Genomic DNA, 71,321 nt, shown 5'->3' on the forward strand with positions numbered 1-71,321 from the left:
AAACAATGAAAATCTGTGATCACTTTTATATTCTAAGAAAACTCGATTTTTGAGTGAAAACATAAAAGTCCATTTTCTGGCTAAACTAGAAGAGCTAGGGTAAAAACAATTAAAATCTGTGATCACTTTTAAATTCTAAGAAAACTCGATTTTTGAGTGAAAACATAAAAGTCCATTTTCTGGCTAAACTAGAAGAAAACTCGATTTTTGAGTGAAAACATAAAAGTCCATTTTCTGGCCAAACTAGAAGAGCTAGGGCCAAAACAATGATAATCTGTGATCACTTTTAATTCCTAAGAAAAATCGATTTTTGAGTGAAAACATAAAAGTCCATTTTCTGGCTAAACTAGAAGAGCTAGGGCCAAAACAATGAAAATCTGTGATCACTTTTATATTCTAAGAAAACTCGATTTTTGAGTGAAAACATAAAAGTCCATTTTCTGGCTAAACTAGAAGAGCTAGGGTAAAAACAATTAAAATCTGTGATCACTTTTAAATTCTAAGAAAACTCGATTTTTGAGTGAAAACATAAAAGTCCATTTTCTGGCTAAACTAGAAGAAAACTCGATTTTTGAGTGAAAACATAAAAGTCCATTTTCTGGCCAAACTAGAAGAGCTAGGGCCAAAACAATGAAAATCTGTGATCACTTTTAATTCCTAAGAAAACTCGATTTTTTAGTGAAAACATAAAAGTCCATTTTCTGGCTAAACTAGAAGAGCTGGGGTAAAAACAATTAAAATCTGTGATCACTTTTATTTTCTAAGAAAACTTGATTTTTGAGTGAAAACATAAAAGTCCATTTTCTGGCTAAACTAGAAGAGCTAGGGCCAAAACAATGAAAATCCGTTATCAATTTTTTTTTGTAAGAAAACTCGATTTTTGAGTGAAAACATAAAAACAATGAAAATCTTTGATCACTTTTATTTTCTAAGAAAACTTGATTTTTGAGTGAAAACACAAAAGTCCATTTTCTGGCTAAACTAGAAGAGCTAGGGCCAAAACAATGATAATCTGTGATCACTTTTAATTCCTAAGAAAACTCGGTTTTTGAGTGAAAACATAAAAGTCCATTTTCTAGCTAAACTAGTAGAGCTAGGGCTAAAACAATGAAAATCTGTGATCACTTTTAATTCCTAAGAAAACTCGATTTTTGAGTGAAAACATAAAAGTCCATTTTCTGGCTAAACTAGAAGAGCTAGGGCCAAAACAATGAAAATCTGTGATCAATTTTTTTTTGTAAGAAAACTCGATTTTTGAGTGAAAACATAAAAGTCCATTTTCTGGCTAAACTAGAAGAGCTAGGGCCAAAACAACGAAAATCTGTGATCACTTTTAATTCCTAAGAAAAATGAGTTTTGAGTGAAAACATAAAAGTCCATTTTCTGGCCAAACTAGAAGAGCTAGGGCCAAAACAATGAAAATCTGTGATCACTTTTAATTCGTAAGAAAACTCAGTTTTTGAGTGAAAACATAAAAGTCCATTTTCTGACTAAACTAGAAAAGCTAGGGCCAAAACAATTAAAATCTGTGATCACTTTTAATTCCTAAGAAAACTCGATTTTTGAGTGAAAACATAAAAGTCCATTTTCTGGCTAAACTAGAAGAGCTAGGGCCAAAACAATGAAAATCTGTGATCACTTTTATATTCTAAGAAAACTTGATTTTTGAGTGAAAACACAAAAGTCCATTTTCTGGCTAAACTAGAAGAGCTAGGGCCAAAACAATGATAATCTGTGATCACTTTTAATTCCTAAGAAAACTCGGTTTTTGAGTGAAAACATAAAAGTCCATTTTCTGGCTAAACTAGAAGAGATAGGGCCAAAACAATGAAAATCTGTGACCACTTTTATTTTCTAAGAAAATCGATTTTTCAGTGAAAACATAAAAGTCCATTTTCTGGCTAAACTAGAAGAGCTAGGCCCAAAACAATGAAAATCTGTGATCACTTTTAATTCCTAAGAAAACTCGATTTTTGAGTGAAAACATAAAAGTCCATTTTCTGGCCAAACTAGAAGAGCTAGGGCCAAAACAATGATAATCTGTGATCACTTTTAATTCCTAAGAAAACTCGGTTTTTGAGTGAAAACATAAAAGTCCATTTTCTGGCTAAACTAGAACAGCTAGGGCCAAAACAATGATAATCTGTGATCACTTTTATTTTCTAAGAAAACTTGATTTTTGAGTGAAAAAATAAAAGTCCATTTTCTGGCTAAACTAGAAGAGCTAGGGCCAAAACAATGATAATCTGTGATCACTTTTAATTCCTAAGAAAAATCGATTTTTGAGTGAAAACATAAAAGTCCATTTTCTGGCTAAACTAGAAGAGCTAGGCCGAAAACAATGAAAATCTGTGATCACTTTTATATTCTAAGAAAACTCGGTTTTTGAGTGAAAACATAAAAGTCCATTTTCTGGCTAAACTAGAAGAGCTAGGGCCAAAACAATGATAATCTGTGATCACTTTTAATTCCTAAGAAAACTCGGTTTTTGAGTGAAAACATAAAAGTCCATTTTCTGGCTAAACTAGAACAGCTAGGGCCAAAACAATGATAATCTGTGATCACTTTTATTTTCTAAGAAAACTTGATTTTTGAGTGAAAAAATAAAAGTCCATTTTCTGGCTAAACTAGAAGAGCTAGGGCCAAAACAATGATAATCTGTGATCACTTTTAATTCCTAAGAAAAATCGATTTTTGAGTGAAAACATAAAAGTCCATTTTCTGGCTAAACTAGAAGAGCTAGGCCCAAAACAATGAAAATCTGTGATCACTTTTATATTCTAAGAAAACTTGATTTTTGAGTGAAAAAATAAAAGTCCATTTTCTGGCTAAACTAGAAGAGCTAGGGCCAAAACAATGATAATCTGTGATCACTTTTAATTCCTAAGAAAAATCGATTTTTGAGTGAAAACATAAAAGTCCATTTTCTGGCTAAACTAGAAGAGCTAGGCCCAAAACAATGAAAACCTGTGATCACTTTTATATTCTAAGAAAACTCGATTTTTGAGTGAAGACATAAAAGTCCACTTTCTGGCCAAACTAGAAGAGCTAGGGCCAAAACAATGAAAATCTGTGATCACTTTTTTTTTCTAAGAAAACTTGATTTTTGAGTGAAAACATAAAAGTCCATTTTCTGGCTAAACTAGAAGAGCTAGGGTAAAAACAATTAAAATCTGTGATCACTTTTAAATTCTAAGAAAACTCGATTTTTGAGTGAAAACATAAAAGTCCATTTTCTGGCTAAACTAGAAGAAAACTCGATTTTTGAGTGAGAACATAAAAGTCCATTTTCTGGCCAAACTAGAAGAGCTAGGGCCAAAACAATGAAAATCTGTGATCACTTTTAATTCCTAAGAAAACTCGATTTTTTAGTGAAAACATAAAAGTCCATTTTCTGGCTAAACTAGAAGAGCTAGGGCCAAAACAATGAAAATCTGTGATCAATTTTTTTTTGTAAGAAAACTCGATTTTTGAGTGAAAACATAAAAGTCCATTTTCTGGCTAAACTAGAAGAGCTAGGGCCAAAACAACGAAAATCTGTGATCACTTTTAATTCCTAAGAAAAATGAGTTTTGAGTGAAAACATAAAAGTCCATTTTCTGGCCAAACTAGAAGAGCTAGGGCCAAAACAATGAAAATCTGTGATCACTTTTAATTCGTAAGAAAACTCAGTTTTTGAGTGAAAACATAAAAGTCCATTTTCTGACTAAACTAGAAAAGCTAGGGCCAAAACAATTAAAATCTGTGATCACTTTTAATTCCTAAGAAAACTCGATTTTTGAGTGAAAACATAAAAGTCCATTTTCTGGCTAAACTAGAAGAGCTAGGGCCAAAACAATGAAAATCTGTGATCACTTTTATATTCTAAGAAAACTTGATTTTTGAGTGAAAACACAAAAGTCCATTTTCTGGCTAAACTAGAAGAGCTAGGGCCAAAACAATGATAATCTGTGATCACTTTTAATTCCTAAGAAAACTCGGTTTTTGAGTGAAAACATAAAAGTCCATTTTCTGGCTAAACTAGAAGAGATAGGGCTAAAACAATGAAAATCTGTGATCACATTTAATTCCTAAGAAAACTCGATTTTTGAGTGAAAACATAAAAGTCCATTTTCTGGCTAAACTAGAAGAGCTAGGGCCAAAATAATGAAAATCTGTGATCACTTTTATATTCTAAGAAAACTCGATTTTTTGAGTGAAAACATAAAAGTCCATTTTCTGGCTAAACTAGAAGAGCTAGGGCCAAAACAATTAAAATCTGTGATCACTTTTATATTCTAAGAAAACTTGATTTTTGAGTGAAAACACAAAAGTCCATTTTCTGGCTAAACTAGAAGAGCTAGGGCCAAAACAATGATAATCTGTGATCACTTTTAATTCCTAAGAAAACTCGGTTTTTGAGTGAAAACATAAAAGTCCATTTTCTGGCTAAACTAGAAGAGATAGGGCCAAAACAATGAAAATCTGTGACCACTTTTATTTTCTAAGAAAATCGATTTTTCAGTGAAAACATAAAAGTCCATTTTCTGGCTAAACTAGAAGAGCTAGGCCCAAAACAATGAAAATCTGTGATCACTTTTAATTCCTAAGAAAACTCGATTTTTGAGTGAAAACATAAAAGTCCATTTTCTGGCCAAACTAGAAGAGCTAGGGCCAAAACAGTGAAAATCTGTGATCACTTTTAATTCGTAAGAAAACTCAGTTTTTGAGTGAAAACATAAAAGTCCATTTTCTGGCCAAACTAGAAGAGCTAGGGCCAAAACAATGATAATCTGTGATCACTTTTAATTCCTAAGAAAACTCGGTTTTTGAGTGAAAACATAAAAGTCCATTTTCTGGCTAAACTAGAACAGCTAGGGCCAAAACAATGATAATCTGTGATCACTTTTATTTTCTAAGAAAACTTGATTTTTGAGTGAAAAAATAAAAGTCCATTTTCTGGCTAAACTAGAAGAGCTAGGGCCAAAACAATGATAATCTGTGATCACTTTTAATTCCTAAGAAAAATCGATTTTTGAGTGAAAACATAAAAGTCCATTTTCTGGCTAAACTAGAAGAGCTAGGCCCAAAACAATGAAAATCTGTGATCACTTTTATATTCTAAGAAAACTCGGTTTTTGAGTGAAAACATAAAAGTCCATTTTCTGGCTAAACTAGAAGAGCTAGGGCCAAAACAATGATAATCTGTGATCACTTTTAATTCCTAAGAAAACTCGGTTTTTGAGTGAAAACATAAAAGTCCATTTTCTGGCTAAACTAGAACAGCTAGGGCCAAAACAATGATAATCTGTGATCACTTTTATTTTCTAAGAAAACTTGATTTTTGAGTGAAAAAATAAAAGTCCATTTTCTGGCTAAACTAGAAGAGCTAGGGCCAAAACAATGATAATCTGTGATCACTTTTAATTCCTAAGAAAAATCGATTTTTGAGTGAAAACATAAAAGTCCATTTTCTGGCTAAACTAGAAGAGCTAGGCCCAAAACAATGAAAATCTGTGATCACTTTTATATTCTAAGAAAACTTGATTTTTGAGTGAAAAAATAAAAGTCCATTTTCTGGCTAAACTAGAAGAGCTAGGGCCAAAACAATGATAATCTGTGATCACTTTTAATTCCTAAGAAAAATCGATTTTTGAGTGAAAACATAAAAGTCCATTTTCTGGCTAAACTAGAAGAGCTAGGCCCAAAACAATGAAAACCTGTGATCACTTTTATATTCTAAGAAAACTCGATTTTTGAGTGAAAACATAAAAGTCCACTTTCTGGCCAAACTAGAAGAGCTAGGGCCAAAACAATGAAAATCTGTGATCACTTTTTTTTTCTAAGAAAACTTGATTTTTGAGTGAAAACATAAAAGTCCATTTTCTGGCTAAACTAGAAGAGCTAGGGTAAAAACAATTAAAATCTGTGATCACTTTTAAATTCTAAGAAAACTCGATTTTTGAGTGAAAACATAAAAGTCCATTTTCTGGCTAAACTAGAAGAAAACTCGATTTTTGAGTGAGAACATAAAAGTCCATTTTCTGGCCAAACTAGAAGAGCTAGGGCCAAAACAATGAAAATCTGTGATCACTTTTAATTCCTAAGAAAACTCGATTTTTTAGTGAAAACATAAAAGTCCATTTTCTGGCTAAACTAGAAGAGCTAGGGCCAAAACAATGAAAATCTGTGATCAATTTTTTTTTGTAAGAAAACTCGATTTTTGAGTGAAAACATAAAAGTCCATTTTCTGGCTAAACTAGAAGAGCTAGGGCCAAAACAACGAAAATCTGTGATCACTTTTAATTCCTAAGAAAAATGAGTTTTGAGTGAAAACATAAAAGTCCATTTTCTGGCCAAACTAGAAGAGCTAGGGCCAAAACAATGAAAATCTGTGATCACTTTTAATTCGTAAGAAAACTCAGTTTTTGAGTGAAAACATAAAAGTCCATTTTCTGACTAAACTAGAAAAGCTAGGGCCAAAACAATTAAAATCTGTGATCACTTTTAATTCCTAAGAAAACTCGATTTTTGAGTGAAAACATAAAAGTCCATTTTCTGGCTAAACTAGAAGAGCTAGGGCCAAAACAATGAAAATCTGTGATCACTTTTATATTCTAAGAAAACTTGATTTTTGAGTGAAAACACAAAAGTCCATTTTCTGGCTAAACTAGAAGAGCTAGGGCCAAAACAATGATAATCTGTGATCACTTTTAATTCCTAAGAAAACTCGGTTTTTGAGTGAAAACATAAAAGTCCATTTTCTGGCTAAACTAGAAGAGATAGGGCTAAAACAATGAAAATCTGTGATCACATTTAATTCCTAAGAAAACTCGATTTTTGAGTGAAAACATAAAAGTCCATTTTCTGGCTAAACTAGAAGAGCTAGGGCCAAAACAATGAAAATCTGTGATCATTTTTTTTTTTGTAAGAAAACTCGATTTTGATTGAAAACATAAAAGTCCATTTTCTGGCTAAACTAGAAGAGCTAGGGCCAAAACAATTAAAATCTGTGATCACTTTTAATTCCTAAGAAAAATCGATTTTTGAGTGAAAACATAAAAGTCCATTTTCTGGCTAAACTAGAAGAGCTAGGGCCAAAATAATGAAAATCTGTGATCACTTTTATATTCTAAGAAAACTCGATTTTTTGAGTGAAAACATAAAAGTCCATTTTCTGACTAAACTAGAAGAGCTAGGGCCAAAATAATGAAAATCTGTGATCACACTTAATTCCTATGAAAACTCGATTTTTGAGTGAAAACATAAAAGTCCATTTTCTGGCCAAACTAGAAGAGCTAGGGCCAAAACAATGAGTAAAAACTTAAAGGTCCGTTTTCTGGCTAAACTAGAAGAGCTAGGGCCAAAACAATTAAAATCTGTGATCACTTTTAATTCCTAAGAAAAATCGATTTTTGAGTGAAAACATAAAAGTCCATTTTCTGGCTAAACTAGAAGAGCTAGGGCCAAAACAATGAAAATCTGTGATCACTTTTATTTTCTAAGAAAACTTGATTTTTGAGTGAAAACATAAAAGTCCATTTTCTGGCTAAACTAGAAGAGCTAGGGACAAAACAATGAAAATCTGTGATCACTTTTATAATGAATAAGTGAACACCCTTACTATTTCATAGCTTTCTTCCTGAGGATTAAATTGTCATGATTTTTACCTGTTCGAACTAAAAGCATACTTATCTATCCATTAATATTTACAACATGTCAAATACCTAATAGAACAAGAAAAAGTAATTTAATAAAAACAAAAAACGAACAGGTAGTCGCAGAGAACGAAAATGATCTTTCTCTCACGAACTCTACCAATATCAACGATCTTTTCTTTTCATATTTTCTAAATAGATTTTCAATTGATAATAAAGAATTATTTGTTGTTTTTACCATACAATAGAAAACCAATCAAAAGCAAAGAGCATTACAAGAGCATAAATGGAGATAACTCTCCCAGTGATATTTGTTCTATTGTGCGATCGTTTTATGTGATTGAGTTTTAGTATATTTTGTATAAATAACACATCGATTGTTTAGAAAAATTCAGTTTTTGTGCGTTGATCAGTGGGCGCACTTTGTACGTAGTAGCGCAAGTTTGATTTAATTATAAGAGTTTTTAAGACTGACGATCGTAAGTGTTAATTAAGATGAATAAATTATATACATATTGTGAACGTAATTTAATTGAACTTTAAAAAAGTGAAAATTTCGAAAAATGTTTAAAACAAATACAGTTTTAAAAGAATTTTAAAACTTTTTAGGTTTTGAGTATTTAATGTCTAGAATTGTTCTAGTTAATTTTATTAAATTGTTTGTGATTTTTTTGAAAAAGTAGTTCATCATATACTAGTGATGCATTAATGTGCAAAAGTAAAGTTTCTCTCTACATAATTTATTTTAATTGTTTAAAGATTGTTGATAATAATAAAAAGAACAATAACAAAATTGTAGTATAATTTTTCACAAAACAAATAAATAATAACTTTGTTATTATTGTTTTTAATGACAGTGGGACTGATCACAGTTTCTGATCGACGATCTAGTGAAACAAAAACTGATCTATTGAGAAATTAAAAAGTTATTCAGCGTGGAATAAATGATCACTGCGTGACATATTAGAGTTCAATAATTAGAATAAGTGATGAATATAGAACAGTTTGGAGTTCAAACGATCTTCGTTACAAATAATCAAAATATGACAGATCTTAGTTTAAATTTTCATCAAAATAAATGATCAAGACTTGAAAACCATCAGAATAAATTAGCAAAACCTGACAGTAAAACGATCATCACAACTAACGATCACTATATGAAAGATAGGAGTTCAAACGATCATTAGAATAAGTAAATCAAAGGTTCGTTGTTGGAATAATGATGAAAACATGACAGTTCGGAGTTCAAACGATCTTCGGAAAAAATGATTAAACAATGGCAGATCGTAGTTCCAACTCTCATCAATATAAACGATCTTCAAATAATAAATGAAAAGTCTTTATTGTTGTTCAAACGATCACGGGAATAATTGATCAATATATGATAGAGAGACATGTTGGATCTATCAGAAAAAGTGATCAAGATGTGGCATATTTTTTGTTTAAGCGATCATCATAATAAATTTTCATGAGGCCATATGTGATCAAAATAGGACAGATCGTACTTAAAATTCTCATCAAAATAAATGATTAAGACTTGATCGTAAATTGAACCACCATCTTCATAAGATGACGATCTTTAAAAACTAAATGAAAAATCTTGATTGTTGTACAAGATAAGTATGATAGGTAGGAGTTGAAACGATCATCAGATTATCAAAACGTGGCATATTCTTTGTTTAAGTTCTCATGACTTGATCAATTTTAGTTCAAACTCGATCATCAAAATAATTTATGAAGCCATATGTGATCAAAATAGAACATGAGATGATGATCTTCAAAAAAATAAATGAAAAGTCTTGATTGTTGTTCACACGATCAAGATATGATAGGTAGGAGTTGAAACGATCATCAGACATGATAGATTGATCAGAAAAAGTGATCAAGACATGACATATCTTTCGTTTAAAGGACTACGACAATAAATGATCAATACATGACATGAGATGACGATCTTCAAAAAATAAATGAAAAGTCATCACAATAAATGATCAGATTATGACAAATTTTAGTTTAAATTCAATCGTCAAAATAATTCACCAATACATGACAGATAGAGCAGTTCAAATGGTTTTTTGAATAAATGATCATGACAAAAGAGATCGCAGTTAGAACGTTTTTCAGAGTTAATAATCAATAAGTGCTAAACCAAGACAGATTGGAGTTCAAACAATCACTAGAAGAAGTGACCAACAGATTGTATTTAAAAATATTATCAAAATAAATCATCAAGACATGAAAGATCGAAATACAAACGATCATCAAAATCCTGTAGATTGTCGGTTAAACGATGATCAGTATAAATGATCATTAGTTAACAGATCGCACTTTAAACGATAGTTACTATAAGTGATCATCGAATACAAACGATCATCAAGAGCTGGCAGATCATTTAGTTTAATTGATGATCAGCATAAATTAAACTCGTGATCGTATAAATGATCGTACTTTAAACGATAGTTACTATTAGTGATCATGTCCTATCAGATTGTAGTTGAAAAGATCATCAGCATAAATTATCAAGATATGATCGATCGAATACAATCACAATCATTAAGACCTTGTAGATTGTAGTTTAAATATTGATCAGCATAAATAAATAAGTGATCATCGAATACAAACGATCATTAAGAGCTGACAGATTTTAGTTTAAATGACGATTAGCAAAAATGATCACAAGTTAACAGATCGTACTTTAAACGATAGTTACTATTAGCGATCATGTCCTAGCAGATTGTAGTTGAAAAGATCATCAGTATAAATCATCAAGACATGACAGATCGGTATACAAATGATCATCCAGAACTTGTAGATTGTAGTTTAAACGATGATCAGTATAAATGATCATTAGTAAACAGATGGTAGTTCAAACGATATTTACTATAAGTCATCATGTCCTAGTAGATTGTAGTTGAAAATATCATCAATATAAATTACTAAGACATAAAGAAAACGGAATAAAAACGATCAGGAAGACCTTGTAAGATAACAGACTGTAGTTCCTTTATCCTCAGAATAAGTGATCAAAACTTAGCAGACTGTAGCCTACACTATCATGATAATAAACGATAGATCACAGTTCTAATGATTAAATTACATACGATCAGCTAAGTAAATGATCAGTACATGATAGATCGTAGTTCAAATGCTGAAAATTCATACGATCAGTTGAATAAATAATTAAGTCATGATAGTTTGTAGTTCAAATGATAAAAATTCATATGATCAGCTAAATAAATGATCAGTTTAAACGATCAACAGAAAAACATAATAATACAAGACAAGATCGGACAGAATAAATCGTCAAGACATGACAGATCGGTCAAAATAAAAGATCAAAACATGATAGATCAGATTTCCAACGATCGTCAGTATAAAAGAAATAAAACCTACCAGAGAGTTTAACTTTCACTCTCTGACAATAAATTATTAATATTATCTTGTTATCTAGAATTCCGATCTTTTAAATATGGATATTAAGATGGCGCTGAGAGGTAGTGAGAGAGAGTGCAAAAGGCTTTTTCGATCCTAAAATTTAGATGAACGTTAAGAGCTTATCATATTTTAATTTCCTTATCCTTGCGGTAAAAGATCATTGAAAATTTGAGGAAAAATACTGGATGGACTTTGAGAAATACCAGGAAAAACCCAGCTTATCAATTAAATAGCTCTCTCTCTCTTTTCTGGACAAAAATCAGCAAAATCATAATTCCAGAAATAACAAGTTCTTTTTAAAGTAATTGAAGAATATTGAAAACTCATTCATTGACAATATTTACAATAGCTCTCTAAATATTTATGATATTTCAACGATCGATAAGATTAAAATGAAAAGAAAACACACGTCTTAGTTGACGATCATAAATTAATAAAAAACTATTTATTATCTTTAAATTAAAAAAGAAAATTTGTATTTAAAACCAGTAGCAGGGCAATCTTATCAATTTTCAAAAAAAAAAGAAATCTTAATGAAAGGCCAATTGAGAAAAAAAATGAAATTGATTATTTTAATAAAAAGAAAGTAAAAAGAAGAAATTTTATTAAATTGTAAATCAAGCTCATAAAAAGATAATTTATATTTTATATAAAATTAATTACTCCATTTTGAAAACAATTCCTTTTAAACAATTTCCTCTTAATTTTAAGCCGAGGGGAAGAACCTTCAATTCCATATAAATTTCTAAAGGGGGCTTGAGGTTTATTGTATAAAAGTCATTTAAAAAATTACATAGAAATTGTTTAATATAAATTAATTCAATTAAATATAATTTGTTAACTTTATAATCACAAAAAGCTATTAATTTTTTTTCAGATTTTAATCGCCGTAATACGATTTATTTTTAACGGCCATAATTGGTATTCAATTCAAGCTTGACCATTTTTATTTAATTTTATTTATTTGTTGTGTCTCTTTTTGTTTATATTTTTTTTTTCAAAAATATTCACGTGTTTAAAATTCTTAATTTTGTTTATTCTGCAAAAAATGGTATGAAACAACTAAAACCTCATTGAGGTCTAAAATGACATTGAATTTCTGTATAAAGTTCTAAACTTGGTTTAAAAAACTTTTTTATTTTTATTTTTCGTATTGTATTTTGTTTTATTTATTGGTTTAATCAACTTTTGTTATACATTTTTTTTTTGGTTTCGCGTAAAAACATTGACTTCAATTTTTTTTGCAATAATAAATTATTTATAAGCTAAAGAGTGCAATGTATGCTTAGCATTTGAAAGTAAGTCAATTATTTGGTACTTAAGATACAGTTTCTAAGATTTGAACAGAATTTATAAATAGAAACTTTCTCTCTTAAATTTGAAACAAATTCCCAAAAATTAAAAATTGCGACAAAATAAACCAAAATAGAAAGGTTTTGATCTAGAATCAAATTTAATTCTGGTTTAGTTCAGTTCTAGTTCTGTTCTAGTTTTAGTTCTGTTCTAGCTCTGTTCTAGTTCTGTTCTAGTTCTGTTCTAGTTCTGTTCTAGTTCTGTTCTGTTCTAGTTCTGTTCTAGTTCTGTTCTAGTTCTGTTCTAGTTCTGTTCTAGTTCTGTTCTAGTTCTGTTCTAGTTCTGTTCTGTTCTAGTTCTGTTCTAGTTCTGTTCTAGTTCTGTTCTAGTTCTGTTCTAGTTCTGTTCTAGTTCTGTTCTAGTTCTGTTCTAGTTCTGTTCTAGTTCTGTTCTAGTTCTGTTCTAGTTCTGTTCTAGTTCTGTTCTAGTTCTGTTCTAGTTCTGTTCTAGTTCTGTTCTAGTTCTGTTCTAGTTCTGTTCTAGTTCTGTTCTAGTTCTGTTCTAGTTCTGTTCCAGTTCTGTTCTAGTTCTGTTCCAGTTCTGTTATAGTTCTGTTCTAGTTCTGTTCTAGTTCTGTTCTAGTTCTGTTCTAGTTCTGTTCTAGTTCTGTTCTAGTTCTGTTCTAGTTCTGTTCTAGTTCTGTTCTAGTTCTAGTTCTGTTCTAGTTCTGTTCTAGCTAGTTCTGTTCTAGCTAGTTCTGCTCTAGTTCTATTCTAGTTCTATTCTAGTTCTATTCTAGTTCTGTTCTAGTTCTGTTCTAGTTCTAGTTCTAGTTCTGTTCTAGTTCTGTTCTAGTTCTGTTCTAGTTCTGTTCTAGTTCTGTTCTAGTTCTGTTCTAGTTCTGTTCTAGTTCTGTTCTAGTTCTGTTCTAGTTCTAGTTCTGTTCTAGTTCTGTTCTAGTTCTGTTCTAGTTCTGTTCTAGTTCTGTTCTAGTTCTGTTCTAGTTCTGTTCTAGTTCTGTTCTAGTTCTGTTCTAGTTCTGTTCTAGTTCTGTTCTAGTTCTGTTCTAGTTCTGTTCTAGTTCTGTTCTAGTTCTGTTCTGTTCTAGTTCTGTTCTAGTTCTGTTCTGTTCTAGTTCTGTTCTAGTTCTGTTCTAGTTCTGTTCTAGTTCTGTTCTAGTTCTGTTCTAGTTCTGTTCTAGTTCTGTTCTAGTTCTGTTCTGTTCTAGTTCTGTTCTAGTTCTGTTCTAGTTCTGTTCTAGTTCTGTTCTAGTTCTGTTCTAGTTCTGTTCTAGTTCTGTTCTAGTTCTGTTCTAGTTCTGTTCTGTTCTAGTTCTGTTCTAGTTCTGTTCTAGTTCTGTTCTAGTTCTGTTCTGTTCTAGTTCTGTTCTAGTTCTGTTGTTCTAGTTCTGTTCTAGTTCTGTTCTAGTTCTGTTCTAGTTCTGTTCTAGTTCTGTTCTAGTTCTGTTCTAGTTCTGTTCTAGTTCTGTTCTAGTTCTGTTCTAGTTCTGTTCTAGTTCTGTTCTAGTTCTGTTCCAGTTCTGTTCTAGTTCTGTTCCTAGTTCTGTTCTAGTTCTGTTCTAGTTCTGTTCTAGTTCTGTTCTAGTTCTGTTCTAGTTCTGTTCTAGTTCTGTTCTAGTTCTGTTCTAGTTCTAGTTCTAGTTCTAGTTCTAGTTTCTAGTTCTAGTTCTGTTCTAGTTCTGTTCTAGTTCTGTTCTAGTTCTGTTCTAGTCTAGTTCTGTTCTAGTTCTGTTCTAGTTCTGTTCTAGTTCTGTTCTAGTTCTGTTCTAGTTCTGTTCTAGTTCTAGTTCTGTTCTAGTTCTGTTCTAGTTCTGTTCTAGTTCTGTTCTAGTTCTGTTCTAGTTCTGTTCTAGTTCTGTTCTAGTTCTGTTCTAGTTCTGTTCTAGTTCTGTTCTAGTTCTGTTCTAGTTCTGTTCTAGTTCTGTTCTAGTTCTGTCTAGTTCTGTTCTAGTTCTGTTCTAGTTCTGTTCTAGTTCTGTTCTAGTTCTGTTCTAGTTCTGTTCTAGTTCTGTTCTAGTTCTGTTCTAGTTCTGTTCTAGTTCTGTTCTAGTTCTGTTCTAGTTCTGTTCTAGTTCTGTTCTAGTTCTGTACTAGTTCTGTTCTAGTTCTGTTTTAGTTCTGTTTCTAGTTCTGTTCTAGTTCTGTTCTAGTTCTGTTCTAGTTATGTTCTGTTTAGTTCTGTTCTTGTTCTAGTTCTGTTCTAGTTCTGTTCTAGTTCTGTTCTAGTTATGATCTAGTTCTGTTCTAGTTCTGTTCTAGTTCTGTTCTAGTTCTGTTCTAGTTCTGTTCTAGTTCTGTTCTACTTCTGTTCTAGTTCTGTTCTAGTTCTGTTCTAGTTCTGTTCTAGTTCTGTTCTAGTTCTGTTCTAGTTCTGTTCTAGTTCTGTTCTAGTTCTGTTCTAGTTCTGTTCTAGTTCTGTTCTAGTTCTGTTCTAGTTCTGTTCTAGTTCTGTTCTAGTTCTGTTCTAGTTCTGTTCTAGTTCTGTTCTAGTTTTGTTCTAGTTCTGTTCTAGTTCTGTTCTAGTTCTGTTCTGTTCTGTTCTAATTCTGTTCTATTTCTGTTTCTGTTCTAGTTCTGTTCTAGTTCTGTTCTAGTTCTGTTCTAGTTCTGTTCTAGTTCTGTTCTAGTTCTGTTCTAGTTCTGTTCTAGTTCTGTTTTAGTTCTGTTCTAGTTCTGTTCTAGTTCTGTTCTAGTTCTATTCTAGTTCTAGTTCTGTTCTAGTTCCTTATTACTTCAGTTCCAAAACTCTTTTAGTTTATAAAGTTTAAAGCAATATTAGGCACTTGATTAATTATCTCGCACTCGTTAAATCTTGCACATGTCATTTAAAAGCGATAAGTATAAGTTGCTAATTTCCCACATTCCTAAAATGTTCCACTTAAAATTAATTAAACTTTAAGATAATACAAATGCAATAGATAAAGTAATTAAAACTTTTTTGTACTATAAAACTTTACTGCACTTTAACATTAAAATAAACTGACATTTAATTAATTAAAATTTTTTAAATTAATTTCCTTACAGAGTCTTAACATTAACATGCAATTATTTGTTGTTACATTATTGGCCAGTTTGGCGGTAAGTTTGTTTTTAACCAGTTGTTCCAAATCCATTGTAATAATGTATTATTTTCTGTACAGCTTTGCCACTGTGGCGTCAAAGAGGAAATCACAGCTGCTGAATACCTTAAGAACCTTAATGCTGAAATCGCCAAACGTACCAACTTGGAGACTGAGGCCTCTTGGGCTTATGGTTCTAATATAACCGATGAAAATGAACGCAAGAAGAATGAAATTTCCGCCGAAGTAGCCAAGTACATGAAGGAAGTTTCCCTGGATATTCAAAAGTTCAATTGGCGCACCTACCAATCGGACGATTTGAAACGTCAATTCAAAATGTTGTCTAAATTGGGTTATGCTGCTTTATCCGAAGAAGATTATGCTGAGCTATTGAATACTTTGTCTTCTATGGAATCGAACTTTGCCAAGGTACGCGTTTGTGATTATAAGGACGAGACCAAGTGTGATTTGTCTTTGGATCCTGAAATCGAAGAGGTTATTACCAAGAGCCGTGATCCCGAGGAATTGAAATACTACTGGCGTGAGTTTTACGATAAGGCTGGTGCTCCCACACGTACCGCTTTCGAGAAATATATTGAATTGAATACCAAGGCTGCTAAATTGAATGGTGAGTAGGAAGCAAATTTGTCTTTAATGGTCTTTAACCATTTCACTTTTAATTCTAGAATACAAATCTGGCGCAGAAATGTGGTTGGCTGAATATGAGGACGATACCATTGAACAACAATTGGAAGATATTTTCGAAGATATTAAACCTTTGTACCATCAAGTTCATGGTTATGTGCGCTATCGTTTGCGTCAACACTATGGTGATGATGTTGTTTCCGAAACTGGTCCTATTCCTATGCATTTACTGGGTAATATGTGGGCTCAACAATGGTCTGAAATTGCCGATATTGTTTCACCCTTCCCTGAGAAGCCTTTGATTGATGTTAGCAACGAAATGGTTAAACAAGGTTATACACCCTTGAAAATGTTCCAAATGGGTGATGATTTCTTTACCTCCATGGGTTTGAAGAAATTGCCTCAGTAAGTTTGGTTGACACTTTACCGGTTTGCAATAGTCTTCAGTTTAAAATTTATTTTTACAGGGACTTCTGGGACAAGAGTATCTTGGAGAAACCCACCGATGGTCGTGATTTGGTTTGTCATGCTTCTGCTTGGGACTTCTATTTGGTCGATGATGTGCGCATTAAGCAATGCACTCGTGTTACTCAAGATCAATTCTTCACTGTTCACCACGAATTGGGTCACATTCAATATTTCTTGCAATACCAACATCAACCTTTCGTCTATCGTACTGGTGCCAATCCTGGTTTCCATGAAGCTGTTGGTGATGTTTTGTCTTTGTCTGTCTCTACTCCCAAACATTTGGAACGTGTTGGTTTGTTGAAGGACTATGTGCGTGATGATGAAGCTCGCATCAATCAATTGTTCTTGACTGTAAGTATTTACCCTTAAATGATCCGAAACATTTCTTAATATATCTTTTGTCAGGCCTTGGATAAGATCGTCTTCTTGCCTTTGCCTTCACCATGGATAAATACCGTTGGGCTTTGTTCCGCGGTCAAGTAGACAAGTCCAACTGGAATTGTGCCTTCTGGAAATTGCGTGAAGAATACTCTGGCATTGAACCTCCAGTAGTACGTAATGAATCTGACTTTGATGCCCCCGCCAAATACCACGTCTCTGCTGATGTTGAATATTTGAGATATTTGGTCTCCTTCATCATTCAATTCCAATTCTATAAGTCTGCTTGCATTAAGGCCGGTCAATATGATCCCACCAATCCTGAATTGCCTTTGGATAACTGTGATATCTATGGTAGCTTGGCTGCTGGTGAAGCTTTCGAGTAAGTGGACCATTTAGTTTAAGGTCTAAAGAAATGCTAATATTTTTTCTTTTTTTGCAGAAAAATGTTGTCCATGGGTGCCTCCAAACCCTGGCCTGATGCATTGGAAGCTTTCAATGGTGAACGCACTATGACTGGCAAGGCTATTGCTGAATATTTCGAACCTTTGCGTGTCTGGTTGGAAGCTGAAAACAAGAAGAATAATGTTCATATTGGTTGGACCAAATCGGATAGTAAGTTTTATTTGTTCTTGATCTTTTTGTTAGAGATAGAAACTAATTTTGTTTTTGTTCTTTTTTTTTGCAGAATGTGTTTCAGCATAATTTCCTCACGTGGTAGTCTTAACTTCCAAACTATTTTAAACTATTTAAAGATTTTATTAAGCACTTAAAGTATACATTTTTGTTATTAAAAAAAACAGTATTAAAATAAAAAGAAATTCAAAAAAAACTTTTAGTTGTTAAAATTTTTTAAAAGAATTTTAAAATTAAAAAAACGATTAAGTAGTTTCAAATTACATCTGTTTTCTGTAGATTAGGGGAGTGCAATACACGCGAAGTTACGACATCATTATTATACACTCCACCAGCATCAGTGCTGATAGGGGGCATATATAAGTTTGAAACTCAGTGTGTAACATCAAGATATATTTATCTGAGAACCAACGAAGTATATATATACTGGGTCCCTATGCAATTCTGAGTCGAGTCTGAGTCTTATGTCTGTATGACCATCTGACTGCCTTAAACAAGCTTACTTAGTAATGTACAGTCTAAAAAGGAGTAAAAACTTCAGACTATCTCGAAACAAATAAACTTTTTGCTCATTATTGCGTAGATTTGTCTTAGTTTCTAGTTCAGTAGTAGTTAAGTTATACCTAGTTAAGTTCTAGTTCAGTCCTAGATGCGCTCTAGTTTAGTTCTAATTCAGTTCAAGTTCAGTTGTAGTGCTATTCTGCTTCTGTTCTAGTTCTGTTCTAGTTCAGTTCTAGATGCGTTCTAGTTTAGTTCTAATTCAGTTCTAGTTCAGTTGTAGTGCTATTCTACTTCTGTTAGTTCTAGTTCTAGTTCTGTTCTAGTTCTGTTCTAGTTCTGTTCTAGTTCTGTTCTAGTTCTGTTCTAGTTCTGTTCTAGTTCTGTTCTAGTTCTGTTCTAGTTCTGTTCTAGTTCTGTTCTAGTTCTGTTCAAGTTCTGTTCTAGTTCTGTTCAAGTTCTGTTCTAGTTCTGTTCTGTTCTGTTCTAGTTCTGTTCTAGTTGTGTTATAGTTCTGTTCTAGTTCTGTTCTAGTTCTGTTCTAGTTCTGTTCTAGTTCTGTTCTAGTTCTGTTCTAGTTCTGTTCTAGTTCTCTTCTAGTTCTCTTCTAGTTCTCTTCTAGTTATGTTCTAGTTTTGTTCTAATTCTGTTCAAGTTCTGTTCTAGTTCTGTTCTAGTTCTGTTCTAGTTCTGTTCTAGTTCTGTTCTAGTTCTGTTCTAGTTCTGTTCTAGTTCTGTTCTAGTTCTGTTCTAGTTCTGTTCTAGTTCTGTTCTAGTTCTGTTCTAGTTCTGTTCTAGTTCTGTCTAGTTCTAATTCTGTCCTAATTCTGTTCTAGTTCTGTTCTAGTTCTGTTCTAGTTCTGTTCTAGTTCTGTTCTAGTTCTGTTCTAGTTCTGTTCTAGTTCTGTTCTAGTTCTGTTCTAGTTCTGTTCTAGTTCTGTTCTAGTTCTGTTCTAGTTCTGTTCTAGTTCTGTTCTAGTTCTGTTCTAGTTCTGTTCTAGTTCTGTTCTAGTTCTGTTCTAGTTCTGTTCTAGTTCTGTTCTAGTTCTGTTCTAGTTCTGTTCTAGTTCTGTTCTAGTTCTGTTCTAGTTCTGTTCTAGTTCTGTTCTAGTTCTGTTCTAGTTCTGTTCTAGTTCTGTTCTAGTTCTGTTCTAGTTCTGTTCTAGTTCTGTTCTAGTTCTGTTCTAGTTCTGTTCTAGTTCTTTCTAGTTCTGTTCTAGTTCTGTTCTAGTTCTGTTCTAGTTCTGTTCTAGTTCTGTTCTAGTTCTGTTCTAGTTCTGTTCTAGTTCTGTTCTAGTTCTGTTCTAGTTCTGTTCTAGTTCTGTTCTGTTCTGTTCTAGTTCTGTTCTAGTTTCTGTTTCTAGTTCTGTTCTAAGGTCTGTTTCTAGTTCTGTTCTAGTTCGGTTCTAGTTCGTGTTCTAGTTGCTGTTCTCGTTCTTGTTCTAGTTCTGCTTCTAGTTCTGTTCTAGTTCTGTTCTAGTTCTGTCTAGTTCTGTTCTAGTTCTGTTCTAGTCTGTTCTAGTTTCTGTTCTAGTCTGTTCTAGTTCTGTTCTAGTTCTGTTCTAATGTTCTAGTCTGTTCTAGTTTCTGTTCTAGTTCTGTTCTAGTTGCTGTTTCTAGTTCTGTTTCTAGTTCTGTTCTAGTTCGTTCTAGTTCTGTTTCTAGTTCGGTTCTAGTTCTGTTCTAGTTCTGTTCTAGTTCTGTTCTAGTTGTTCTAGTTCTGTTCTAATTTCTGTTCCTAATTCTGTGTTCAGTTCTGTTCTAGTTCTGTTCGAGTTCTGTTCTAGTTCTGTTCTAGTTCTGTTCTAGTTCTGTTCTGTTCTAGTTCTGTTCTAGTTCTGTTCTAGTTCTGTTCTAGTTCTGTTCTAGTTCTGTTCTAGTTCTGTTCTAGTTCTGTTCTAGTTCTGTTCTAGTTCTGTTCTAGTTCTAATCAAGTTCTGTTCTAGTTCTGTTCTAGTTCTGTTCTAGTTCTGTTCTAGTTCTGTTCTAGTTCTGTTCTAGTTCTGTTCTAGTTCTGTTCTAGTTCTGTTCTAGTTATGTTCTAGTTCTGTTCTAGTTCTGTTCTAGTTCTGTTCTAGTTCTGTTCTAGTTCTGTTCTAGTTCTGTCTAGTCTGTTCTAGTTCTGTTCTAGTTCTGTTCTAGTTCTGTTCTAGTTCTGTTCTAGTTCTGTTCTAGTTCTGTTCTAGTTCTGTTCTAGTTCTGTTCTAGTTCTGTTCTAGTTCTGTTCTAGTTCTGTTCTAGTTTGTTCTAGTTCTGTTCTAGTTCTGTTCTAGTTCTGTTCTAGTTCTGTTCTAGTTCTGTTCTTGTTCTGTTCTAGTTGTGTTCTAGTTGTTCTAGTTGTGTTCTAGTTCTGTTCTAGTTCTGTTCTAGTTCTGTTCTAGTTCTGTTCTAGTTCTGTTCTAGTTCTGTTCTAGTTCTGTCTAGTTCTGTTCTAGTTCTGTTCTAGTTCTGTTCTAGTTCTGTTCTAGTTCTGTTCTAGTTCTGTTCTAGTTCTGTTCTAGTTCTGTCTAGTTCTGTTCTAGTTCTGTTCTAGTTCTGTTCTAGTTCTGTTCTAGTTCTGTTCTAGTTCTGTTCTAGTTCTGTTCTAGTTCTGTTCTAGTTCTGTTCTAGTTCTGTTCTAGTTCTGTTCTAGTTCTGTTCTAGTGTCTGTTCTAGTTCGTTCTAGTTCTGTTCTAGTTTTCTGTTCTAGTTCTGTTCTAGTTCTGTTCTAGTTCTGTTCTAGTTCTGTTCTGTTCTAGTTCTGTTCTAGTTCTGTTCTAGTTCTGTTCTAGTTCTGTTCTAGTTCTGTTCTAGTTCTGTTCTAGTTCTGTTCTAGTTCTGTTCTAGTTCTGTTCTAGTTCTGTTCTAGTTCTGTCTAGTTCTGTTCTAGTTCTGTTCTAGTTCTGTTCTAGTTCTGTTCTAGTTCTTTCTAGTTCTGTTCTAGTTCTGTTCTAGTTCTGTTCTAGTTCTGTTCTAGTTCTGTTCTAGTTCTGTCTAGTTCTGTTCTAGTTCTGTTCTAGTTCTGTTCTAGTTCTGTTCTAGTTCTGTTCTAGTTCTGTTCTAGTTCTGTTCTAGTTCTGTTCTAGTTCTGTTCTAGTTCTGTTCTAGTTCTGTTCTAGTTCTGTTCTAGTTCTGTCTAGTTCTGTTCTAGTTCTGTTCTAGTCCTGTTCTAGTTCTGTTCTAGTTCTGTTCTAGTTCTGTTCTAGTTCTGTTCTAGTTCTGTTCTAGTTCTGTTCTAGTTCTGTTCTAGTTCTGTACTAGTTCTGTTCTAGTTCTGTTCTAGTTCTGTTCTAGTTCTGTTCTAGTTCTGTTCTAGTTCTGTTCTAGTTCTGTTCTAGTTCTGTTCTAGTTCTGTTCTAGTTCTGTTCTAGTTCTGTTCTAGTTCTGTTCTAGTTCTGTTCTAGTTCTGTTCTAGTTCTGTTCTAGTTCTGTTCTAGTTCTGTTCTAGTTCTGTTCTAGTTCTGTTCTAGTTCTGTTCTAGTTCTGTACTAGTTCTGTTCTAGTTCTGTTCTAGTTCTGTTCTAGTTCTGTTCTAGTTCTGTTCTAGTTCTGTTCTAGTTCTGTTCTAGTTCTGTTCTAGTTCTGTTCTAGTTCTGTACTAGTTCTGTTCTAGTGTTCTAGTTCTGTTCTAGTTCTGTTCTAGTTCTGTTCTAGTTCTGTTCTAGTTCTGTTCTAGTTCTGTTCTAGTTCTGTTCTAGTTCTGTTCTAGTTCTGTTCTAGTTCTGTTCTAGTTCTGTTCTAGTTCTGTTCTAGTTCTGTTCTAGTTCTGTTCTAGTTCTGTTCTAGTTCTGTTCTAGTTCTGTTCTAGTTCTGTTCTAGTTCTGTTCTGTTCTAGTTCTGTTCTAGTTCTGTTCTAGTTCTGTACTAGTTCTGTTCTAGTTCTGTTCTAGTTCTGTTCTAGTTCTGTTCTAGTTCTGTTCTAGTTCTGTTCTAGTTCTGTTTCTAGTTCTGTTCTAGTTCTGTTCTAGTTCTGTTCTAGTTCTGTTCTAGTTCTGTTCTAGTTCTGTTCGAGTTCTGTACTAGTTCTGTTCTAGTTCTCTTCTAGTTCTGTTCTAGTTCTGTTCTAGTTCTGTTCTAGTTCTGTTCTAGTTCTGTTCTAGTTCTGTTCTAGTTCTGTTCTAGTTCTGTTCTAGTTCTGTTATAGTGATCAATGATTTTCTTAAACTTTCTTTATTCTTTATTTTAATACCGAATAATTTAGTATTCGGCTTGACTTACATTTGCTGCTATTTTTATAAAACCGATCACATATTTATTTCTCTTCATTTGAATTTGTAATCAAGAGAGAGAGAGTAAAAGAGATTGGGTTAAAGATTAGCTTTGGTTTTAAAAGCCGGCTTAAAAAAAGAGAAAATCACAAATAAAGTTATGAATTTAAAAAAAAAAGCAAAAAAGCGAGTACAAAGACAAGTAACTATGAATGTAGATAAGCGTATGAATGGATGGATGGATGCATCCAACCATCATTAAAATAAATTAATGGTTTTCTATGCTTTTAAAGTGACTAAAACGAATGAATGACTCTGTCTGGTTTATACTTTGATGGTGGTAGCATTTGAATTGGATTTTTAGTCTTGGTTTAGAAACGCTTAAGCGAGGTAATTGAAAAATATTTGAAGTTAGAAAAATTCGAAAAATAAACACAAACATTTTATTTACAAATTTATACAACAACTAGTCACGTTCGTCTAAGTAAGTTTACTAGCGGGTAATAGAGAATATTTACTTATGTTCAACAAGTTATTGACCTAGAAAACTATGTACCCAGTTAAAAGTGAAAAAAAAACCAACAAATGTTTAAAATAAAATTGTGGCTAAGAAAAAGTGTATTTTCTCATCAACATTTTGGTCACTTTCAAGTGACAAATGAAAGTGAATGAAATTTGTTTGAAATAAAAAAAAATAAACAAGAATTTAAATTTTAAATGAAGATTTATGAAATCATTTAAATTTTTGCTTTTATAAGCTAAAAACCTAAATATTCGCAGTTTTTTATTTTGAATTTGTGTTAATGATATTTATTTGTTTTATTTCTGCATAAAATTGTTACACTTTAAACTAAAATGCTTTGAAATGTTAATTATGTTTTTTTCATAATTTTAAAAACCAAAACAATAGACTGAGCTGTTGGTCTCAAAGAAACAATAAAAAATAATAATTAATGAATTATGGCATAATTTGTTTGTAACCATTTATATTTATTTATTCATTTATGTGTTTCGTTTTTTCATTATTTAACTGGTTTTACGATTTAAGCTAATTTGTGTTTGTAACCAACAAACAGGTGTAGTTTAGGCTTTAATTACAATTGTTTGGTTACTACATATTTTTTACAATTACAATTAATTTATAAAGAAAACTCTAAAGTTATGAAACTGAGGTTTAGATTTCGTTGCATTAATGAAGGATTTCCGTTGGATTTGTAATCAACAAGTTGTGGTGTGAAAATTTCAGATTTCACGCATCTCTTAAAGACGATATCATGAGAAATGTAAATCATCTAGTTAGTTCCAGTTTAGTTCTAGTTCAGTTCTAGTTCAGTTCTAGTTCAGTTCTAGTTCAGTTCTAGTTCAGTTCTAGTTCAGTTCTAGTTCAGTTCTAGTTCAGTTCTAGTTCAGTTCTAGTTCAGTTCTAGTTCAGTTCTAGTTCAGTTCTAGTCTCTTCTAGTTCAGTTCAAGTTCAGTTCTAGTTCAGTTCTAGTTCAGTTCTAGTTCAGTTCTAGTTCTGTTCTAGTTCAGTTCAAGTTCAGTTCAAGTTCAGTTCTAGTTCAGTTCCAGTTCAGTTCTAGTTCTGTTCTAGTTCAGTCAAGTTCAGTTCTAGTTCAGTCTAGTTCAGTTCTAGTTCAGTTCTAGTTCAGTTCTAGTTCAGTTCAGTTCGGTTCTAGTTCTGTTAGTTCAGTTCTAGTTCAGTTCTAGTTCAGTTCTAGTTCGTTCTAGTTCAGTTTCTAGTTCAGTTCTAGTTCAGTTCTAGTTCAGTTCTAGTTCAGTTCTAGTTCAGTTCTAGTTCAGTTCTAGTTCAGTTCTAGTTCAGTTCTAGTTCATTCCTAGTTCAGTTCTAGTTCAGTTCTAGTTCAGTTCTAGTTCATTTCTAGTTCAGTTCTAGTTCAGTTCTATTCAGTTCTAGTTCAGTTCTAGTTCAGTTCTAGTTCAGTTCTAGTTCGTTCTAGTTCAGTTCTAGTTCAGGTTCTAGTTCTAGTTCAGTTCTAGTTCAGTTCTAGTTCAGTTCTAGTTCAGTTCTAGTTCAGTTCAGTTCAGTTCTAGTTCAGTTCTAGTTCAGTTCTAGTTCAGTTTCTAGTTCAGTTGTCAGTCTAGTTCAGTTCTAGTTCAGTTCTAGTTCAGTTTCTTCAGTTCTAGTTCGTTCTAGTTCAGTTCTAGTTCAGTTCTAGTTCAGTTCTAGTTCTAGTTCAGTTCTAGTTCAGTTCTAGTTCAGTTCTAGTTCAGTTCTAGTTCAGTTCTAGTTCAGTTCTAGTTCAGTTCTAGTTCAGTTCTAGTTCAGTTCTAGTTCAGTTCTAGTTCAGTTCTAGTTCAGTTCTAGTTCAGTTCTAGTTCAGTTCTAGTTCAGTTCTAGTTCAGTTCTAGTTCAGTTCTAGTTCAGTTCTAGTTCAGTTCTAGTTCAGTTCTAGTTCAGTTCTAGTTAGTTCTAGTTCAGTTCTAGTTCAGTTCTAGTTCAGTTCTAGTTCAGTTCTAGTTCAGTTCTAGTTCAGTTCTAGTTCAGTTCTAGTTCAGTTCTAGTTCAGTTCTAGTTCAGTTCTAGTTCAGTTCTAGTTCAGTTCTAGTTCAGTTCTAGTTCAGTTCTAGTTCAGTTCTAGTTCAGTTCTAGTTCAGTTCTAGTTCAGTTCTAGTTCAGTTCTAGTTCAGTTCTAGTTCAGTTCTAGTTCAGTTCTAGTTCAGTTCTAGTTCAGTTCTAGTTCAGTTCTAGTTCAGTTCTAGTTCAGTTCTAGTTCAGTTCTAGTTCAGTTCTAGTTCAGTTCTAGTTCAGTTCTAGTTCAGTTCTAGTTCATTCTAGTCAGTCTAGTTCAGTTCTAGTTCAGTTCTAGTTCAGTTCTAGTTCAGTTCTAGTTCAGTTCTAGTTCAGTTCTAGTTCAGTTCTAGTTCAGTTCTAGTTCAGTTCTAGTTCAGTTCTAGTTCAGTTCTAGTTCAGTTCTAGTTCAGTTCTAGTTCAGTTCTAGTTCAGTTCTAGTTCAGTTCTAGTTCAGTTCTAGTTCAGTTCTAGTTCAGTTCTAGTTCAGTTCTAGTTCAGTTCTAGTTCAGTTCTAGTTCAGTTCTAGTTCAGTTCTAGTTCAGTTCTAGTTCAGTTCTAGTTCAGTTCTAGTTCAGTTCTAGTTCAGTTTCTAGTTCAGTTCTAGTTCAGTTCTAGTTCAGTTCTAGTTTCAGTTCTAGTTCAGTTCTAGTTCAGTTCTAGTTCAGTTCTAGTTCAGTTCTAGTTAGTTCAGTTCTAGTTCAGTTCTAGTTCAGTTCTAGTTCAGTTCTAGTTCAGTTCTAGTTCAGTTCCAGTTCAGTTCTAGTTCAGTTCTAGTTCAGTTCTAGTTCAATTCTAGTTCAGTTCTAGTTCAGTTTTAGTTCAGTTCTAGTTCAGTTCTAGTTCAGTTCTAGTTCAGTTCTAGTTCAGTTCTAGTTCAGTTCTAGTTTAGTTCTAGTTCAGTTCTAGTTCAGTTCTAGTTCAGTTCTAGTTCAGTTCTAGTTCAGTTCTAGTTCAGTTCTAGTTCAGTTCTAGTTCAGTTCTAGTTCAGTTCTAGTTCAGTTCTAGTGCAGTTCTATTTCAGTTCTAGTTCAGTTCTAGTTTAGTTCTAGTTCAATTCTAGTTCAGTTCTAGCTCTGATTTCGAGTTGAGTTCTAGTTCAGTTTTGTATATTTTCAAATACATTTATAGTTTAGATCTAGTTCAATTTTGCAAATGCAAAATTTGAGTTAATCACAGGTGTGTTAATTTCGATTAATTCCATTTTCTTTAAATACGCACCAATAAAAGAATTAAGCTACACAGACATAAATATTAAACTAATAAAATAAATATTTACTAAAATAATTAACATTTTATGTTGTTTATTTTAAAGAAAATCACACGTCTTTAGTATTATACTTTTTCAATAAGTTGAATATTTTCGCTTAATAGTATTTAAAAAGCATCTAAAATATTCTTAATTAATTACTTAAAAGTAAATAATTTTTTTTATTCCAGTTTATTGCCAAAATGGACCTACGCTGTCTACTCTTAGGGTCCCTAGTCTTACTCTTGCTAGTCGGTTGTCAAGCCGATGTTGCAGATAATGAATTGGAAGTTTCCAACTTTTTGGAAGCGGTCAATCATCGTCTAGCCTTTCTCTACAACAAAGAAGTCATGGCCAATTGGCAAAATGAAATCAAAGGCCCCAATGACCTCATAGCCATGTTACAGTCCGAGATAGCCACACAACAGATTATGCGTTTTATACACAGTATTTCTACTAAAGTGGCAAAATTCAAGAGAATACCTTTGGAGAATAAAGATTTAAAAAGGCAATTGTCTCTTATACCCGAAGTGGGTTATGAGGTTTTGCCCGTAGAAGATTTGGAACTGCTCTATGCTGTCACTAGTAATATGAGTGATATTTATAAAAATGTTAAATTGTGTTCGTTTAGGGAACCGGAACGTTGTGATTTAAGATTGATACCCGAAGTACAAAATATTCTTCACTCTACCGATGATGTGCGCGAAATCGAATACTATTGGTTGGAATGGCGTCGTAAGACGGGCATAGCATCGAGGGAAGATTTTCAAAAGTTTGTAGAGTTGTATCGGAAGACAGCGAAAATGAATGGTGAGTGTGAATGGAAAGTCAAGACCCAGTTTTCTTGCGATATCGAGAAACTTTTCATTAGAAAAACATGTTTAATTTTAACCATACATAATTTTTAGGATTTTCCAAACCTTCCGATTTCTGGCATAAGGATATTGGTGAAAGCAGCTCTACTATATCCACCCACTTGGAGAGGATAATGTCCGATTTGAAGCCATTATTTGTACAATTTCATGCTTATATTAGAGGCCAATTGCGTTTGAAATATGGTCCAGAATTGATCGAATACAATAAACCCTATCCCCAACAATTAGCGGAGATATTCATAGGCAATGCTTTTCATTTGGGAGAAGCAGGCTGGTCTATGGATGTACCCTTCAATATGACCAAATTGCCCAATATTACCGATAGTTTATTAAAGAGAGGCGTGACAAATGCTCAGATTAACTTTTGGAATGCCAAAGAGTTCTTTAGATCCCTGGGAATGCCGCCATTAGAGGAGTAAGTAAAATCGAAATTATACAGCAAGAGAACATTGATTATTTCTTTGTAATTCCAGAAACTTTTGGCAGGACAGCTGTGAGGCCAAAGCTGATTTAGAGGATGATCATTGCTGGCATAAGGCCTGGTCTTTCTATGGCTTAAATCATGTGAACTTTTCCTATTGTCCTCTCATCAGTGAGCCCACCTTTTTCAATATGTTTGAGGCTTTGTCAGATGTCTACTATTACCGGGCCTATGAAAATCTTACTACTTTGTACCAAGAAGAACCTATACCCAATTTAAGTGATGCTTTGGGTAAATTCTTCTCTTTGACTGCCTCTTCACCTAAATATTTGGAGAGATTGAAATTAGTAGACTCTTCATACAGCACCAAAGAAGCCCGTATCAATAGGTTATATGTGCATGTAGGTGGTCGAATCAATATTTTATAAGAACATTCTAATTGATCTTTTGTTTCTCAGGGTCTTCGCACTATTTTCTTGATTCCTGTTTTCTATATTTTGGAACGTTATCGTTTGGATGTTATAGATAAACATATCGATATCAATGATAACTGTGCCTATTGGCGTCTGACTGAAGACTATACCGGAGCTGAACCTCCTGTTTCCCGATCAAATTCCGATTTTGATGCTCCCGCTAAATTACTTATGGAAGTGGATGATCAATATACTACCCAAATTTACAGCATAGTTTTGCAGTATCAATTGTTAGAACACTTTTGCTCTTTAACCGGAGAATATGTTAAGGGCGATCCCGAGAAACCTTTAGATATGTGTGACCTGACTGGTCATCATGTAGTGGGTGAAAAGATTTAGTAAGTTTTAAAGCTGCAACTATTTTATAGAGATTTTAATATTATACTTTATCGTATAGCAAAGCCATGTCTTTGGGTTCTTCGGTGGGCTTTAAAGAGGTCCTTAAAGTTTTAGTGGACTCAGAGGAGTTAAATATCAATGGTTTATTGGAATACTATAAGCCCTTGTTTGAGTGGTTGAAGGAGGCAAATGAAAAGGATAATAATGAAGTTGGATGGCAAAAATCGGAAAGTAAGTTTATAGTTTTATGATAAAGACTATATATTATGGACTAGATTATAGACTATACTATAGACCAGACTATAGACCAGAATATAGGCTAGACCATAGACTATAGACTAGACTAAAGTCTAGACTATAGGCTAGACTATAGATTAGACTATAGACTAGACTATAGGCTAGACTCAAGATTAGACTATAGACTAGACTATAGACTAGACTATAGACAAGACTATAGATTAGACTATAGACTAGACTATAGACTAGACTATAGACTAGACTACAGACTAGACTATAGACTAGACTATAGGCTAGACTATAGATTAGACTATAGACTAGACTATAGACTAGACTATAGATTAGACTATAGACTAGACTATAGACTAGACTATAGACTAGACTATAGACTAGACTATAGACTAGACTATAGACTAGACTATAGACTAGACTATAGACTAGACTATAGACTAGACTATAGACTAGACTATAGACTTGACTATAGACTAGACTATAGACTAGACTATAGACTAGACTATAGACTAGACTATAGACTAGACTATAGACTAGACTATAGACTAGACTATAGACTAGACTATAGACTAGACTATAGACTATAGACTAGACTATAGACTAGACTATAGACTAGACTATAGACTAGACTATAGACCAGACTATAGACCAGACTATAGACTGGACTATAGTCCAGACTATAGACCAGACTATAGACCAGACTATAGACTAGACAATAGACCAGACTATAGACTAGACAATAGACTAGACTGTAGATAAAGATTTTTTATGTGTTTTTTTTTTAATAACTTATTTATGTATTTTCTATTTTAGAATGTCAGCCCTGAAGATTTTGTTGCCGATAGCCGCAGCATTTAAAATTATTTCATTTAACATTTGTATATAAAAATCAGTAGACAAACTATTGCATACTTTTAGGCTTTAAAATTGTATTGAATTGTTAATAAGACAAGATGATTCAAATAAATAGAAAATTTATTTAAATTAACAACATTTGTTTTTTTGCATAGTCTAGTCTCTAGCGTGGTCTACAGTCAAGTCTATAGTCCTAGTCTATAGTCTGGTCTATAGTCTGGTCTATAGTCTAGTCTATAGTCTAGTCTATAGTCTATTCTATAGTCTAGTCTATAGTCTAGTCTATAGTCTAGTCTAGTCTATAATCAAGTCTATAGTCTAGTCTATAGTCTAGTCTATAGTCTAGTCTATAGTCTAGTCTATAGTCTAGTCTATAGTCTAGTCTATAGTCTAGTCTATAGTCTAGTCTATAGTCTAGTCTATAGTCTAGTCTATAGTCTAGTCTATAGTCTAGTCTATAGTCTAGTCTATAGTCTAGTCTATAGTCTAGTCTATAGTCTAGTCTATAGTCTAGTCTATAGTCTAGTCTATAGTCTAGTCTATAGTCTAGTCTATAGTCTAGTCTATAGTCTAGTCTATAGTCTAGTCTATAGTCTAGTCTATAGTCTAGTCTATAGTCTAGTCTATAGTCTAGCTATAGTCTAGTCTATAGTCTAGTCTATAGTCTAGTCTATAGTCTAGTCTATAGTCTAGTCTATAGTCTAGTCTATAGTCTAGTCTATAGTCTAGTCTATAGTCTAGTCTATAGTCTAGTCTATAGTCTAGTCTATAGTCTAGTCTATAGTCTAGTCTATAGTCTAGTCTATAGTCTAGTCTATAGTCTAGTCTATAGTCTAGTCTATAGTCTAGTCTATAGTCTAGTCTATAGTCTAGTCTATAATCAAGTCTATAGTCTAGTCTATAGTCTAGTCTATAGTCTAGTCTATAGTCTAGTCTATAATCAAGTCTATAGTCTAGTCTATAGTCTAGTCTATAGTCTAGTATATAGTCTAGTCTATAATCTGGTCTGTAGTCTAGTCTATAATCTAGTCTATAGTCTAGTCTATAGTCTAGTCTATAGTCTAGTCTATAGTCTAGTCTATAGTCTAGTCTATAGTCTAGTCTATAGTCTAGTCTATAGTCTAGTCTATAGTCTAGTCTATAGTCTAGTCTATAGTCTAGTCTATAGTCTAGTCTATAGTCTAGTCTATAGTCTAGTCTATAGTCTAGTCTATAGTCTAGTCTATAGTCTAGTCTATAGTCTAGTCTATAGTCTAGTCTATAGTCTAGTCTATAGTCTAGTCTATAGTCTAGTCTATAGTCTAGTCTATAGTCTAGTCTATAGTCTAGTCTATAGTCTAGTCTATAGTCTCTATAGTCTAGTCTATAGTCTAGTCTATAGTCTAGTCTATAGTCTAGTCTATAGTCTAGTCTATAGTCTAGTCTATAGTCTAGTCTATAGTCTAGTCTATAGTCTAGTCTATAGTCTAGTCTATAGTCTAGTCTATAGTCTAGTCTATAGTCTAGTCTATAGTCTAGTCTATAGTCTAGTCTATAGTCTAGTCTATAGTCTAGTCTATAGTCTAGTCTATAGTCTAGTCTATAGTCTAGTCTATAGTCTAGTCTATAGTCTAGTCTATAGTCTAGTCTATAGTCTAGTCTATAGTCTAGTCTATAGTCTAGTCTATAGTCTAGTCTATAGTCTAGTCTATAGTCTAGTCTATAGTCTAGTCTATAGTCTAGTCATTAGTCTAGTCATAGGTCTAGTCATAGTCTAGTCTTATAGTCTAGTCATAGTCTAGTCTAAAGTCTAGTCTATAGTCTAGTCTATAGTCTAGTCATAGTATAGTTATAGTCTAGTCTATAGTCTAGTATATAGTATAGTCTATTAGTTAGTCTATAGTCTAGTCTATAGTATATCTATAGTCTAGTCTATAGTCTAGGTCTATAGTCTAGTCTATAGTAGTCTAGTCTATAGTTCTAGTCTATAGTTCTAGTCTATAGTCTAGGTCTCTAGTCTAGCTTTATGTCTAGTCTATAGTCTAGTTCTATAGTCTAGTCTTCTAGTCTAGTCTATAGTCTAGTCTTATAGTCTAGTCTATAGTCTAGTCTATAGTTCTAGTCTATAGTCTAGTCTATAGTCTAGTCTATAGTTAGTCTATAGTCTCGTCTATAGTCTAGTTCTATAGTCTAGTCTATAGTCTAGTCTATAGTTCTAGTCTATAGTCTAGTCTATAGTCTAGTCTATAGTCTAGGTCTATAGTCTAGTCTCTCGTCTAGTCTCTAGTCTAGGTCTATAGTCTAGTCTATAGGTCTAGTCTATAGTCTAGTCTATAGTTGCTAGTCTATAGTCTAGTTCTAAGTCTAGTCTATAGTCTAGTCTATAGTCTAGTCTATAGTCTAGTCTATAGTCTAGTCTATAGTCTAGTCTATAGTCTAGTCTATAGTCTAGTCTATAGTCTAGTCTATAGTCTAGTCTATAGTCTAGTCTATAGTCTAGTCTATAGTCTAGTCTATAGTCTAGTCTAGCTAGTCTATAGTCGTATAGTCTAGTCTATAGTCTAGTCTATAGTAGTCCTATAGTCTCGTCTATAGTCTAGTCTATAGTCTAGCCTATAGTCTAGTCTATAGTCTAGTCTTATAGTCTGTCTATAGTCTACGTCTATATCTAGTCTAGTCTAGTCTAAGTCTAGTCTATAGTCCTAGTCCTATAGTCTAGTCTATAGTCTAGTCCTATAATCCTAGTCTATAGTCTAGTCTATAGTTCACTAGTCTATTAGTCTAGTCTATAGTCCTAGTCTATAGTCTAGTCTATAGTCTAGTCTAGTCTAGTCTATAGTCTAGTCTATAGTCTAGTCTATAGTCTAGTCTAGAGGTCTAGTGTAGAGTTCTAGTCTATAGTCTAGTCTATAGTCTAGTCTATAGTCTAGTCTATAGTCTAGTCTATAGTCTAGTCTATAGTCTAGTCTATAGTCTAGTCTATAGTCTAGTCTATAGTCTAGTCTATTAGTCTATAGTCTAGTCTAGTCTAGTCTATAGTCTAGTCTATAGTCTAGTCTATAGTCTAGTCTATAGTCTAGTCTATAGTCTAGTCTATAGTCTAGTCTATAGTCTAGCCTATAGTCTAGTATATAATCTAGTCTATTGTCTAGTTTAAATTCTAGCCTATAGTCTATAGTCTAGTCTATGGTCAATTCTATAGTCTAGTCTATAGTCTAGTCTATAGTTTAGCCTGCAGTCTATTTTCTAGATAAGTCTAGTCCAGTCTATAGTCTAGTCTATTATAATCTATATCTAGTCTATAAGCTTTAGTTTCATTTTAATTCCAGTTAGTTAATTTGCCCTGTCATTTGATATTAATTAAATTTTTCACACATCTTCTGGCGATTTCAACAACAATCGTGGGAACTTTTAATAGAATCCTCCTTTAAATATTTACAGGTGTTTAAAATTTTCAATAAATTAAATTCCATTTAATCCACTTAGAATTCAATACATTAAGTGTAATGTAGCAAAAAATAATCATCAATACCTTAATAAAGTATTTATATTAAAATATACTTTAAATGTAAATAATTCTCCTTTATAAGGGTGTGTCACGTCTTGAAAACTAATTATATGTAAAAATTATTTACAAATAATTTGTTATAAAATTATATCAATTTGGATGAAAAATTATGAGCAAAAAATTTTAATAATAGGGAGGGCATACAAATATTAGAGAAAATTTTATGATAAAGATCAAAGTAAAGAAAGAAGAGAGAGTAATTAACAATATTAGGTTGTAGTGGGTAATATGTGAAGGAATTTATATAATTTGAAATAAAGCTAAAATTGTTTGATTTGTTAGCTTGACATTTAATTAGCAAAATTTTAAAGAAGTGGTTGAAAAATCTATTAAAAAAGGTATTTTCTAAGTTGCTTGTTAATTAATATTACTCATACGCCTCAGTTGTTAAAAATTTTTCGATTTTGTAACTGTACCTCCCTAAATATTAATTGCTGATTTTATTTGATTTCAATTCAAAACATTAAAATATTACAATGCTTAATTTAAGTTTATAATAAATTAACTTGAAAAACAAACTGACAGTTTTAACATACAAATCAAAAGAATAATTAAATGCTTAGATGAATAGCAAAGCTTTTTAAAAATTAATTTCAACAAAAAAAGTGATCATCATAAAGAAAACATAAGGGTTTAAATCAGAATGACACATTACAGTGTATTTTCAGTAAATAAATTCAGATTTGAGACACTACAACTGCACAAACAAAAATTAATTATACATGTATGTCGGGTTCATGCAAAATGAACAAGTGAATGAATGAATAATTTTGCAAAATAAAAAATATAATAATTAAATTGAAGTGTTACTAGAACAAGAAAACAAGTTGTTAAATATATGTGAGAGGAATTGGTAGACTTTTACAAGCACTACAGATTTCAAATTTAAAAAATTTGTCTTAATGAATTGAGAGTTATATACACTCCAATCCAAAGTTCAGAGCAAATGTAAAATACTTCTTCTAATATTGTGATTTGAAAAATTTTAAAATTTAAATCTTCAAAACCCATAATGTCTTCCCATTTATGTAGCGCCTAATCGAAAACTCACGATTTATTTTTATTACTGATACAAACAAAACAACTAGATACAAAAATTATTAACAATATCTACATACTTACTGCTTAATAAGAGTAAAAATAAATACCAAAAGTACTTATTTTAAATTGACTTATAACAAATGAAAGAACAACTGAATCATTAAATGAGTCAAAAAAAAAAAAAAAATAATAAAACAAAAATGCAGCAGCATTGTAAATTACTCTTTTTATAAAACAACGAAAAGTAAGTAATTAGAGAAGAAAAACGTATGCATTTTGCTGGAAATAATTTGGTTAAACAAAAACCTTATAAAAGACAAAACATTAATTCAAGGTCTAGGTTAATGGGAAATCGTACAAATAAATCTACACACATAAATAAAAAAACTAATATACACTTGGTCACTAGATACATTATGCTACAGAAGTAATTAATTACTTGTTACAATTAATTGCAAATCAAGATTGAATTGTAAAACATTTTAATAACATTTTGATTTCAATATAAATAAAAGAATCCTATAAAAAACGAAAATAGTTTAATGTTTAAATTAAAGAATTTGTTAATAGTTTTAAATGAAAATATTCGTTAATCAATATTAATCACACGCACTAGGTACGTCACATATGATTACATTTGAATTAAATAAACAGAAGTTTAGGACAAAGGCTAGAATATAGACGACACTATAGACTAGACTATATACTAGACTATAGACTAGACTATAGACTAGACTATAGACTAGACTATAGACTAGACTATAGACTAGACTATAGACCAGACTATAGACTAGACTATAGACTAGACTATAGACTAGACTATAGACTAGACTATAGACTAGATTATAGACTAGACTATAGACTAGACTATAGACTAGACTATAGACTAGACTATAGACTAGACTATAGACTAGACTATAGACTAGACTATAGACTAGACTAGACTATAGACTATAGACTAGACTATAGACTAGACATAGACTAGACTATAGACTAGACTATAGACTAGACTATAGACTAGACTATAGACTAGACTATAGACTAGACTATAGACTAGACTATAGACTAGACTATAGACTAGACTATAGACTAGACTATAGACTAGACTATAGACTAGACTATAGACTAGACTATAGACTAGACTATAGACTAGACTATAGACTAGACTATAGACTAGACTATAGACTAGACTATAGACTAGACTATAGACTAGACTATAGACTAGACTATAGACTAGACTATAGACTAGACTATAGACTAGACTATAGACTAGACTATAGACTAGACTATAGACTAGACTATAGACTAGACTATAGACTAGACTATAGACTAGACTATAGACTAGACTATAGACTAGACTATAGACTAGACTATAGACTAGACTATAGACTAGACTAAGACTATAGACTAGACTATAAACTAGACTATAGACTAGACTATAGACTAGACTATAGACTAGACTATAGACTAGACTATAGACTAGACTATAGACTAGACTATAGACTAGACTATAGACTAGACTATAGACTAGACTATAGACTAGACTATAGACTAGATTATAGACTAGACTATAGACTAGACTATAGACTAGACTATAGACTAGACTATAGACTAGACAATAGACTAGACTATAGACTAGACTATAGTCTAGACTATAGACTAGACTATAGACTAGACTATAGCCTAGACTATAGACTAGACTATAGACTAGACTATAGGCTAGACTATAGACTAGACTATAGACTAGACTATAGACTAGACTATAGACTAGACTATAGACTAGACTATAGACTAGACTATAGACTAGACTATAGACTAGACTAAATACTAGACTATAAAATAGACTAAATACTAGATTATAGACTAGACTATATACTAGACTATAGACGAGACTATGGACTAGACTATAGACTAGACAATAGACTAGACTATAGACTGGACTATAGACTAGACTATAGACAAGACTATAGACTAGACTATAGACTAGACTATAGACTAGACTATAGACTAGACTATAGACTAGACTATAGACTAGACTAAATACTAGACTATAAAATAGACTAAATACTAGATTATAGACTAGACTATATACTAGACTATAGACGAGACTATGGACTAGACTATAGACTAGACAATAGACTAGACTATAAACTGGACTATAGACTAGACTATAGACAAGACTATAGACTAGACTATAGACTAGACTATAGACCAGAATATAGACTAGACTAGAGACTAGACTAGAGACTAGACTATAGACTAGACTATAGACTAGAATATAGACTAGACTATAGACTAGACTATAGACTAGACTACAGACTAGACTACAGACTAGACTATGGACTAGACTATAGACTAGACTACAGATTAGACTATAAACTAGACTACAGACTAGACTATGGACTAGACTACAGACTAGACTACAGACTAGACTATAGACTATACTATAAACTAGACTATAGACTACACTACAGACTAGACTATGGACTAGACTATAGACTAGACTACGGACTAGACTATAGACAAGTCTATGGACTAGACTATAGACTAGACTATAGACTAGACTATACAAGGCTGGAATATAGGCTATAAACTAGACTATAGACTAGACAATAGACTAGACTATAGACTAGACTATAGACTAGACTATAGACTAGACTATAGACTAGACTATATACTAGACTATGGACTAGACTATAGACTAGACTATAGACTAGACTATAGACTAGACTTTAGACTAGACTATAGACTAGACTATAGACTAGACTATAGACTAGACTATAGACTTGACTATAGACTAGACTATAGACTAGACTATAGACTAGACTATAGGCTAGACTATAGACTAGACTATAGGCTAGACTATAGACTAGACTAGACTATAGACTAGACTAAACTATAGACTAGACTATAGACAAGACTATAGACTAGACTATAGACTAGACTATATACTAGACTATAGACTAGACTATAGACTATATACTAGACTATAGACTAGACTATAGACTATATACTAGACTATAGACTAGACTATACACTAGACTATTGACTAGACTATAGACTAGACTATATACTAGACTATATACTAGACTATATACTAGACTATAAACTAGACTATTGACTAGACTACAGACTAGACTATATACTAGACTATAGAATGACTAGACTATTGACTAGACTATAAACTAGCCTATTGACTAGACTATTGACTAGACTATAAACTAGACTATAGACTAGACTATATACTAGACTATAGACTAGACTATAGACTAGACTATAGACTAGACTATAGACTAGACTATAGACTAGACTATAGACTAGACTATAGACTAGACTATAGACTAGACTATAGACTAGACTATAGACTAGACTATAGACTAGACTATAGACTAGACTATAGACTAGACTATAGACTAGACTAGACTAGACTATAGACTAGACTATAGACTAGACTATAGACTAGACTATAGACTAGACTATAGACCTAGACTATAGACTAGACTATAGACTAGACTATAACTAGACTATAGACTACTATAGACATAGACTATAGACTAAGACTATAGACTAGACTAAGACTAGACTATAAACTAGAATATAGACTAGGACTATAGACTAGACTATAGACTAGACTATAGACTAGAACTATATACTAGACTATAGACTGACTTAGACTATAGACTAGACTAGACGGATCTATAGACTAGACATAGAAACTAGTCTATAGACTAGACAATAGCTAGACTATAGACTAGCTAGACTATAGACTAGAACTATAGAACTAGATAGATACTAGACTATAGATAGACTATAGACTAGACTATAGACTAGACTATATACCTAGAACTATAGACTAGACTATAGACTATGTACTAACTATAGACTACAAACAGAAGTGACTATAGACTATAGACAAACTATAGACTAGGACTATAGACTAGACTATAGACTAGACTATAGACTAGACTAGACTATAGACTAGACTTTAGACTAGACTATAGACTAGACTATAGACTAGACTATAGACTAGACTATAGACTAGACTATAGACTAGACTATAGACTAGATTGTAGACTAGATTATAGACTAGAATATAGACTGTACTGAACTAGAACTGAACTAGAACTGAACTAGAACTGAACTAGAACTGAACTAGAACTGAACTAGAACTGAACTAGAACTGAACTAGAACTGAACTAGAACAGAGGTAGAACTTAAATGGAAATATATTTCTTTAAAATGTATACTTAAAAAAGTAATTATTTTTTTTATAAAAATTGTTAATTTGTTTTTATGTTAAGGGACAATTTTGATAAATAATATCGGAAAATTTCGTTCTTCCTTAGCACTGTCGGTTAGTCATGGCAATCTGCTTAGCTTATATTAAATTAATTTTACTACTATTTTAGTAATATTTATTTAAAATTAAAACAACATAACAAAAATTAACTCATAGTGACTTTTTCGTAAATGAAATGAAAAGTTTATTTTTAAGTCCAATACACCATTACACATTTTAACAACTTTGTTGACCTAGGCTTGTGTGAACGAATAACTATATTTATACTTACAAGCAAATGCCAGCAAAAAAAAACTCTAGTACTATCAAAGTAATCATTAAATTTACACATGCAATACAACAATAACAAAAACACAAACAAACAGAGACATTAAACCCCAACTTATTAATGCTTTTGTTTTATTAGAGAGACATTTTCTACACCAGGTTAAATAAAATGCGGGTTTTATGTCTCAAGCCCATACAGACAGACATTAAGCCAGCCGCTCAGTCATTGATCGTTTGTATGGAATGACAGAAAATTGGCATATTAAAACCATTAACAAAAAGTGCGTGATGCATGGCATCAGATTCAAATATTTCACATCTGCTTAAGTTTAAGACTTTTCTGAGCCAAAAAAAAAAAAAAAATCGGTTTATTGTACAAAGCTAGATAATGACCCTATTTAAATTAAAGCATGTATTTTTTCTTTCTTGTATAAGAGGGTCCCTCATATGAGGGGGAAAATCCCAACATATCCAGTAGTTTATAGAAAAAAATTGTTTAATTAATTCAGAGTCGATTTTATATAACTTTTGTGAATACTTTAGCTTTAAAAAACTATAACAAATTGTAATTGTGGGAAAAATCATTAAAACATTTGTAACAAATATTTACTTGCTACTAGTGAGCTTCTTAGTTGTTTTAAGCATACAGATTGTTTTGCATACTATTTGTTGATTATGTAGATTTTCAAAAACAATAACTTTAGACTAGACTTAAACTAGAGTATAGACTAGATTTAACTAGAATAGACTGGATTATTCTGGACTTTGGACTATACCTACGTTAGTCCTTGTATATTGTCAATATTACACCCTTAGTCTAGTCAAATGTTTGATCTTAAGTTTAATCTAAAGTCTAGTCTAAAGTCTGGTCTAAAGTCTAGGCTAAAGTCCAGACTAATCCAGTCTGTCCGAACTAAATCTAGTCTATACTCTAGTTTAAGTCTAGTCTAAAGTTTAATCAAGTTTATAGTCTTATAAAGTTTAGTCTAAAGCCCTGTCTAGTCTAAAGTCTAGAGTAAAGTCTAGTCTAAAGTCCAGTCTTAAGTCTAGTCTAAAGTCCAGTCTAAAGTCTAATCTAAAGTCTAGTTTAAACTATGTCGAAAATCTGGTTTAAAGTCTAATCTAAGGTATAGTTTAAACTGTAGCCTAAAGTCTAGTATAAAGTCAAGTCTAAAGTCTAGTCTAAAGTCTAGTCTAAAGTCTATTCTAAAGTCTAATCTAAAATCTAGTCAAAAGTCTAGTCTACAATCTAGTCTAAAGTCTAGTCTAAAGTCTAGTCTAAAGTCTAGTCTAAAGTCTAGTCTAAAGTCTAGTCTAAAGTCTAGTCTAAAGTCTAGTCCAAAGTCTAGTCTAAAGTCTAGTCTAAAGTCTAGTCTAAAGTCAAGTCTAAAGTCTAGTCTAAAGTCTAGTCTAAACTCTAGTCTAAACTCTAGTCTAAAGTCTAGTCTAAAGTCTAGTCTAAAGTCTAGTCTAAAGTCTAGCCTAAAGTCTAATCTAAAGTCTAGTCTAAATTCTAGTCTAAAGTCTAGTTTAAAGTCTAGTCTATAGTCTAGTCTAAACTCTAGTCTAAAGTTTAGTCTAAAGTCTAGTCTAAAATCTAATCTAAAGTTTGGAATATACTCTAAAGTCTAGTCTTAAGACCAGTTTAAAGTCCAGTTTAAAGTCTTGTTTAAGGTCTAGTCTAAAGTCTAGTCTAAAATCTAGTCTAAAGTCTAGCCTAAAATCTAGTCTACAGTCTAGCCTAAAATCTAGTCTAAAGTCTGGTATATAGTCTAAAGTCTAGTCCTAAGCTCAGTTTAGAGTCCAGTTTAAAGTGTAGTCTAAAATCTAGTCAAAAGTTTGGTATATAGTCTAAAGTCTAGTCTTTAGTCTAGTTTAAAGTCAATTATAAAGTCTAGCTTAAAGTGAAGTATAAAGTCTAGTGTAAAGTCTAGTCTAAAGTCTAGTCTAAAGTCTAGTCTAAAGTCTAGTCTAAAGTCTAGTCTAAAGTCTAGTCTAAAGTCTAGTCTAAAGTCTAGTCTAAAGTCTAGTCTAAAGTCTAGTCTAAAGTCTAGCCTAAAGTCTAATCTAAAGTCTAGTCTAAATTCTAGTCTAAAGTCTAGTTTAAAGTCTAGTCTAAAGTCTAGTCTAAAGTCTAGTCTAAAGTCTAGTCTAAAGTCTAGTCTAAACTCTAGTCTAAAGTTTAGTTTAAAGTTTAGTCTAAAATCTAATCTAAAGCTTGGAATATACTCTAAAGTCTAGTCTTAAGACCAGTTTAAAGTCCAGTTTAAAGTCTAGTCTAAAGTCTAGTCTAAAGTCTAGCCTAAAGTCTAATCTAAAGTCTAGTCTAAATTCTAGTCTAAAGTCTAGTTTAAAGTCTAGTCTAAAGTCTAGTCTAAAGTCTAGTCTAAACTCTAGTCTAAAGTTTAGTCTAAAGTCTAGTCTAAAATCTAATCTAAGGCTTGGAATATACTCTAAAGTCTAGTCTTAAGACCAGTTTAAAGTCCAGTTTAAAGTCTTGTTTAAAGTCTAGTCTAAAGTCTAGTCTAAATTCTAGTCTAAAGTCTAGTTTAAAGTCTAGTCTAAAGTCTAGTCTAAAGTCTAGTCTAAACTCTAGTCTAAAGTTTAGTCTAAAGTCTAGTCTAAAGTCTGTTCTAAAATCTAATCTAAAGTTTGGTATATAGTCTAAAGTCTAGTCTTAAGTCCAGTTTAAAGTCTGAAGACTAGCCTAAAGTATAGTCTGAAGTCTAGTCTAAAGTCTAATCTGAAGTATAATATAAAGTCTATTCTAAAGTATTGTCTAAAATCTAGTGTAAAGTTTGGTATATAGTCTAAAGTCTAGTTTAAAGTGTAGTCTAAAGTCTAGTCTAAAATCTAGTCTAAAGTCTAGCCAAAAGTCTAGTCGAAAGTCTAGTCTAAAGTCTAGTCTATAGACTAGTCTAAAATCTAGTCCAAAGTCTAGTCTAATGTCTAGTCTAAAGTTTAGTCTAAAGTCTAGTCTAAAGTCTAGTGTAAAGCCTAGTCCAAAGTCTAGGCTAAAATTTAGTCTAAAGTCCAGTTCAAAGTGTGGTTTAAACTTTAAAGTCTAGTCTAAAATATAGTCTAAAGTCTAGTAATTCAGTTCAAGTTCTGTTCTAGTTCTGTTCTTGTTCTGTTCTAGTTCTAGTTCTGTTCTAGTTCTGTTCTAGTTCTGTTCTAGTTCTGTTCTAGTTCTGTTCTAGTTCTGTTCTAGTTCTGTTCTAGTTCTGTTCTAGTTCTGTTCTAGTTCTGTTCTAGTTCTGTTCTAGTTCTGTTCTAGTTCTGTTCTAGTTCTGTTCTAGTTCTGTTCTAGTTCTGTTCTAGTTCTGTTCTAGTTCTGTTCTAGTTCTGTTCTAGTTCTGTTTTAGTTCTGTTCTAGTTCTGTTCTAGTTGTGTTCTAGTTCTGTTCTAGTTATGTTCTAGTTCTGTTCTAGTTCTGTTCTAGTTCTGTTCTAGTTCTGTTCTGTTCTAGTTCTGTTCTAGTTCTGTTCTAGTTCTGTTTTAGTTTAGTTCAATTATGACTATTTCGGGATAAGACGGTTCCAATTAAATTCTTTATTCGAATACTATTTATATGTTCAATCGGTTATTCGGATCCGTTTCTGTTTATAGTTTGTTGTTTAATCTCTACTTTTAGTTTGAGTTAAATTACAATTGAGTATCTTTACTTCATAAATTACCTTTACTTTTTCCCATTGTTCACATATTTTTGTAAAACATACCTCCCTCTAGTAACCGAGTTACTGACTGATTGTATGTTGTTATGACTATTGCTACTATCAGTAAAGTGCTAATTTTGATTATCTCATATGAACACATTAACACACAAACTAATTTCGAATATGTATAAAGAAATATTACTTATTTTTTTTGTGTGACTTAAAAGTAAAGTCACACAAAGTAGTAAAACTATTTAGTACTTATTGTATTTTCAATTTTACTTTTTTTTCTAAATATACGTTACAAATTTGAATCTTTTTTTGTTTTTGTGTGATTATTTTTTGTTGTTGTTTGTTAATGTAGTTGTGTTTCTGAATAAAACAATGAAATACGAAATTTTTTTATTCTTATAGAAAAGTTTTGAAAATATCGTAAGTAGTTAGTAGTGTTTTAGACGCGTTACAATACGTTACGGTTTTGAAGTTTATTTTATTTTTCGGTTTAGAATATAAATAAAACTGGTTGCTTTAGAATAGATTTTAAATAAATTTATTAATAAAGATTAAGGAAAAATAATCGTGAGAATATTGTGCTATAAAATTGAAATAAAGTATTATAAATTAATATGTAAACTTGAACTTGAAATTAAGTTTATAATATTATTAATAAATATAAGTGGAATAATAACAAGTAAAGGAAAAATATTTTATTTAGTAAAAATATAAAAAATATTAAATAATTCTTAACAAAAAATCTTAAAAAATTTGAATATTAAAAAGATGTCTGCTAAATCCTTTCAAAATCCTTTGATGCAATTAAAAAAAAAAAATATAAAAAATTTTTAACAAATTTGAAAGAGTTTTAACTATATAATCTCGGAATTCCACCTAATTTTTTAAATAAATAAAAATCTTATTAAATACTTTTAAAAATCTTTCCAAAGAAAGTAATTTCTTTAAAACTGTGTCATCGAAAGTTTCTGTTTTTGATCTTCAATTACCCCAAAAATGATCTAACAAACAAATCCTTTGTTTAACCAAAATATTTTTCTTTTAAAAAATTTTTAGAAAAAAAAACTTGTGAAAATATCTATGAAATTAGTGTGTGTTTGATAAACTGTGAAGGTTACAAAAATGCATCATTGTTGAGAAAATTTTATGGTTTTCTGACAAAGTAGAAAAAAAAGTACTTAAACTCATAAAAATATTTCAATTGAAAATTCAAGAGACAAAAAAAAATTATAATAATAATTTGGTAGAATTGAAGGTTTAAACAAATTATAGAAACAAACAATAAACGCAGCTAATGCACCGACAAATTGATATCAACTAATAAAATTTTAATGACTTCAATGAAAAAATTATTAAAATTAACAAAGATTTTACGATTATCAAGATCACTTCTAGTACAGTACTAGTTCTAGTTCAGTTCTAATTCAGTTCCAGTTCAGTTTTAGTTCAGTTCAGTTCCAGTTCAGTTCTAGTTCTGTTCTAGTTCAGTTCTAGTTCAGTTCTAGTTCAGTTCTAGTTCAGTTCTAGTTCAGTTCGAGTTCAGTTCTAGTTCATTTCTAGTTCAGTTCTAGTTCAGTTCTAGTTCAGTTCTAGTTCAGTTCTAGTCAGTTCAGTTCTAGTTCAGTTCTAGTTCTAGTTCAGTTCTAGTTCAGTTCTAGTTCAGTTCTAGTTCAGTTCTAGTCAGTTCTAGTTCAGTCTAGTTCAGTTCTAGTTCAGTTCTAGTTCAGTTCTAGTTCAGTTCTAGTTCAGTTCTAGTTCAGTTCTAGTTCAGTTCTAGTTCAGTTCTAGTTCAGTTCTAGTTCAGTTCTAGTTCAGTTCTAGTTCAGTTCTAGTTCAGTTCTAGTTCAGTTCTAGTTCAGTTCTAGTTCAGTTCTAGTTCAGTTCTAGTTCAGTTCTAGTTCAGTTCTAGTTCAGTTCTAGTTCAGTTCTAGTTCAGTTCTAGTTCAGTTCTAGTTCAGTTCTAGTTCAGTTCTAGTTCAGTTCTAGTTCAGTTCTAGTTCAGTTCTAGTTCAGTTCTAGTTCAGTTCTAGTTCAGTTCTAGTTCAGTTCTAGTTCAGTTCTAGTTCAGTTCTAGTTCAGTTCTAGTTCAGTTCTAGTTCAGTTCTAGTTCAGTTCAAGTTCGGTTCTAGTTCAGTTCTAGTTCAGTTCTAGTTCAGTTCTAGTTCAGTTCTTGTTCAGTTCTTCTTCAGTTCTAGTTCTAGATATAACGTAGCTGCAAAAAAAAGCGCTTTCTCTTAACAGCTAGAGCAGGGCATTAGCAGAGAAGATGGAAGACCGTTTCTTCCTTTTTCCTATCTTTGCAACTGCGACACTGTTCATTGCCTAGCATCCAGTGTCCTGTTATTACTGCTATCAACCTCGATATATCCCGTCTATTCCGGTTTTTTCATTGAGGAGGGCCACAATAACATGTACCCTTTATATCTGTCCAGATTATTCCACCTATTTTCCGCCTTCTGAAGAAAAAATCTGAAGATACTGCTCTTGATAGAACCTTCCATAATAGTCCCTATACGCCGGGACCCAAACAAGCGCAATGTCAGACAGGCGACCCAGCCTTGACAGATCCTTCTAGCATTGTCTGTCTAATAGGAAAGTGGTAGTATAAGAATGTAGAGAGAAGTGCCGCTGGACTATCGAAAAAAATTCCTATGTTGCTGCGAATATTGAGGTCATGTAGTACCCTACAGACTGATATTATCGGAAATATTTCAGCCTGAAAGATACTACAGTTGTTGGGAAGACGGTGAAATATACTTACCCCAGCTTCTTTACAGAAGACAACAGAACCAATACCATATTTGATTTTAGAAACATCTGTAAAGATTCTGGTGGTATATTCGCTCGGTAGGATACCCCTCGCTCCTGAAAGGAACTTTGATTTTCAAAGCTCTATCAAAGTCCGTATGTGGGTTAATATAGTCGGATGATAGGTTAAATATTGTAGGTAATATGCTTATAATCTTAGCGTGTCCATATGTTCTTGATCTCCAGCACATATGGCCATTATAGGCAGACCTATAGGTAGAATGTTCAATATAGTGTTCAGAGCTTCTGAAGAACTAGTTCTTAGAGCACGCTTTATCCAATACATGCTGATCTCTGAACTTTGTATAGCTGATCTACGTACAACAAACTTCTTCTTAGTTGTAGTCCACTATACAAGAGATCCGTATGTAGGAATATGACGTACTATAGCTGTGTACATCCATTTAACTATGTTGGGACTAGGTCCCCATTTCATCCATCAAACATCTCAGGAGAGGTATAGTAGGCGACCGTTGTCTTCTTGACTCTGTAGTGAATGTTGAGTTTCCATGATAATTCCTAGATATTTAGCATTGTTCCATAAGGGGATTTCGCAGTTCTTTAACCGCGGCAAGTTAAAGCTTGGAATCTTGGTCTTTGTTGTGAAGAGTAGCAGTTTTGTCTTGCTTGGGTTTACTCCTAGACCACTGTCTGTGGCCCAATTATAGAGCAGCATCAAAGCATTAGACATAATATTGCTATTTACGTCTGGGAACATTCCTGATACCAGTATCACAACATCATCCGCGTAAGCAATGACTTGTATCCCTTTGTTGTCCAGTTCAATAAAAAATTAGTTAACAACGATGATAGATTACGTTGTTCCACTTGCTTGTGGAACTAGGTACACCACAGGACGACTGTTTTAGTTCTGTTACAGTTCTGTTCATTTTGAAATATTTTTATACAATTTTAGACCACCTTCGTCATAAATAGAAAAAAATTAAATTTAGTAGAAAAGTAAATTAACATTTAAGAAAAACGTTAAATAAATCAAAACCTAAAAAATGTTCCATAAACATTTGAAAACTCTGTTGTGTGTATTGTGGTGCCTCTACAATCCGGTAATATCAAAAGCTCAGGCCAAAGCTCAACTCGATTTGCCACCTTTAACGAATACACAGCCAGATGTGTATTATAATGCCTACACTGTAACAACACAGCCTCAAGCTCTGGTTGACAAGGATAGAGCTCAAAGATTTGGTCCGCCTTATTCTGAAGACCAAAATTCAGATGATGGTTCGGATGATTTTAGGGTAAGTGAATTGATTTGATTTCATGATTTAGGTCTAAATAAAAAAATTTTGAAGAACGATATTTTTTTTAATGATTTCCTTTATTTCCCAGAATGGTCAAACCTATGACGAACGCATGCGCTATGGTCTTCGTTCTCTGCCTTATCAACAATACAATAACAGCTTCGGTCTAGATTCCCCCTTTAGCGATAAAAATCTGTACAATAATCATAATCAACAACAACTTAATCAAAATACTTATAGTGATCGTTACGGCAACAACTACAATCAACCACAACAACCACAATTGCCGCAGCAGCAGCAAAGACCACAACCTCAGCCGCCCCTTATCAATAGCAATCTATATAATTATCCCAATAACATACTAAATGATGGCACTCCCATACCACCAAACAACAATTTTCCCTCCACCACCTATAATCCCAACAATTTCTTTCCCGATGATCGCAATCGTTTCCAAAATCCCTTCGATGGTAATCAAGATCGTTTCAATTTGAATCAACGTTACGGAGAACGTCAACGTTTTCAACAGGATCGTCGTTATCAAATAGAGTTGGAGAAATTGCGCAATTTACTGGTGGAAACCGATCAAAAGGGTGCTCAAGAGTGTACAGCCAATGTAGCGGCACAGTGGAATTTTGAGACGAATGTTAATGATTTTACACAAACAGAAGCGGTGAGTAATCGAGGAAGAAATTTTAATTAAAATTTAAATAAATAATTAGATGAATCGCATTAATGATGCTTTTCTCGTGTTAGAAAGGGTGGGGTTTTTATTCTATAAAAAAGTTTTGAATTACAATTTCATATTAATCATAAATAATTTGTTTAAAATATAATTTATTGTTTTTAGATTGTAAAGAAAGACAAGTAAAAGTTTAAAGTAAATGATTCATTTTGTATTTTTTTTTTTGTTTATTCTCTATGTCTGTCGGTCTTTCCGTTTGCATGTCTAGAGATCAATTTAAGTTTTATTTTTGTTTATTTCAAATTATTCCCATAATTATTTCGAAAAGTCACATGTATTCGTATGTTGTCTTTGATTTGTTACTTTTTCTCTCAAGTTCCCAAGTCTGAAGGTTATATTTAATTTTAGGGGGTTGTTGTCTTAACCGATGTAATGGATGTTGATGTTTGATTTGTCTTAGCTATTATACGATCACAACAATGTCAATTTAGTCTGCAAAAGATTATAGGGTTTTATTGTGGCAAAGACTTGGGAAAACATTGACCTTGTATGATGATGGGAGCAGTGGACTGAACTAAAGCATGGCTGATCATAAAAACAGCTTCTAGTTCAGTTCTTGTTCAGTTCTAGTTCAGTTCTTGTTCAGTTCTAGTTCAGTTCTAGTTCAGTTCTAGTTCAGTTCTAGTTCAGTTCTAGTTCAGTTCTAGTTCAGTTCTAGTTCAGTTCTAGTTCAGTTCTAGTTCAGTTCTAGTTCAGTTCTAGTTCAGTTCTAGTTCAGTTCTAGTTCAGTTCTAGTTCAGTTCTAGTTCAGTTCTAGTTCAATTCTAGTTCAGTTCTAGTTCAGTTCTAGTTCAGTTCTAGTTCAGTTCTAGTTCAGTTCTAGTTCAGTTCTAGTTCAGTTCTAGTTCAGTTCTAGTTTAGTTCTAGTTCAGTTCTAGTTCAGTTCTAGTTCAGTTCTAGTTCAGTTCTAGTTCAGTTCTGTTCAGTTCTAGTTCAGTTCTAGTTCAGTTCTAGTTCAGTTCTAGTTCAGTTCTAGTTCAGTTCTAGTTCAGTTCTAGTTCAGTTCTAGTTCAGTTCTAGTTCAGTTCTAGTTCAGTTCCAGTTCAGTTCTAGTTCAGTTCTAGTTCAGTTCTAGTTCAGTTCTAGTTCAGTTCTAGTTCAGTTCTAGTTCAGTTCTAGTTCAGTTCTAGTTCAGTTCTAGTTCAGTTCTAGTTCAGTTCTAGTTCAGTTCTAGTTCAGTTCTAGTTCAGTTCTAGTTCAGTTCTAGTTCAGTTCTAGTTCAGTTCTAGTTCAGTTCTAGTTCAGTTCTAGTTCAGTTCTAGTTCAGTTCTAGTTCAGTTCTAGTTCAGTTCTAGTTCAGTTCTAGTTCAGTTCTAGTTCAGTTCTAGTTCAGTTCTAGTTCAGTTCTAGTTCAGTTCTAGTTCAGTTCTAGTTCAGTTCTAGTTCTGTTCTAGTTCTGTTCAGTTCAGTTCTTGCTCATTTGAGTGTCATCTACTTTGAAGGGCAGTATATTATCTAGTCTGGACAGTAGTCTTTCGATTAAACTACCTTTTCGGATTACCTCCTTAATATTGTTCAATTTTCTTTTTCAGCTTAATGCCCAACAACTTTATGTCGAATTTCAACGTCTGGTGGCCCAACAATCACGACTTATTAACAAAGAACTAATATTCGATCGCAGATTATATCGTCAGCTTATGCTGCAATCAGAAGTGGGACCAAATGCTTTGCCTCTGGAGTCTTTAGATAGAGTAAGTAAAATTTTAATAAACTCGTTAGGCATTATTAAATCTAAATTTGTTTATCTTCAGTACAATCGCTTGATCAATGAAATGTTGTATATTTACAATGGTGCCAGTATTTGTGCTTACCAGCAACCTTTCCTTTGCAATTTACGTTATATACCCGATCTTAAGGAAATCATGTCTAAGTCCAGAGACTGGGATGAATTACAACACACTTGGGTGGAGTATCACCGTAAGGCGGGCAGAGAAATGAGAGATGGTTATGAACAGTTGGTGGATGTTATGAATGAAGTGGCTTTTTCCAATAGTAAGAGCGAATTTTTAGGACTTATATAGGATTGGTTATAATTTTTAATTTATTACAGATGTTACTAATGGTGGTGAATATTGGTATTTGGCTTATGAATCGGGCAACTTCCGCCAGGATGTCGATATAGTTTGGGAACAAATTAGACCTTTGTATGAGGCTTTACATGCCTATGTACGACGTCGTTTACGTGAATACTATGGTCCCGAAAGAGTTAATCGTATAGCTCCCATTCCCTCACACATATTGGGTAATATGTATGCTCAATCGTGGTCCAATGTTTTGGATATTGTTATACCTTATCCGGGTAAAAAGTTGATAGACGTGACACCACGTATGCTGGAGCAAGGTTATACCCCATTACTAATGTTCCAATTAGCCGAAGAGTTTTTCACGTCCATCAATATGTCAGCGGTGGGACCGGAATTTTATCAAAATTCTATTATCGAACAACCTTTGAACCGCAGAATTCTATGTGAACCCTCAGCCTGGGACTTTTGCAATAGACATGATTTCCGGGTGAAATTGTGTACCGATATAAATCAAAAAAGTTTGATTAGTGTGCATCATGAAATGGCTCATATCCAGTACTTTTTGCAATATAGACATTTACCCAAGGTCTTCCGTAATGGAGCAAATCCTGGTAAGTTTGTATTTGATAGTTAAAAGGGTCACTTTATTTATGTTTATCTTTCCAGCCTTCCACCAAGCTATCGGGGATGCCATAGGTTTATCTGTGGCCACTCCCAAACATTTCCAAACTTTGGGTTTACTTCAGCGCTCCGTGGATGAGAGTAGTTATGATATTAATTATCTATTTACCATGGCCATAGATAAAGTGGCCTTTTTGCCCTTTGCCTTGTCTTTGGACAATTGGCGCTATGATGTGTTTAGTGGGGCGGCGAACAAACATCGTATGAATTGTCATTATTGGAATTTAAGGTTCTCAACTTTAACCCTTAAATTATATAAATTTTCTCTTTACTAAATTATTTTCTTCTTGCACTTACAGAGAAAAATATAGCGGCATTAAACCTCCAGTTTTGCGTTCCGAAAAAGATTTCGATCCTGGTGCAAAATATCATGTACCCGCTAATATACCCTACATAAAGTGAGTACCATTTAACACTTATTTATGTGACAAATTATTATCATTTAAAAATAATTTATTAATTGAATTATATTAAGTTGTACTTAATTGTCATTGCATTTCCTGTAACAGACTTAAACTTATTAGCCACAAGTTGCAAGTTTTCTTCGTTGTTGCTTTTTAGGAAATTTATACATGTTATGGTTAAAACATTCCAAGAAAATTAAGTTTCAAGTATTTAGTTATTTAGCAGACTTATCTTTTGCTACAATTTATAAAACATTGGCTTAGCTGGTGGCGAATAATGTAAATACTACTTGTTATTGGGGCAATTTAAGTAGGGAAAAGTGTTTGCAACAAATTGCACCTTATAAAATACATTTTTCGGAAAACGAACAAATTTTAAATGCCTTAAAAAAACAAGAATATTAATATTTTGGCAAATGGCCAATTGTAAACTTAGGTCATAAAATAAAACTGAACTTTAGACTAGTCTAGTCTATAGTGTAGTGTATAGTCTAGTCTATAGTCTATAGTCTAGTCTATAGTCTAGTCTATAGTCTAGTCTATAGTCTAGTCTATAGTCTAATCTATAGTCTAGTCTATAGTCTAGTCTATAGTCTAGTCTATAGTCTAGTCTAGTCTAGTCTAGTCTAGTCTATAGTCTAGTCTATAGTCTAGTCTATAGTCTAGTCTATAGTCTAGTCTATAGTCTAGTCTATAGTCTAGTCTATAGTCTAGTCTATAGTCTAGTCTATAGTCTAGTCTATAGTCTAGTCTATAGTCTAGTCTATAGTCTAGTCTATAGTCTAGTCTATAGTCCTAGTCTATAGTCTAGTCTATAGTCTAGTCTATAGTCTAGTCTATAGTCTAGTCTATAGTCTAGTCTATAGTCTAGTCTATAGTCTAGTCTATAGTCTAGTCTATAGTCTAGTCTATAGTCTAGTCTATATCGAGTCTAGTCAGTCTATAGTCTAGTCTATAAGTCTAGTCTATAGTCCTAGTCTATAGTCTAGTCTATAGTCTAGTCTATAGTCTAGTCTATAGTCTAGTCTATAGTCTAGTCTATAGTCTAGTCTATAGTCTAGTCTATAGTCTAGTCTATAGTCTAGTCTATAGTCTAGTCTATAGTCTAGTCTATAGTCTAGTCTATAGTCTAGTCTATAGTCTAGTCTATAGTCTAGTCTATAGTCTAGTCTATAGTCTAGTCTATAGTCTAGTCTATAGTCTAGTCTATAGTCTAGTCTATAGTCTAGTCTATAGTCTAGTCTATAGTCTAGTCTATAGTCTAGTCTATAGTCTAGTCTATAGTCTAGTCTATAGTCTAGTCTATAGTCTAGTCTATAGTCTAGTCTATAGTCTAGTCTATAGTCTAGTCTATAGTCTAGTCTATAGTCTAGTCTATAGTCAGTCTATAGTCTAGTCTATAGTCTAGTCTATAGTCTAGTCTATAGTCTAGTCTATAGTCTAGTCTATAGTCTAGTCTATAGTCTAGTCTATAGTCTTGTCTATAGTCTAGTCTATAGTCTAGTCTATAGTCTAGTCTATAGTCTAGTCTATAGTCTAGTCTATAGTCTAGTCTATAAGTCTAGTCTATAGTCTAGTCTAGTTTTAGTCTAGTCTATAGTCTATAGTCCAGTCTATAGTCTAGTCTATAGTCTAGTCTATAGTCTAGTCTATAGTCTAGTCTATAGTCTAGTCTATAGTCTAGTCTATAGTCTAGTCTATAGTCTAGTCTATAGTCTAGTCTATAGTCTAGTCTATAGTCTAGTCTATAGTCTAGTCTATAGTCTAGTCTATAGTCTAGTCTATAGTCTAGTCTATAGTCTAGTCTATAGTCTAGTCTATAGTCTAGTCTATAGTCTAGTCTATAGTCTAGTCTATAGTCTAGTCTATAGTATAGTCTTTAGTCTAGTCTATAGTCTAGTCTATAGTCTAACCTATAGTCTAGTCTATAGTCTGGTCTATAGTCTAGACTATAGTCTAGTTTATAGCCTAGTCTATAGTCTGGACTATAGTCTAGTATTTAGTCTAGTCTACAGTATATTCTACAGTCTAGTCTATAGTTTAGTCTATAGTCTAGTCTATAGTCTTATCTATCGTTTGGTCCAGAGTTTAAATATTAGTAGATGCTTTTATATTTTTATTTTTAACTTTGCAATAAATATGCATTTACCTCATATTTAAAAATATGCATATTTAAAAAATGGTTCTGTTTAAAATATTTCTAGTATTTTTGCTAAAAATATTTACCCATACAAACTATTGCATATTACAGCTTACAGACAAATATAAAATGTTTTCACATACAATATATTACGCAGCAACTCGCTAACATATTTATAATACCCATATATATTTCATATGGCTTGCCTATAATATTAAAATATTTTCCTACACAAATTATTCGAAGTCAACAATATTGAAGCCATGCAAGCAGTAATATACGAACATGAAATGTACGCAAGCAGAGCATATATGTGTCGACGAAAACACGAAACAAAACGATAGTCGCGACTATCAGGTTACAATATTTTTACTATCAAACTTAAATATTATTTACTATAGGAAATGACTTATGGTCTAAAATTTAACATTTCATGTTGAACTTGAAAAATTATAAAATGTGAAAAATGTATGCAAGATATAACCAAATTTTATTTAGAAAATAATTGAAAACGTTTATATCTACATATGTATGTTTTATGTATATTATGGAAAAAATGTATGCATGAAATAACCAAATTTTAATTAAACAATTTTTGAATTGAATTATTGAATGTATGTATTTATTAAATTTATGTTTAATTTTTATGTGGAGTATTAAAATGTATGTATTTGTATTGATTGTAATATAATTAGAAAAAAATTATATAAATGCTTAGAGGATCATATGAATGTAAAAATATATTCAAATATGTATATATGTATGTAAAAAATTGTTTTTACAGGCTATATTTAAACAGATTGTTTGTAACAGGATGATATGAATATAAAGAAGAAACACTAACAATAAGTTTGTAAACAGGTTTCGATTCTGGCAATTTTCAGCAGGGATCAAGATCTTGTGCAGAAACGAATGTATGGTGATTTTCATGGAATTATCTTGCATAGTTTTCGAGAAAATTACATCAGAATGTGTAAAAAATGCTTATTTTTTTCCGAGGTTGTTTTAAATTTTGATTCATAACTTTTCCCGCTGTGAACCGATTTTGCCCATTTGCAATACCAAACAACTTAGGAAAATGAAGAACATTTTGGGTGAATTTGGTTAAGCTCTATTGCTTCGTTTTATCGTGAGCGTGTTTTACACAGACAGACGGACAGACGGACATAGCTAAATCGACTCAGAATTTGATAAGGACCCAGAATATATATACCTTGTATATATACCCTCTATCACCACTGATGGTGGTGGAGGGTATAAAAACACATTCGTCATAAAAATGACCTGTAACAGCACTTTTTTTTCCTACTTTTCACGCACATTCCATAACGGTGGATTACGATAGGTCATTTTTATACCCACCATCAAAAAAGATGGGGGGTATATTGATTTTGTCATTCCGTTTGTAACACATCGAAATATTGGTCATAGACCCACAAAAGTATATATATTCTGGGTCCTCATTAAATTCTAAGTCGATCTAGCCATGTCTGTCCGTCTGTCCGTCCGTCTGTCTGTCTGTCTGTTGAAAGCACGATAGAGTCTCAATGGAAAGAGCTAGAGGGTTGAAATTTCACATAAATATTTCTTACAGATAGGGTTTGTTTGGTATTGAAAATGGGCAATATCGGTCCACATTTTCTGATAGCCCCCATACAAGTAGCCCCCATACAAGTAAGTTTCTTATGATCCAAAATCATTATGCAAAATTTTATGAGGATCGGTCCATAATTGACCCTACCCCCCATATAAGGTCCCCTTCAGAAAATGACTTTAACGCTCATTACTGGCTTAAAAATACTAGTATATAGATGAAATTCGACATAAGTAAGTTTCATACGAGTCAAAATCTATCTAAAAAATTTTATGAGGATCGGTCCATGATTGACCCTACCCCCCATATAATGTCCCCTTTAGAAAATGACTGCAACACTCATTAATGGCTTAAAAATACGAATGTAGCGATGAAATTCGACATAAATAAATTTAATACGAACCAAATTCTGTCAACCAAATTATATTAGGATCGACCCATAATTGACCCTACCCCCTATATAAGGTCCCCTTCAGAAAATTACTTTAACGCTTATAACTGACCTAAAAAATACGAGTATATAGATGAAATTCGACATAAGTAAGTTTCATTCTAGTCAAACGAGGTTTGATGGTGGGTATATAAGATTCGACATAGCCGAATATAACACTCTTACTTGTTTGCTTTACCTTTGAATTGGTGGAGGGAAGAAGATATGTACGTGTGATGCAAAAATACATTCGTCATAAAAATGACCTGTAGTAGAACTTCTCTTTCCTACTTTATCATTTTACGCACATTCCTTAACGATGGTTTACGCAAGATCCTTTTTTTTGCTTTACTTGAATTTGTGGTGGAGAGAACAGGAAAGAAATATCATTATTATTTAGTCTCTCTCATGCAAATTCAAAAGGTTGGCAATGGCATATGCAAATTTATTAACACCTATATATTTTTTTCTTCGCGCCTGTTCATTCATTATTGTAAGATAATTGAGAGTGTGTAATAATAATTTATAGAAATCTGACATATGTATATGTACCTGCATATGAAAAACATACATGTATATGTATGTAATACACTCATACATTTTTGTTGTTTTAACCTTCCACAATGTAAAATTACAAAAACAACTTTTTATGTTTTTATGTCTCCTCTTAATTTTTTGCCATCCTGTTACAAATTTCTAAAATACCTATAATTTCCTTCATTATTGATCATTTCATAGACACTACTAATGCATTACTACCTGTTTACAAACTTATTGTTAGTATTTCTTCTTTATATTCATATCATCCTGTTACAAACAATATGTTTAAATATAGCCTGTAAAAACAATTTTTTACATACATATATACATATTTGAATATATTTTTACATTCATATGATCCTCTAAGTATTTATATAATTTTTTTCTAATTATATTACAATCAATACAAATACATACATTTTAATACTCCACATAAAAATTAAACATAAATTTAATAAATACATACATTCAATAATTCAATTCAAAAATTTTTTAATTAAAATTTGGTTATTTCATGCATACATTTTTCCCATAATATACATAAAACATACATATGTAGATATAAACGTTTTCAATTATTTTCTAAATAAAATTTGGTTATATCTTACATACATTTTTCACATTTTATAATTTTTCAAGTTCAACATGAAATGTTAAATTTTAGACCATAAGTCATTTCCTATAGTAAATAATATTTAAGTTTGATAGTAAAAATATTGTAACCTGATAGTCGCGACTATCTTTTTGTTTCGTGTTTTCGTCGGCACATATATGCTCTGCTTGCGTACATTTCATGTTCGTATATTACTGCTTGCATGGCTTCAATATTGTTGACTTCGAATAATTTGTGTAGGAAAATATTTTAATATTATAGGCAAGCCATATGAAATATATATGGGTATTATAAATATGTTAGCGAGTTGCTGCGTAATATATTGTATGTGAAAACATTTTATATTTGTCTGTAAGCTGTAATATGCAATAGTTTGTATGGGTAAATATTTTTAGAAAAAATACTAGAAATATTTCGAATGGGAGCAATTAAATATATTATATTCATAAAATATATTTATATTTTAATATTACATACGTATGCATAGGAGAAAATATGCATTTTGGTTACTAATATATTAGTAATTTTAATCACTGGTTTGGTCTATAGTCTGGTCTCTAGTCTGGCCTATAGTTTAGTTGAAAATTAATTTAGTACCTTAAAACTAAAAAAGTACTATTTTTGTTATAAGTTAGTGCTTTTTCAATATTCCAATTTTCCATGCCTGGTTTATAGATTACATACCTTTATTTTTGTTGTGGTAGTTGTTGTTGTCTCCTTATTTCACAGCTTAAAATCATTAATTAAATTTGTTTTACATTTTGTTTACATACAATTTGTTCTTTAAATAATTGTTGTATTGTACTAACAACAACATCTTAATAATTTGCTACACTCCCACTCAACAACAAACACTCTCTTTCGTTTTTGGCTGCTTACGAATGGCCCTGGAAATCAAGAAACAACGATTGCCTTCTAACAATTTTAACAAAATTTCATACAATGTTCTAACACTTTTTTCACTAACTTCTAAAAGTTTTTTCATAAATATTTTTCTATAACGATATAAATTAACATTTCTTTAGTATGATACAACAAAAATATTTTATTATTAACAATTAATTAACGTTTTAACTTAATTTAAACTGTAGCATTAATCCTATACAACCGAACACTTTAGAAATATTAAGAAAACTAAAGAAAATGGAGCAAGAACAAAAAAAGCATTCATCACTTATTGTAGTTGTTGTTATTGTTGTTAGTTGCATGCTCTCTATACTAACAACAACAACAATGACAGGTTCTATTACCATTTGTTGCTTTAGTTTTTTTGTATTCTTCTTTAGTTGCTAAAAATTTCTAAAGTGTTTGGTTGTTTTGTGTTTATAGTCCTGTTTAAATTAATCTAAAGTGTTAATTAATTGTTAATATTTAAATATTTTTGTTGAAAATTGTTTATAAATACCCATTTGAAGAAATGTTCATAAAAAAGTGTTAAAGATGTGTTTCTTATTAGTTAAAAAAAGTGTTTTAAAATTTGCAAAAATTCAATGCAATTTTGTTAGGTCGAGCATCGGTTACTGATTTTCTTTTGTCGTGCCATTCGTTTTGTTAAGTGATGAGAAAGCGTTAATCAAAGAGGGTAACGGGAGAGTGTGGAAATAATAAAATTAGTTTTAATAGAAGTCTGAGGAGAATGGGTGTGAAGAATAATGAAAAAAATGTAAACAAAAAGAGTTGGTGGGCAAGTATGTATGTAAATATGTATGTAAATACAAACGGAAAAATATCGTTATTTGAACAACAAAAGAAGATGGTGAGTGATTTGAAGCAAACTATTACAATTTGTTTTTGTTCCTTTATTAAATTTATATAATTAATTTGTTTTTTATCTAAAATTTTACTATAAAAAGTCTATGGTGTAAGCTAAAGAACAATCTATAATCTAGACTATAGAAAAGCCCATATTCTTCACTATACAGCAGCCTAATGTAGTGTTTATAAAGAAGTGTTAATAGACTTGACTACGGAACAGTCAACAATTCTTAACTATAGAAAAGTTTATGTTCTTGAGTATAGAACAGTCTATAGTCTTAACTATAGAATAGTCTATATATAGTCTTCACAATAGAACAGTCTTTAGTCTTGATTATAGGAAATTCTATAGCCTTGATTATAGAAAAGTCTATAACCTTGACTATAGAATGGTCTATAGTATACTATAGTCTAATCTATAGTGTAGACTATAGTCTAGCTTAGAGTCTAGTTTATAGTCTGGTCTATAGTCTAGTCTATAGTCTAGTCTAGCTTAGAGTCTAGTTTATAGTTTGGTTTATAGTCTAGTCTATAGTATAGTCAATAGTCTAGGCCATAGTCTAGGCTATAGTCTAGTCAATAGTCTAGGCTTTAGTGTAGGCTATAGTCTAGGCTATAGTCTAGGCTATAGTCTAGTCTATAGTCTAGGCTATAGTCTAGTCTATAGTCTAGGCTATAGTCTAGTCCATATTCTAGGCTATAGTCTAGTCTATAGTTTAGTCCATAGTCTAGTCTATAGTCTAGGCTATAGTCTAGTCTATAGTCTAGGCTATAGTATAGTCTATAGTCTAGGCTATAGTCTAGTCTATAGTCTAGGCTATAGTCTAGTCTAGTCTATAGTCTAGTCTATAGTCTAGGCTATAGTCTAGCCTGTAGTCTAGGCTATAGTCTAGGCCATAGTCTAGGCTATAGTCTAGTCAATAGTCTAGGCTATAGTGTAGGCTATAGTCTAGGCTATAGTCTAGGCTATAGTCTAGTCTATAGTCTAGGCTATAGTCTAGTCCATATTCTAGGCTATAGTCTAGTCTATAGTTTAGTCCATAGTCTAGTCTATAGTCTAGGCTATAGTCTAGTCTATAGTCTAGTCTATAGTCTAGGCTATAGTATAGTCTATAGTCTAGGCTATAGTCTAGTCTATAGTATAGGCTATAGTCTAGTCTAGTCTATAGTCTAGTCTATAGTCTAGCCTGTAGTCTAGGCTATAGTCTAGTCTATAGTCTAGGCTATAGTCTAGTCTATAGTCTAGGCTATAGTCTAGGCTATAGTCTAGCCTATAGTCTAGGCTATAATCTAGGCTATAGTCTAGTCTATAGTCTAGCCTATAGTCTAGGCTATAGTCTATAGTCTATTCTATAATCTGGTCTATAGTCTAGTGGAGAATTAATTCAGTACTTTAACACCTTACACGTACATCCTATTTTTTCTAAAAGTTAGTACTAAAGTAAATACCCAATTTTTTTCTGGTTATGTACAAACAGGTGTTTTAAATTCGTTTAAACTGTTTCATACATTTTCACCAGCAATTACTTTATGTCTTCAAGCTTAAATTACTTTGTTTAATAACAAATTATATACGGTTTTAAATATTTAATGCATGTTTAAACCACTAACCAATATTAGAGATAAGTTTTGATTTATGTGTCAGTAAGTGCACAGACAAAAAGTACAGTTAGAGAAAAATGTAGGCCTTAAGCAATTAAAATTAGTTTAACACTAGTCTATAGTCTAGTGTATAGTCTAGGCTATAATCTAGTCTATAGTCTAGTCTATAGTCTAGGCTATAATCTAGTCTATAGTCTAGTCTATAGTCTAGTTTATAGTCTAGGCTATAGCCTAGTCTATAGTCTAGTATATAGTCTAGTCTATAGTATAGTCTATAGTCTAGTCTATAGTCTAATCTATAGTCTAGTCTATAATCTAGTCTAGTCTATAGTCTAGTCTGTATTCTAGTCTATAGTCTAGTCTATAGTCTAGTCTACAGTCTATTCTATAGTCTAGTCTAGTCTAGTCTAGTCTAGTCTAGTCTAGTCTAGTCTAGTCTAGTCTAGTCTAGTCTAGTCTAGTCTAGTCTAGTCTAGTCTAGTCTAGTCTAGTCTAGTCTAGTCTAGTCTATAGTCTAGTCTAGTCTAGTCTAGTCTAGTCTAGTCTAGTCTAGTCTAGTCTAGTCTAGTCTAGTCTAGTCTATAGTCTATAGTCTATAGTCTAGTCTAGTCTAGTCTATAGTCTAGTCTATAGTCTAGTCTTGTCTAGTCTATAGTCTAGTCTAGTCTATAGTCTAGTCTATAGTCTTGTCTATAGTCTAGTCTATAGTCTTGTCTATAGTCTAGTCTAGTCTAGTCTATAGTCTTGTCTATAGTCTAGTCTATAGTCTAGTCTATAGTCTAGTCTATAGTCCAGTCTATAGTCTAGTCTATAGTCTAGTCTATAGTCTAGTCTATAGTCTAGTCTATAGTCTAGTCTATAGTCTAGTCTATAGTCTAGTCTATAGTCTAGTCTATAGTCTAGTCTATAGTCTAGTCTATAGTCTAGTCTATAGTCTAGTCTATAGTCTAGTCTATAGTCTAGTCTATAGTCTAGTCTATAGTCTAGTCTATAGTCTAGTCTATAGTCTAGTCTATAGTTTAGTCTATAGTCTAGTCTATAGTCTAATCTATAGTCTAGTCTATAGTCTAGTTTAAAGTCTAATCTATAGTCTAGTCTATAGTCTAGTCTAGTCTAGTCTAGTCTAGTCTAGTCTAGTCTAGTCTAGTCTAGTCTAGTCTAGTCTAGTCTAGTCTAGTCTAGTCTAGTCTAGTCTAGTCTAGTCTAGTCTAGTCTAGTCTAGTCTAGTCTAGTCTAGTCTAGTCTAGTCTAGTCTAGTCTAGTCTAGTCTAGTCTAGTCTATAGTCTAGTCTAGTCTAGTCTAGTCTATAGTCTAGTCTATAGTCTAGTCTATAGTCTAGTCTATAGTCTAGTCTTGTCTAGTCTATAGTCTTGTCTATAGTCTAGTCTATAGTCTTGTCTATAGTCTAGTCTAGTCTAGTCTATAGTCTTGTCTATAGTCTAGTCTATAGTCTTGTCTATAGTCTAGTCTATAGTCTAGTCTATAGTCTAGTCTATAGTCCTAGTCTATAGTCTAGTCTATAGTCTAGTCTATAGTCTAGTCTATAGTCTAGTCTATAGTCTAGTCTATAGTCTAGTCTATAGTCTAGTCTATAGTCTAGTCTATAGTCTAGTCTATAGTCTAGTCTATAGTCTAGTCTATAGTCTAGTCTATAGTCTAGTCTATAGTCTAGTCTATAGTCTAGTCTAGTCTATAGTCTAGTCTATAGTCTAGTCTATAGTCTAGTCTATAGTTTAGTCTATAGTCTAGTCTATAGTCTAATCTATAGTCTAGTCTATAGTCTAGTTTAAAGTCTAATCTATAGTCTAGTATAGTCTAGTCTAGTCTATAGTCTAGTCTAGTCTATAGTCTAGTCTATAGTCTAGTCTAGTCTATAGTCTAGTCTATAGTCTAGTCTATAGTCTAGTCTATAGTCTAGTCTATAGTCTAGTCTATAGTCTAGTCTATAGTCTAGTCTATAGTCTAGTCTATAGTCTAGTCTATAGTCTAGTCTATAGTCTAGTCTATAGTCTAGTCTATAGTCTAGTCTATAGTCTAGTCTATAGTCTAGTCTATAGTCTAGTCTATAGTCTAGTCTATAGTCTAGTCTATAGTCTAGTCTATAGTCTAGTCTATAGTCTAGTCTATAGTCTAGTCTATAGTCTAGTCTATAGTCTAGTCTATAGTCTAGTCTATAGTCTAGTCTATAGTCTAGTCTTTAGTCTAGTCTATAGTCTAGTCTATAGTCTAGTCTATAGTCTAGTCTATAGTCTAGTCTATAGTCTAGTCTATAGTCTAGTCTATAGTCTAGTCTATAGTCTAGTCTATAGTCTAGTCTATAGTCTAGTCTATAGTCTAGTCTATAGTCTAGTCTATAGTCTAGTCTATAGTCTAGTCTATAGTCTAGTCTATAGTCTAGTCTATAGTCTAGTCTATAGTCTAGTCTATAGTCTAGTCTATAGTCTAGTCTATAGTCTAGTCTATAGTCTAGTCTATAGTCTAGTCTATAGTCTAGTCTATAGTCTAGTCTATAGTCTAGTCTATAGTCTAGTCTATAGTCTAGTCTATAGTCTAGTCTATAGTCTAGTCTATGGTCTAGTCTATGGTCTAGTCTTTGGTATGTTCTATAGTCTATTCTTTAGACTAGTTTGGTCTATATTCAATAGCTGCGTTATGTTTTTTCTTAAACTGTATTTTAACAAATTAGTCTAAATCCATTAAAGGTAACAAATTTCAAGAAACTAAACACAGATTGTTGTTCCCAAATATGATAACTAATTTTCAGTTTATACATACATAATATAAAATATAATTTTCTTTAAAAAAAATTCCCCATTAAATACCATTAGTAGTGTTTAACCGAGTTTATAAGCTCCTCATAAGGTCTTTGAAACAATATAAAGTATAAAGACTATTTAACTATAATATTATTGTCCCCCCTATTTTGCCAACAATAACTAACTATAGGTATTTATTTTATTTATAGATAAACATCTTTTTTTTACTACATTTTCAAGTGTCACTTTGATAAATAAAAATAAACTTTTATTTTTGTGTTTAATAGTATCTATTGTTTTCATTTGATAAATTATAGCAATTTTATGCTAATTTTGCATTAACTATTTAGTCTTGCTTCATTAACTAAAATGTCTATGGCAAATGTTTGTGACGAAGACTACAAACAAAATATTAAAATTTTTGTTTATGGCGACGCAATATCTGCATATCTTGGCGCATTTTTTTTCATCAATGTATTTGTTGGCATTACTTACTTACTGGTTTAGTATTTGTATGAATTCTGCAGTTTTTTTTTGTTCATTTTGATTTAAAACTCATCACATTAGTATCTTTTGAGGCAATGACACTTTTAAGGCGTGTTAGAAATACAAGTATTTCTACAAATTGCGAAAAATTTGGAAAAAAAAAGAAGAAAAAAATCTATTAGTGGTAGTGGGGACATTAGGAAGTTTCATAATTTATATCTTGTTCCTAAAAATTTAATTGACTTAATGAAGCAATAATTATTATTGACACTTAAATAGATATATACATGTACTTACAAATTTGTAGGAAGAAAATAATTTAATTATTTAGGAAGAGATTAGGAAATAGAGCACTATTTAAATAAGAAAGTTAAGTAGTAAATAGCAGGTAGCAAACCAAGCTAATAACTAATAAATCTGATATATTATGTGTTTTTATATAAAATAGTTTTAACACTTAGTCTCTGAGGATCACAGGAAATCGTAAAAAGAAATTTAATTAATAATTAAGTTGTTTACATTAATTAAAGGAAGTATTTATTGGAAAAAATAGATTTTTAGTAAAAACTATAAAAAATAGTTTATTGAAAATGTCAAGGGCCTTGATCCACCGGTTCTATATATGAGTTGAAATATCTTTATACAACGTTCGTAATAGTCGAATCGAGAGTTCATCTCAGATTCTATATTCTGGCTAAATTTGAAACAGAGAAAAGTCTTGAGATATTAAACTTTTCAAATCATCAGAGACAAACAACAGGCGTCACATAGTCTAATTCTAAGAATTTGTCAATATAACTTCTTATTTAATTCTAATTGATATTTGGATTCTTTTTGGTCTTCTTGACTATAGAATGATCTTCAGTTTTGACTACTTATAGACTGATCTATAGTTTTGACAGATTTATAGTCTTGATTTAGATTCATCTATATGCTTGACTATAAACCAATCTATATTTCTGGCTATAGACTGATCTATAGTCTTGATTATAGACAGATTTATACTCTTGAATGTAGACTTTAGATCAGTCTTAACTATATACTTAACTATGGTCTTGACTGAACTATAGTCTTGACTATAGACTGAACTATAGACAGAACTGTAGTAGACTGAACTATAGTCATGACTATAGACTTAACTATAGTCTTGACTATAGACTTAACTATAGTCTTGACTATAGACTGAACTATAGTCTTGACTATAGACTGAACTATAGTCTTGACTATAGACTGAAGTATAGTCTTGACTATAGACTGAACTATAGCCTTGACTATAGACTTAACTATAGTCTTGACTATAGACTGAACTATAGTCTTGACTATAGACAGAAGTGTAGTCTTGATTATAGACTGAACTATAGTCCTGACTATAGACTGAATTATAGTCTTGAATATAGACTGATCTATAGTCTTGACTATAGACTGAACTATAGTCTTGACTATAGTCTTGTGTCAGGACTGACATATAATCTTGACTATAGACTGATATATAGTATTGACTACAGGCTGATCTATAGTCTTGACTATGAACTGATCTATTGAGTTGACTATAGATTAATTTATAGTCTAGACTACAGACTGATCTTTAGTCTTGGCTATAGACTACAGTCTTCCTATTTAATCCTAATTGATTTTGATCTTCTTGACTATAGATTGATCTACAGTTTTGACTACTTATAGACTGATTCATAGATAGATAGATTCATCTAGAGGCTATAAACCGATCTATATTTCTGACTATAGACTGATCTATAGTCTTGACTTTAGACTGAACTATAGTCTTGACTATAGACTGAACAGTAGTCTTGACTATAGACTGATCTATAGTCTTGACTATAGACTAAACTATAGAATTGACTATAGACTGAAATATAGTCTTGAATCTAGACTGAACTATATTCTTGACTATAGACTGAACTATAGTCTTGACTATAGACTGAACTATAGTCTTGACTATGGACTGAACTATAGTCTTGACTATGGACTGAACTATAGTCTTGACTATGGACTGAGCTATAGTCTTGACTAATGACTATTGACTATTGATCTATAGTCTAGACTGATCACTATAGACTGATCTGTGGTCTTGACTATAGACTGAAACATAGTGTTGAATTTTCTTGACCATAGACTGATCTATAATCATGACTGTAGACTGATCTGTAGTCCTGACTATAGACTGATCTATAGTCTTAACTATAGGCTATGTATTCTGCAGTTTTTTTGTTCATTTTGATTTTGAACTCATCACTTAAGTATCTTTAAATGTTAGTCTCATACATATCTTGACTATAAACCGATCTATATTGTTGACTATAGACAGATCTATAGTCTTGAATATAGACTGAACTATAGTCTTCACTATAGACTGAACTATAGTCTTCACTATAGACTGAACTATAGTCTTGACTATTGTCTGATATGTAGTCTTGTTTAAAGACTGGCCTATAGTCTTGACTATAGACTGATCTATAATATTGACTACAGGCTGATCTATTGTCTTGACTATAGACTGATCTATAGCATTGACCATAATTTGGTCTATAGTCTAGACTATAGACTGATCTATAGTCTAGACTGATCTATAGTTTTGACTGATCTATAATCTTGACTGTAGACTGATCTTAACTATAGGCTAATTTATAGTCTTGACTATAGACTGATCTATAGTAAGTAATATAGACTTATCAACAATCGACTAAGTCTATATATTGATATGTAGTGTTGACTATAAACTGATCTATAGTCGTGACTAAAGACTGATTTATGTATATATATGAAGACTGATCTATAGTCTTGAATATAGACTTGAATATAGTCTTGATTATAGACACATCTATAGTATTAACTAAAGATTGATCTGTAGACAGATCTTTATTCTTAGGTGTAGAATATTATTTTGTATCGACTGATCTGTAGCTTTGACAAAAGACTAATTAGTAATCTTCATTAAAGACTGATCTTAACTTTCAACTATTGACTGATCAATAGTCTTGATTAAAAACTGATCTATAGAGATTGATCTTCACTTCAAAGTGATCTATACTGGTCTACACGGATGGCCATAGAATGATCTATGGTTTTGCTTTTGGAACAGTAGTTTTCTTTAAAGACCGATCTATAGTATTGACCGTAGGCTGATCTGTACTGTCTGATCTATTAACTGATATTTATCTTAACTAGAGAATTACCCTTTTTAAATAAAAATACCAAGTTTGATTTAGTTTGTAGTTTTTTTCAATCTCAATTTTATGAGATATTTTATTTTATTTTTTTTTCAAACATCCTTCTTTTCTTTATACATTCTTATTTTGATTATGTTGCTTAACAAAATAAAAATTATTTGGTAGAACAGAAGATTCCATATGTTCTAAAGAAAATAATTTTTCCTTTAAAACAAATGAAATTTAATTATAAGCTAAATTAAATTAAACTAAAGAACTAATTGTTAATTTTAATTTTTGTTTCAAATTAACAATTAGTTTAATCTCTTTTTGTGTAAATACATTAACAAGTCTTAAATAATAAATTATTTTATTACGCTTTTTCTCTAACTGGACGAGTTATTAGCACGAGGTTAACTAAAACAAAATCAAATACCTTTTTAAACTCTTTGAAGGAAGAGGAGGAGCTGAAAAGGCATTGGTTGTTAAGGCCTTTTGCAAAGAGAAGAAGGTTTTGGTTTTGTGTGTTATAAGTTAAATAAGCTTTAAACAAGTGTTAGTTTTATAATTTAAAGTTGACATTACTTTTTTTTTCTAGTTTCTTAACTTAAAGTATTATATTTGTTATTTACAATAAGCTGTAGATAGTAATTAGAGTTAAATTACTTAAATTATTTTATAATAATTAAATTTCAGAGAAATTAATTAAAACTTAAAGAATACTATGGGAGTTATGATTTTCGGTTAATATGAAGAAAGTGTTAAAGTTTTGTATGAAAGTTAGTAAGTTTTAACGAAAAGAAGTATTAAGAGTTTTAAACGTAAACCCTAGAAGTTTTGTTAGGATTTTTACTTAAAGTTGTATTAGTTAGTTTGTGTTTAATATCACTTAGTTTTAAACTAATTTTAAATATTTAATCGTTTCAGTTTTAATCACATCATTAATCCTTTAAACGTTAGCTAGATCGCTTGTATATACTTTCATCTTCTTTTCGCCATTCTTACCTATTTTGACACTCTCTCTCTCTTTAAAAATCTCTCTCTCAATACCTATCACATAATCACAAATAATGCTCTCTGAGGTTTCTCTATTACACTGAGACACTCTTATCAGACGGAATTTCATTAGTGATGCTGTAATGGGAGTAGAAAGAAAAAAAAAGAAAAGAATTCATATTAATTATAATTTAAACTTAATGATGAGCATGATAATATAAAGAATGTGAGTAATCATGACTATGATCCACCTCTGATAATTCTTCATGACTTTCAGATTTGTATTCCTCTTGAGATTCATATTCGGCATGTTTATATTCTTCGGATGGTTTATATTCCTCTTCTTCATGTTGATATTCCTCTATCTGTTTATGATCACCGTATTCTTCATGTTTATATTCTCCTTCTTGTTGGTGTGCTATGTGCTCGTGTTCATGTTCGTGCTCGTTATGATCTTCGTGGTAATCTTCGTGTTCATGTTCTTCTTTAAGTTCAACTTTCTTGTAATGGAATTCGGGTTCTTTGTAGGGGAAGTGTTTTTCATGGTATTCGGGTACATGTTTTTCTATATGTACCGGCACAGGTTTATCATAAGGTACCTTAACGGGATAAGGTACATGTTTCTCAATTTTAACTGGCACTTCCTTGACAACTGGATAAGGTGCTGGCACCTTAACCTTGACTTCATAGGGTACTGGTTTCTCAACATGTACAGGCACTGGACGATCATAGGGCACATGTACTGGTACTGGCACTTTCTTGATAACTGGTATAGGCACTGGTTTTTCAACATGATAGGGTACTGGTTTGTCCACATGATAGGGCACTGGCTTATCATAATGCACCTCAACGGGATAATGTTCAATCTTCTCTACAGGATATGGCTTGTCAACGGCTACATGTACGGCAACGGGATAAGGCACTCTCTTTACGACCGGATAAGGAGCAGGTACATGCACTTTAACCGGTACATGTACTTTCTTCTCAACGGGATATGGTGCTGGTACGTGTACTTTAACGGGCACTGGACGATCATAGTGCACATGTACTGGATAGGGTACCTTCTTTTCAACGGGATACGGTTGTGGCACTTCATAGGGTACTTTAATGATTTCCTTAACCTCGTAGGGCACATGCTTTACAACCGGATATGGTTTGGGTATTTTGACCTCATAGGGCACGTGGACCTCTTTCTCCACCGGTACATGTACATATTTCTCTACGGGATAAGGTACGGGTATCTTTTTTACCACTGTTATGGTTTTTTCATGATGCACTGGATAGTGATGATAATGATGGGCATCATATTTATGATGATAATCACCAAAGTGCAGACCACGTTTTGGCTTGGCAGAATCTTCAGATTCTTCTTTGCCATCAGCGGATTTTTCAGCTTCTTTTTTCTCTTCTTCAGGTTCGACTTTTTTCTCTTCAGCTCCTGCTGGTTTCTTTTCATCTTCGGCGCGCGTGCTGGTGGTTACTACGAGGAGGACCACCGCAAGCAGAAATGCGGTTCGCTGAGGGGAAGAGGGGTGGGAGAGAGAGAGAGAGAAAATAAGTATGTGTTTTATATGATTTCTGGGGTATGATAATAAAAAGCAAATTTTAGGAAATCTTTAGTAAAAGCAAAGTCAAGACTATATCAGTCTATAGACCAGACTATGGATCAGTCTATAGTCATGACTATGGATCAGTCTATAGTCAAGGCTATAGATCAGTCTATAGTCAAGACTATAGATTAGTCTATAGTCAAGACTATAGATCAGTCTATAGTCAAGACTATAGATCAGTCTATAGTCAAGGCTATAGATCAGTCTATAGTCAAGGCTATAGATCAGTCTATAGTCCAGACCATATATTAGTCTATATTCAAGATCAGTCTATAGTCAAGGCTATAGATTCGTCTGTAGTCAGGACCATAGATAAGTCTATATTCAAGACTATAGATCAGTCTATAGCCAAAGCTATCTATAGTCAAGACTATAGATCAGTCTATAGTCAAGACTAGAGATCAGTCTATAGTCAAGGCTATAGATCAGTCTATAGTCAAGACTAGAGATCAGTCTATAGTCAAGACTATAGCTCAGTCCACAGTCAAGACTATAGATCAGTCTATATTCAAGACTATAGATCAGTCTATAGTCAAGACTATAGATCAGTCTATAGTCAAGGCTATAGATCAGTCTATAGTCAAGGCTATAGATCAGTCTATAGTCAAGACTGTGGAGCAATTCATAGTCAAGACTACAGATAAGTCTATAGTCAAGACTATAGATCAGTCTATAGACCATTCTATAGTCAAGACTGTACATCAGTCTATAGTCAAGACTATAGATCAGTCTATAGTCAAGACTATAGATCAGTCTATAGTCAAGTCTATAGATCAGTCTATAGTCAAGACTACAGACTTTACTCAAAGCTATTGATCATAGATCAATACTTAATCAAGATCACTTAATAGTCAGGACTATAGATACGTTTCTATTCAAGCCTATTGTTCATTGTATAGCCAAGACTGTAGTCAAGATCAGTCAAGATCAATCAAGATCACTCTCTCATTTAAAGTGGGGCCACTGAAAGTAGGTCAAACATTTGTTTAAATCTCTTAAATTTCGTTTTGATTTTATATTTAGAATAAATATAAAAGAAATTATAAATTGACCTTGAAATTTGTTGACTTTGTTTGATCAAATAGTGTGTGATCTTTTTCATTATACTTTTGTTTGTTTTATTTTCTTTAAGCCAAGAATAAATGAATAATAAATTGACCTTGAAATATTGAACCTATTTTTGTTGATTTTTTTTTTGTTATAGTAAACCATTGTTACACTTTATTGACAGTGAATAACCGGCTCTTTTTTTTTTTCTTGCTTGTCATGGTAGATATTTTGATTGGGGAGTAGAGATCAATCTTTAGTGGAAGACGACTTGTTTTTTGAAGTAGTAAAGGACTTTTAGTCCTTTAAACTGCAGATCTTAGTTAAACTATGACTTTTGTTAATTTTTGCAATCTTTAGCTTAAGCAGATTTCTGTTTTCAATTTGACACACTTTTCTTTTAAAAAGGATCCTTTGTACATCCTTTTCAGCAAAAGTTTTTAGATATTTTTCTTAATTTTTATTTATGTTGTTTTTCAAATTTAGGGATTTGCTTAAGTTTTTTCACTTTTTTACACTTTTAAAGTCCTTAAGGACTTTACTCACCATCAACTGCATGGCGTTGATTTTAAGTTTTTTTACTTTTTCGTTAAAAAGAACTGATTTAAATTTATAATCCAAGGGTTTTTTGTTGAAAATTAAGGTAATCCACAATATCCAGGCTAAAGGCACCAAAACACACATGAAAATATAGAGAAAAAACAAAAGACTTAGAAAACGAACTTTTTTTTTTGTGGGCGAGAAAAACACTTTTCTTTATGAAGACTTTTTTAAAACTTTTCTTTAATTACTTTTTACGTCCGAGCCGCACGCAAACTGTAAGGAACGCACACGTAGTGTGTAGGAAAATTTAAAGAAACTTTACTTAGCTATGCTGTGTATAGCTGCACAATAAACAATTTAATGATAACAACTCAACGCCGAGCATTTACTTTTATACCATCGACATCTATTGATTGATCGTACGTAGTACTAGGCTAAAGAAACAGAAAAATCGAAAAACTCCAAAAAAAAACTCTAAACCATAAAATGTAAGACGAAAGTTAAACCGCTCAAGTTGCTTTCAAATAAAAACAAAACATAAGCGGACAGACAGACAGTTAGACCGACCGAAATCAACACTCAAACTTACAAATGTGTTGAAAACGAATTTTTTTTTGCATTTTGTGTAAAACACAACATTTTCCAGTAAAAATTTGAGAGTCTACAAATTAGTATTACGAACGAAACATTACTCTTATCCAACAGCTCAGCACCTTGGCTCCTCTCAAGCATATGCCTGTGTTTAATATTGTTTGTTATGGGGGGCCCCCCTGTTCATATACATATGTACATTCTCTTTCAATGGGCCTTTTGCTTGGTTTTGAATTTTACTTGATTTGAATTTTATACTTCCGTTGGTCGTCGTTTGGTTTCTTTTCGTTTTTTCATGATTATTATAAAACAGTTTTTTTGTTCGTTCGTTCGTTTGTTCGTTCGTTTGCCTTTTACTATTTTATTGGATCAGTTGTGGGGTATAGTTTTTCTTTTCCTTGGGTTTCTTTAGTTACCTTATATTGTTTGTTTATCTAAGAGCAGCCCAAACAAAACAAACAAACAAATTAGTTACATATTTCTAAGTTCTTGTAAATTTAAGCTCTACATCAGCTCTATGTTAGTGTAACTTGATCAGTGTTTACTATATCGTCATCATTACTTACGATTACAACATCTTTATTCAGTGTGTACTAGTGACTGGTTTTATATTTAGCAAGAGGCTTTTCGACAATGACTTTTGCATTTTCATTTCCTCGATGTTGTGGTAGTCTGTTTTTTTTTGCATAATGCTCTGCAATAACTGCAAAAAAACGTTAATTTTCTAGGAAAATTTTTCACAAATTGTTGGCTTCATAATTTCTAACTAAGACATCATAATTATTGAAATAATTGCAACAAAGTTGCTTTTTTTGTAATTTTCTTTTTAATTGTGATTCATTGAAGATTGACTAATTGAAAAAAAAAACTAGTTGCAATAATAACAGACAATAGAATTTGATGAAAATTGAAAATTTTAGTGAAAATTCTAAATCTTAGTAAATATTCGAAATAGCTGTGAAAATTCAATATTTTAATGAAAATTTGAAATTTCAATAAAAATTCGAAATTTTAGTGAAAATTCGAAATTTTAGTGAATTTGATAAAAATTCAAAATTTTTGTAAAAATTCAAAATTTTTGTAAAAATTCAAAATTTTTGTAAAAATTCAAAATTTTTGTAAAAATTCAAAATTTTCTAGAAAATTCAAAATTTTAGTGAAAATTCAAAATTTTAGAGGAATTTTGAAATTTTAGTAAATATTTGAAATAGTAGTGAAAATTCATCATTTGAATGAAAATTTAGAAATTTTAATAAAAATTCGAAATTTTAGTGAAAATTCGAAATTTCTGTGAAAATTCGAAATTTCAATAAAAAATACCAAATTTTAGTTAAATTTCAAATTTCAGTAAAAATTAGATATGTTTATAGACGAGTCTATAGACATGTTCATAGACGAGTCTGCAGTCCGTAGACTAGTTTATATATGAGTCTAAAGACAAGTTTATAGACGATTCTATATG

General features: G+C 32.0%; 4 protein-coding genes across 6 annotated transcripts; 3 read left to right on the forward strand and 1 right to left on the reverse strand.

Annotated features, from left to right (window-relative positions):
* The first annotated feature begins 8,028 nt into the window (after positions 1–8,028).
* LOC119606343 (angiotensin-converting enzyme-like) lies at positions 8,029–17,768 on the forward strand. The gene is given in 9 exon segments (XM_037959797.1): positions 8,029–8,116; positions 15,410–15,463; positions 15,526–16,072; positions 16,131–16,494; positions 16,557–16,908; positions 16,963–16,987; positions 16,990–17,317; positions 17,378–17,550; positions 17,624–17,768. Coding segments are annotated over 8 exon segments (1,845 nt in total). The 5' UTR covers positions 8,029–8,116; positions 15,410–15,424; the 3' UTR covers positions 17,641–17,768.
* Positions 17,769–22,582: 4,814 nt separating this feature from the next.
* LOC119606342 (angiotensin-converting enzyme) lies at positions 22,583–29,377 on the forward strand. Its single transcript, XM_037959796.1, has 7 exons — positions 22,583–22,646; positions 26,227–26,845; positions 26,944–27,325; positions 27,384–27,732; positions 27,790–28,142; positions 28,202–28,374; positions 29,206–29,377. The coding sequence occupies exons 2-7, from the start codon at positions 26,239–26,241 to the stop codon at positions 29,217–29,219; spliced, it is 1,878 nt and encodes a 625-aa protein (XP_037815724.1). The 5' UTR covers positions 22,583–22,646; positions 26,227–26,238; the 3' UTR covers positions 29,220–29,377.
* Positions 29,378–42,506: 13,129 nt separating this feature from the next.
* LOC119606347 (angiotensin-converting enzyme) lies at positions 42,507–50,024 on the forward strand. 3 transcript variants are annotated; one of them, XM_037959801.1, is made up of 8 exons: positions 42,507–42,669; positions 45,795–46,134; positions 46,226–46,810; positions 48,415–48,573; positions 48,634–48,874; positions 48,933–49,517; positions 49,573–49,816; positions 49,887–50,024. In XM_037959801.1, the coding sequence occupies exons 2-8, from the start codon at positions 45,886–45,888 to the stop codon at positions 49,987–49,989; spliced, it is 2,166 nt and encodes a 721-aa protein (XP_037815729.1). In that variant the 5' UTR covers positions 42,507–42,669; positions 45,795–45,885; the 3' UTR covers positions 49,990–50,024. The 3 variants fall into 3 exon arrangements, with proteins under 3 accessions (XP_037815729.1, XP_037815730.1, XP_037815731.1); XM_037959802.1 differs by having other exon boundaries at positions 42,518–42,749; positions 49,887–49,989; XM_037959803.1 differs by having other exon boundaries at positions 42,520–42,637; positions 49,887–49,989.
* A 15,107-nt stretch (positions 50,025–65,131) lies between these two features.
* LOC119606340 (extensin-like) lies at positions 65,132–69,283 on the reverse strand. The gene is made up of 3 exons (XM_037959793.1): positions 69,272–69,283; positions 66,320–67,585; positions 65,132–66,206 (listed from the first exon to the last, which is right to left on the reverse strand). The coding sequence occupies exons 1-3, from the start codon at positions 69,281–69,283 to the stop codon at positions 66,198–66,200; spliced, it is 1,287 nt and encodes a 428-aa protein (XP_037815721.1). The 3' UTR covers positions 65,132–66,197.
* Positions 69,284–71,321: the final 2,038 nt, after the last annotated feature.

Source organism: Lucilia sericata, unplaced genomic scaffold (genome assembly GCF_015586225.1).
Source record: "Lucilia sericata isolate MDLA Ls3-8-SP2 unplaced genomic scaffold, ASM1558622v1 Contig000573F_arrow, whole genome shotgun sequence".
NCBI lineage: Eukaryota > Metazoa > Arthropoda > Insecta > Diptera > Calliphoridae > Lucilia > Lucilia sericata.

Bases quoted from the DNA above. Each gene is read 5' to 3' on its own strand.
- LOC119606347 (XM_037959801.1), top strand. From the start codon at position 45,886: ATGTTCCATAAACATTTGAAAACTCTGTTGTGTGTATTGTGGTGCCTC. The intron at 46,811-48,414 runs GTGAGTAATCGA...TTTCTTTTTCAG, and splicing joins ATTTTACACAAACAGAAGCG to CTTAATGCCCAACAACTTTA. The intron at 48,875-48,932 runs GTAAGAGCGAAT...AATTTATTACAG, and splicing joins TGAAGTGGCTTTTTCCAATA to ATGTTACTAATGGTGGTGAA.
- LOC119606342 (XM_037959796.1), top strand. From the start codon at position 26,239: ATGGACCTACGCTGTCTACTCTTAGGGTCCCTAGTCTTACTCTTGCTA. The intron at 27,733-27,789 runs GTAGGTGGTCGA...TTTGTTTCTCAG, and splicing joins TCAATAGGTTATATGTGCAT to GGTCTTCGCACTATTTTCTT. The intron at 28,143-28,201 runs GTAAGTTTTAAA...TTTATCGTATAG, and splicing joins GTAGTGGGTGAAAAGATTTA to CAAAGCCATGTCTTTGGGTT.